At 45.2% G+C, this 70,086-nt stretch overlaps 4 protein-coding genes and 3 pseudogenes across 6 annotated transcripts; 1 reads left to right on the top strand and 6 right to left on the bottom strand.

Moving 5' to 3' along the window:
• Positions 1-6,705: 6,705 nt before the first annotated feature.
• LOC109575731 (tropomyosin alpha-3 chain pseudogene) lies at positions 6,706-8,677 on the bottom strand (annotated as a pseudogene).
• Positions 8,678-12,475: 3,798 nt separating this feature from the next.
• Positions 12,476-15,546, top strand: LOC109575203 (cathepsin G-like). 2 transcript variants are annotated; one of them, XM_019983225.2, is made up of 5 exons: positions 12,476-12,530; positions 13,487-13,634; positions 14,356-14,491; positions 14,650-14,904; positions 15,346-15,546. In XM_019983225.2, the coding sequence occupies exons 1-5, from the start codon at positions 12,476-12,478 to the stop codon at positions 15,505-15,507; spliced, it is 756 nt and encodes a 251-aa protein (XP_019838784.2). In that variant the 3' UTR covers positions 15,508-15,546. The 2 variants fall into 2 exon arrangements, with proteins under 2 accessions (XP_019838784.2, XP_070632097.1); XM_070775996.1 differs by lacking the exon at positions 14,650-14,904.
• Positions 15,547-28,286: 12,740 nt separating this feature from the next.
• Positions 28,287-30,888, bottom strand: LOC109575305 (cathepsin G-like). 2 transcript variants are annotated; one of them, XM_019983289.2, is made up of 5 exons: positions 30,834-30,888; positions 29,968-30,115; positions 29,381-29,516; positions 28,960-29,214; positions 28,287-28,529 (listed from the first exon to the last, which is right to left on the bottom strand). In XM_019983289.2, exons 1-5 carry the CDS (start codon positions 30,886-30,888, stop codon positions 28,368-28,370), a joined length of 756 nt encoding a protein of 251 aa, XP_019838848.1. In that variant the 3' UTR covers positions 28,287-28,367. The 2 variants fall into 2 exon arrangements, with proteins under 2 accessions (XP_019838848.1, XP_070632096.1); XM_070775995.1 differs by lacking the exon at positions 28,960-29,214.
• An 11,188-nt stretch (positions 30,889-42,076) lies between these two features.
• On the bottom strand, positions 42,077-44,071 carry LOC109575717 (mast cell protease 3-like; annotated as a pseudogene).
• Positions 44,072-46,871: 2,800 nt separating this feature from the next.
• LOC109575718 (granzyme H-like) lies at positions 46,872-49,847 on the bottom strand (annotated as a pseudogene).
• A 2,380-nt stretch (positions 49,848-52,227) lies between these two features.
• Positions 52,228-54,267, bottom strand: LOC109575716 (mast cell protease 1A-like). The gene is made up of 5 exons (XM_019984004.2): positions 54,208-54,267; positions 53,866-54,013; positions 53,252-53,384; positions 52,802-53,059; positions 52,228-52,482 (listed from the first exon to the last, which is right to left on the bottom strand). Exons 1-5 carry the CDS (start codon positions 54,257-54,259, stop codon positions 52,321-52,323), a joined length of 753 nt encoding a protein of 250 aa, XP_019839563.1. The 5' UTR covers positions 54,260-54,267; the 3' UTR covers positions 52,228-52,320.
• A 7,595-nt stretch (positions 54,268-61,862) lies between these two features.
• LOC109575773 (duodenase-1) lies at positions 61,863-64,027 on the bottom strand. Its single transcript, XM_019984054.2, has 5 exons — positions 63,883-64,027; positions 63,541-63,688; positions 62,914-63,049; positions 62,466-62,723; positions 61,863-62,134 (listed from the first exon to the last, which is right to left on the bottom strand). The coding sequence occupies exons 1-5, from the start codon at positions 63,932-63,934 to the stop codon at positions 61,973-61,975; spliced, it is 756 nt and encodes a 251-aa protein (XP_019839613.2). The 5' UTR covers positions 63,935-64,027; the 3' UTR covers positions 61,863-61,972.
• Positions 64,028-70,086: the final 6,059 nt, after the last annotated feature.

Genomic DNA, 70,086 nt, shown 5'->3' with positions numbered 1-70,086 from the left:
AATTGCATCTATTCTAAATAGATTTAAATTGCTTCCTATTTTAAATAGGATTGTTCTATTTTCTCTTTATGATAGTTAATTGCTTGTGTGTAGAAAAGCAACAGATTTCTGTGTATTAATCTTGTATCGTGCAACTATGCCAAATTCATTTATTAATTCTAATAGTTTAGGGGTGGAGACTTTAGGGTTTCTATCTGAAGTATCTTGTCATCTGCAGTTTTACTTCTTCACTTCCAATTTAGATGCTTTTTTTCCCCCTTGTCTTATGCTGTGGCTGATACTTCCAATAGTATGTTAAATAGAAATGGGCATTGTCAACTGAGTTTGTCCTAAATGACCTTTATTATGTTGAGATATGTTCCCTGTACACCCACTTTGCTAAGAATTTTTATCATCAGTGGATGTTGAATTCTGTCAAGTGATTCTTCCTCATCTATTGAAATGATCATGTGATTTTTCTGTACTTTTGATAACATGGCATATCACAGCCATTGATTTGTGAATGATGAACTGTCCTTGTGTCCCTGGAATAAAACAACTGGGTCACATTATATGATCCTTCTTGTATGTTGTTGGATATGGCTTGTTAATATTTTGCTAAGGATTTTCAAATCTATATTCATCAAAGCTACTGGCCTATAATTTCTTTTTTTTTTTTTGGTCGCACCTTTGTCTGGTTTTGGTAATAGGGTAATGGTGCTCTCAGGCTTCCCTTGTGGCTCATACAGTAAAGAATCTGCCTGCAATGCAGCAGACCCAGGTTCGATCCCTGAGTACGGAAGATCCTCTGGAAAAGGGAATGGCAACCCATTCCAGTATTCTTGCCTGGAGAATTCCATGGACAAAGGAGCCTGGCAAGCTACAGTCCATGGGGTCACAAAGAGTCGGACATGACTGAGCAACTAACACTTTCACTTCACTTTCAATGATGCCCTCATGCAATGAATTTGGGAGTGTATCTTCCTCTTTAAACTTTTGGAATAGTTTGAGAAGGATAGGTATTAACTCTTATATGTTTGGTATAATACTCTTGTGACATTGTCTGGCCTTGGACTTTTGATTGCTAGAAGTGCTTTTATTTAGAAATTTGATGTTACTACTAGTAATCAGTCAGTTCCAATTATCCATCTCTTCTTGACTCAGTCTTGGCAAGTTGTATCTTTCTAGAAATTTGTCCGTTTCTTCTAGGTTGACCAATTTGCTGGCATATAGCTGTTTGTCGGAGAAGGCAATGGCAACCCACTCCAATACTCTTGCCTGGAAAATCCCATGGATGGAGGAGCCTGGTAGGCTGCAGTCCATGGGGTCGCTAAGTGTCGGGCACGACAGAGCGACTTCACTTTCACTTTTCACTTTCATGCATTGGAGAAGGAAATGGCGACCCACTCCAGTGTTCTTGCCTAGAGAATCCCAGGGACAGAGGAACCTGGTGCGTTGCCGTCTATGGGGTCGCACAGAGTTGGACACGACTGAAGCGACCTGGCAGCAGCAGCGGCTGTTTGTAGTGTTTGCTTATGATTTTTTGTATCTCTGTGATGTCAGTTGTTATTTCTCCTCTTTCATTTCTTATTTTGTTTACTTGGGTCCTCTCTCTTTTCTTCTTGGTGAGTCTGGCTAAAAGTTTATTAATTTTGCTTGTCCTTTAAAAAAAATCAGCTCTTGGTTACATTGATTTTATTTCCATTATTTGCTTTATTTCCTCTCTGGTCTTTATTATTTCCTTCCTTCTCCTGACTTTGGACTTTGTTCTTTTTCCAATGCCTTTTGATGATAGGTAACTTCACTTATTTGAGAAGTTTCTTGTCTCTTGAGGAAAGCCTGTGTTGCACTAAAATTCCCTCTTAGAGTTGCTTTTTGCATCTCATAGATTTTGGAGTGTTGTGTTTCTATTTCATTTGTCTTTCATTTCACATGTGGTGGGAAGACAGTCACGGGGGCAACACAAGCTGATCAGTAGAAGTACCCACAAGGAGCTTCCAAAACATCCTTCTAAGAGTGATTTTAAGGCAGCCCTGAGGATTTCCAGAATGCTTCAGGAATACACTGGTCTCCTACAAAGTCAAGACTAACTACATTGGTTTCTGACCAAAGTAGCAGCAAAAAGAGGGAAGGAGAAGTGACCCAGCACCACCTGACAACTGCCTGCCTGGAAGACCTGGACTGTTGGTGGCGTTGGGAGCCAGGAAGGAGATGGGAAACACCCTGCTGGTGTCCCAACAGCCCAGAGAAGAAAAATACATTTAACTGAAGGAAATGTAATAAAACAGCCCGAAACAGATGTAACTAGCTATGGATATTGTGAAACATATCACCATCCTATTTGTTCAAATATCACTTTCAGTCCAGTTCAGTCACATTTCATCAAAATACAAAATAAAAACATACATCCCTCTCTCTACCATCATATATCCCCTGTCTACCCAAATGGTCTCTCTAATCCCTAAACTCTGGCTTTTGTTTCTCTCTACTTTGATGTCTAAGTCATCATTACATTTATTAACGATTAATACTTCTGTATACAGGATTGAAAATATTTACCTATCATAACGTTATTATTACATTTTCAAATACATATTCACATTTGGATCCATAATCCACATAATCCACATAAAACAGATAATTGGACATGGTGTGAAATAATTGTCAAGAAGAAATATGTGTTCTTAAAGGATATCATAGAGGCATTTATTGTCCTAGAACCACTTACTGAGGAGTAAAAAGAAAAAAAATCTTTTCCCCACTCTCTGCCATAAATCCTCCATCATAAACCAAGCATTCAAAATGTGTGTGCTGCTGCTGCTGCTGCTGCTAAGTCGCTTCAGTTGTGTCCAACTCTGTGCGACCCCATAGATGGCAGCCCACCAGGCTCCCCCATCCCTGGGATTCTCCAGGCAAGAACACTGGAGTGGGTTGCCATTTCCTTCTCCAGTGCATGAAAGTGAAAAGTGAAAGTGAAGTGACTCAGTCATGTCCGGCTCTTCTCGACCCCATGGACTGTAGCCTACCAGGCTCCTCTGTGCATGGGATTTTCCAAGCAAGAGTACTGGAGTGGGTTGCCATTGCCTTCTCCCAATACCTGTGTATCAGTGTCTAAATGTGTGTGGAATCTCTATTTCTTGTCCATTAGTCTATGTGTCTATGCCCCTATCAGTACCACACTACCTTCATTACTGTGGCTTCATTTGCTACAATAAGACTTCCCATCTTATTCTCATTCTTCAAGTCTTGGCTAATGTTGACCATTGGTTTCTCCATATCTGTTTAGAATCAATTAAGTTCTATGAAATACCTGTCAGATGCAATGAATCCTATAGAACACTTCTTGGAGAATTTACTTTAAAAAACTTTTTTTTCTGTTTCAAACACCACCATGGAATATCTCTATGCTTAGGTCCTATTAAGTGTCTCTTCTTATAATTTTATACATATTTTCACCAAAGAGGTCTTGCACAACTTTTTTTAGATTTATAGTTATTTGATAATTTTCATGATTTAAATGTTAACTTCCTCAAAATTTCCAACAGTATTATAGTATATATCAAAATATAATTAATGTTTAAGTTGGTTTTATGGCCCAGCAAATTTGTCAAACTGCCTTATTAACTGTAATAGTTGAGCTGCAAGTTCTTGGGCATTTTCTACACACACAATAGCATTTCAAGGACTCAGTTTTATTTCTGCTTTTCATGACCTTATGCCTTTCGCTTCTATTTCCTGCTTACGTGCACTGTGTAAAATCTCTAGTATAAATACTAAAGAGAAATGGTGATTATGGCTATCCGCATGTCCTTACATTGTTTTGCTCTCAAGCAAAAACACTGTGTGTTTCAACATTAGTATAATGATTGCTGGGGGTTTTTATGGAGACATTTTATCAGGTTAAAAACATTATTTTTTATTTATACTTCGCTAGAATTTTAATTAATGAACTTCAGCAAATGCTTGTTTTATTTCAATTGAATAATCACATGGCATTTCTCCTTTTATCAATCAATGTGTTGTTTTACAGCAATTGGGTTTGAATAAAAAGTCACCCACTCCTAGGATAAACCCAAATTCGTCCTGATATATTACTTTTCCTTGTTGAATTATTTGACATACCTCAATATTCAAGTGAAATTAGCCTGTAATATTCCTTTCCCATATTGTCTTTATTGGGTTTGGCATTGAGGCTTTGCTAGTCTCATAAAGGAGATAGGTAGCATCTCCTCTCCAGAAGATATGGTGTAGTGTTCTTTGAATATTTTGTTGAGATGCTCAGTGAAGCTTTATGAGCATGGGGCTGTCCTTGATAGAATGTTTTTGAAAACAGAATCAATTTATTTAATGTTTAAAGGAAAATTAAAACTTCTTGGGTATATTTCACTAAGTTATATTTTTTAGGGATTTGTCAAATTTATGTAAATTTTCAAAATTATTGGCTTCCCAATGACCTATAAGATAACATAGATATGACATACACACACACACACACACACACATCTCCCACATACAAACCCTTTCTCAGTTAATGCAAGTATCTTCTCTAACCCTGTGGCTTTACTTTTCACTGTCTTAATATTTTGGATAATCAGAATTTCACTTTTATTCATACCATGCTGTGCTTAGTCACTCAGTCGTGCCCAACTCTTTATGACCCCATAGACTGTAGCCCACCAGACTCCTCTGTCCATAGGGATTCTCCAGGCAAGAATACTGGAGTGGGTTGCCATACCCTTCTCCAGGGGATCTTCCTAACCCAGGGATTGAACTAAGGTCTCCCACATTGTAGGTGGATTCTTTACCATCTGAGCCACCAGGGAAGCCCAAGAATACTGGAGTGGGTAGCCTATCCCTTCTCCAGGGGATGTTCCTGACCCAGGTATCAAACCAGGGTCTCCTGCATTGCAGGGGGGTTGTTTACCAGCTGAGCTATCAGGGGAGCCCCACCTCTATTCATATATACCCAATAAATTTTTATGTGGATCAATTTATCCATTTTTACCTTGTAATTATTATTGGTTAGCACTTTTTATATCTAAAAATTTTTCCCTTTGTTAAGTTTATAAAGAAATTCTTCTTTTAAAAGTTTTTTCCTTTATTTTAAATAATCAAGTTTTATCTTTATTCATACTCAATAAATTTTACTATAAATTATTTTTGCCATTATTAATCATTTTAAACTCATTTTTTGTCTCCATTCTTTTAAAATTTTGACTCTTTATTTATAGTGGATGTTTGAACAGTGCAGGGGTTAAGGGCAGCAACCCTCCACCCAGTGGAACATCCAGGTAAAACTTATAGTTGGCCCTCCCATTCTGCGGTTTCACATTCACTTATATAATCAACCATGGATAATGTAGTATGGTAGCATTTACAACTGAAAAAAAAACTTGTGTAGAATGAAAAATGAGATGGTGGAGTAGAAGGACTTGAGAATACCTCTGCTAATGAAAACACCAAAATCACAACTAACTTGCTGGACAACCATTTATGAAAAAAGACTTTGACAGACTAGAAAAGATATTCTACTCACACAGACAAAGAAGAAGCTACAATGAGATGTCAAGAGGGGCTCTTTCACAATAAAATCAAACCCCATACCACCAAGTGAGCAACCGACAAACCGGAAAATAATTATTTCTCAGAAATTCTCTCACAAGGGTGAGACTCCCTAGCCCCACGTCAGGCTTCCCAGCCTGGAGATCTGGCACTGGGGGAAAGACCCCCAAGAGCATTTGCTTTTGAAGGCCAGCAAGCCTTGAATGCAGGAGCTCTACAGGACTGGGGAAAATGGAGACTCCACTCTTGGGGGGCATATTCAAGGCTTCATGTGCACTGGGACCCAGACCAAAGCAGTGACTCCATAAAAGCCTGGGCCAGACCTCCCTGGGGGGCCTGGAGGGTATACTAGGAAGGTGGGATACCCTATCCTGGGAAGGTGTGGCTCACTGTGAGGGCAAGGACAGTGGTGGCAGACACCCCAGGGAATGCTCATCAGTGTGAGACCTCCTGGAGGTTGCCATCTGGGCACCAAGACCTGGCCTTACTCAACAGCCTGCAGGCTCCAGTGTTAGAATGCCTGTTTCACAATAAAATCAAATAACCCCATACCCACAAGGTGGGCAACAAACAAACTGGAAAATAATTGGGAAAAGTCCCACTCATCAGCAAACGTGTTGCCTAAAGTCATCCTGAGCCAATAACTGCCTATAAACACATCCCTTGACATGGCCCTCCCAGCCAGCAGGACAAAACACAGCCCCACCCACCAACAGCAAGTACTCGTCCTTCCCACCAGGAAGCCTGCACAAGCCCTGAACCAAGTTTACCCACCAGGAGACAGACACCAGAAACAAGAAAAATTACAGTTCTGCAAGGAACTGTAAGTTCTGAGGAACACAGACCACAGACATGGAAAGTTAGATAAAATGAGATTGCAGGAAAATATATTCCAGATGAAGGAACAAGATAAAACCCCAGAAGAACAACCAAGTAAAGTGAATATAGGCAATCAACCTTGAAAAGAATTCAAAGCAACGATGGTAAAGATGATCCACAATCTCAGAAAATGAATGGAGGCACAGACTGAGAGGGTACAAGAAATGTGTATTTATTTATTTTTTTGGAGGGACTGGTTCTTTATTTCAAAAAGACATTTATCAATTTTCAGTATCAAAAAGTTACACTATTGGTTTTTTTTTTTCTCCTAGTTGGTCCCTAGAGAGACCACACCAAAGGTGAGAACATTTTAAGCCAATTAAGCTGCAGGATGCACACCTAACAGACCTCACTGAAACCTCATCAACAAAGGGGGATTGGGTAGGGAAAGAAACTTTAAAAGATCAGCACACTGCTAGCCCACAGACTGTAGAGAGCTCTCACAGGCAGAGGGGTGACCAGTGCGCCTCAACCCCAAAGAAGCAAAGTTCCAAAATATAAAAATTTACAAGTTTTGTACATTCGCTTTTCAAGATTTCTCCAGCACTAACCGATACAAAGCACAATGAGATGGCACTTTTAGAGACAGCAGCTTCAGACCCAGTAAAGGGTGGTGAGATGAGTTTCATATGGCTAAATCAGTGGCAAAACATAATTTTCTTTCCTTTCTTTCAAGGAGGCAGGAGAGCAAATGAGCGGTCACTTCAATATAAGGGGCACATGATCCATCCTGTGAGCAGTTGGGAACAGGGTAGAGCTGCAACAAGGATTTGGTCTCAGAGGTTTCACCATCTTAATTGTTTGGTCACTTCTGATGAAAAAAGAAAAAAAAAAGGTTGTCCAAATTTAAAGCTGAAAACCTGAACAGCACTTTTTTTTTTTTTTTTTGGCTAACTCCTCCTGGAATCATCTTTCTGGTTTGGCAGGTACTTTTTACAGAGCAATGAGGTTTCCCCAAATGGAGCCTTTCTCTGGGCTGCTAGGCGCTCAGTAAGGCAGGCCCAAACCTTTTCCTTTTCTCTCTGGAGAAGGCAATATGCATTAAACTGAAATGTTACCTTCCAAAAGTGAGAAAGGGATTAGACTGCTGCTTCAGAACTACGGAATTATCTGGAATGTTTTTCTACAAATGGTTGTAACATCAAGAACAAAAAAGGTAATTACAAAATGTGTACATCACAACATGCTTTTAAAGACACTTTGCATTGTGCTCACATTCCCTTAAACGTTGTTCCCAGAGGTGCTCAGCCTCTAGCCCAACTGGAATCTCTGGGGAGAGGCAGAGACAGTTTGGCGAAAAGGACACAGGAGTAGGGGGGTGGGAGAGGTGGCGAAAGGAGAAAGCAGCCTTCCAGTTAAAGATCAGCCCTCAGTTTAAAGGTCAGCTTCGGGCAGGCTGGCCCCAGCGAGTCGGGGTGAGAGGGAGGAGCAGCGGCAGGGCGGGGCTGGGGTGCTCTATATCTCATTGAGGTCAAGCAGTCTGGTCCAGCATCCTTTGTGTACAGAGGTGCTCCTCTTTGGTGCATTTCAGTTTATCTTCCAAATCATCAGCTGTCTTTTCCAGCTTGGCTACTGATCTCTCAGCAAACTCAGCACAGGTCTCTGCCTCCTTGAGTTTATCGGTAAGAATCTTTGTCTCTTCCTCATATTTGTCTTCTTTTTGAGAGTACTTTTCTTCGGCAGCACTCAGACACTTCAGGTTCTGGTCCATCAGTCTGATTTGCTCATCCATCTCTCGGCAACGGGACTCTGCCAGCTCGACTCGCTCCTCTGTGCACTCCAAGTCTCCCTCAATAATCACCAACTTGCGAGCCACCTCTTCATACTTCCTGTCTGACTCTTCTGCAATGTGCTTAGCTTCTTTGAGTTGGATTTCCTGGAGTTCCATTTTTTCTTCATCTTTTAAGGCTCAGTTTTCAATAACCTTCATACCTCTGTCGCTCTCATCAGCAGCTTTCTCAGCTTCCTCCAGCTTTTGCAGGGCAGTGGCCAGGCGCTCTTGGGCTCGGTCCAGCTCCTCTTCAACCAGCTGGATCCTAAGGTTCAAGGAGGTCACCTCAGCCTCAGCCTGTTCTCAGGCCCGTCCTTCTCCCTCCACTTCCCGCGGGAGGCGCTCGGCCCTCTCCTCTGCATCACCGGCCTGCTGCTGCAGAACCTGGATCTTGCGCTTCACCGCCTTGATGGTGGTGATCCCGGCCATGGTCCCCACGCAGCTCCTGCTTGCCTTCGGGTTCCTGCCTCCTCCGCTCAGCGTTGCAGCTGCTTCTCCAAGAAATGTTTAATAAAGATCTAGAAGATTTAAAGAACAGAGATGAACAATACAGTACAATATAATTATTGAATAATACAATACAGTGACTGAAATGAAAAATACACTAGAAGAAATCAGTAGAATAAATGAGGCAGGAGAATGAATACATGAACTGAAAGACAGATTGGTGGAAATCACTGTTGCAGAACAGAAGAAAGAAAGAAGGATGAAAAGAAATGAGGACAGCCTGAGAGACCAAAATTCACATTATGAGGAGGAGAGAGAGAGAAAGGACCTAAGAAAATATTTCCAGAGGTAAGAGCTGAAAATTTCCCTAATATGGGAAAAGAAACATTCACTCAGCTACAGGAAGCACAGAGAGTCCCGTACAGGGTAAGCCAAAGGAGGAACACAGAGAGACACATATTAATCACATTGACAACAATTAAAGACAAAGAGAAAATATTAAAAGCAACAAGGGAAAAGCAACAAATAACATACAAAGAAACCCCATACCATTATCAGCTAATTTTTCAGTAGAAACTCTGCAGGCCAGAAGGGAATCGCACAGTATATTTAAAGTGATGAAACGGGAAAACCTGTAACCAAGAATGCTCTACTCAGCAAGGCTCTCATTCAGATTTGGTGGAAAAATCAAAAGCTTCACAGACAAGGAAGAGCTGTGAGAAGCCAACGCCACCAAACCATCTTTACAACAAATGCTAAAGGAACTTCTCTAGGTGAAATAAAAGGCCAGAACCAGAAACCAGAAAATTATGAATGGGAAAGCCCACCGGTTAAGACAAACATACAGCAAAGACAGGAAAACATCCACACACAAATATGACGTCCAAACCAGCAATCATGAAAAGAGGAGAGTACACAAATGCAGGATATTGGGAATGCATTTGAAATTAAGAGATCAGCAACTTAAAACAATATTGTGCATCAAAACCTCATGGGAACCAAACCTACAGTAGACACGCACACACAAATCCAAACATGATACTAAACATAATCATCAAATCACAAGAAGAGAGAACCAAAGAGGGAGGGAAGGAAAAAGATCTACCAAAACAAATCCAAAACAATGAACAAGATGGCAATAACATACATATCAATAATTACCTTAACTCTAAAAGCTTTAAATGCTCCAACAAAGACAGACTTGCTGAATGGATACAAAAATAAGGCCCATATATGCGTTGTCTACAGAAGACCCACATCAGATACAGGCACATATAAAGACTGAAAGTGAGGGGATAGAAAAAGGTGTTCCATGCAAATGGAGGTCAAAAGAAAGTTGGAGTAGCAAAACTCATATCAAACAAAATAACTTTAAAATAAAGACTGTTACAAGAGACAAAGAAGGACACTGCGTAATGATCAAGAGATCAATCTACAAAGAAAATATAACAATTGTAAATATATATCCACCCAACAGAGGAGGACCTCAATATATGAGGGAAATGCTAATAGCTGTAAAAGGAGACATCTATATTACACTGATAATATTATCTTAAAAACTAAAGGGTTTTTCCCTCTTTCGTTATTTACTATTTCTTAGTCATGACGTCTTGTATCCTTATGTGTTTGCTGAGCTGTTTGTATTTGGCTATATGCTTGTCACTGTACTTGAAAAATAACTTTTTAGGTATAATTCGAATTTTGAAGATAAGTGAATTTCTTCTAGATTTGCCATAGATTCTGCCAGGTGCTTTGGAACACAATCCATAAGTACAATAACAGAAGTTCAAGGCTTGAGAGTCCATTAAAAAGTCCAGGTAATTGCAAACTTTCAAGAAATTATTTGCAATTACTAACTCAATACCTCTTTTTTTTAATTTGAGCATGTAGCCTTTTAAGTTCACAGCTTATTGCAGGGACGGTTTGACTAGACCTGTCTGTCTAGACTAGACCTCGTGATCTTTGATTTCTACACCATCATTTTAGGTGCTCTTCAAACAGAAGCTCAAATTCTGTGGATTTAGCAAATTCTCTCAGAGAAATAGAGCTACCTGTCTTGATTCCCATTATTCCTTCTGTTTTAACCTAATAATAACTCTTGCATTGGGAGTTCTTCAAGGCTTTTAAGGTTTCCATACATTTTAAACAAGTGTGTTTGGGGTTGGTTTTGGTGGGAAGATTGGCATGAAATCCTAGTCACTGTTAATGAAATCCCTAAACATCTCTCTACCCAGATTGTTAGGAGCATATGTTTTACTTCCCTTTTTGCACATGGACTCTCTGTTCTTTATACTTTCCCCTTAGTTTAAATTAGAGTAACATTTTAAAAACAAAATAAACAGTTAAAAAGCTTACATAACAATAAATTAAAATTACCCAAAGGCACTAAGTAAAGTATCTTTTTGAGATGCATAAGGAAATGTTATGAGGTTGCAATCATTTACAATGTAATAGGGACAGAATGAAGTTCTTTGCAGCTTTGAGAATAAGCGCCAAGCTATGTATATTTGTATATGGGGAGAGGATCCTTAACTTTCATAAGATTTTTCAAGTGGGCTTATCACAATCCATAAAAGGCTGAGAACTCTATTGGTTTTCAATTCTGAAATTTTTGCAAACATTCACTGTATTGTAGGGCTTTCTGTGCCAACACAGAGTCTTCCAAGTATTTTTAAGAGTGTCTAGCAGAAGGAAATGGCAACCCACTCCAGTATTCTTGCCTAGAAAATCCCGTGGACAGAGGAGCCTGGCGGGCTGCTGTCCATAGGGTCGCACAGAGTTGGACACGACTGAAGCGACTTAGCATGCATGCATACATTGGAGAAGGAAATGGCAACCCACTCCAGTATTCTTGCCTGGAGAATCCCAGGGATGGGGGAGCCTGGTGGGCTGCCATCCATTGGGTTGCACAGAGTCAGGCACGACTGAAGTGACTTAGCAGCAGCAGCCCCCTGTGTTACTCTACAGAACTCTGCCATCCCTCTCTCTCAATGCTGAGTGTCCACTTCTTCATGTGTCACAGGTAGCACAGCAGTGAGCTACCTCCTTAGGTGCCAGCACCCGTGGAGCAGAGACGGGTTTAGGTTGATGGGTCTATCATGGATGAATAGGATCTGAGATGTTTTTCCCCAGGGTCTGATGGCTGTCAACAAAATCAAGTCACTGGGCTTTCTCTGCAGGCAGGGAAGCTTCTGGAACACAAAAACATTCAGCTCAGTAGGAAGCAGAAAAATAGAAGCCGTCCCCAGTGTCATGATGCACTGAGAGTTTGTTGGGGGCTCAAGTGACCTGAGAGAGAAATGGTCAGTGGCAGAGCCTCATTCTTCCCTTTTCTTTCTCTGGCAGTGCCCTCCACCCACCCAGGAACAGAGCTACGCAGTGTGCTGGACAACTCTGGGTGGGGCTCAGGACCAGGGGGTGAAGACATGCAGGTTCCATTCCCTGAGGGAGAAGGAGGAAATAGACAGGTCCCAGCCTTGATGCTTGTGAGGACTTTACTGAATTTGATGGGTTAGGGGTTCTGGGACACCCAGCCTCCACCCCGGTGCCCTGGGTTCCCATTTCTGTGGCCAGCACTGACTCAGCAGCTGTGCGAGCTATTGCACTGAAGGCTTCGGTTACTGCCTTCCCCCAGGTCCCTGGCAGTTGGTGGGCAAGCCTCTTGGGCAGCTCTGGGTGATGAAACTGATCACAGCAGCAGGAGAATGGGACTGTGGATGTTTGAGCCCCCACCCCCACCCTCAAACCCCCACCTTCACCTTTGCTTCCTCTCCCAGGGGCTCAAAGTCTGGCAGGAGGAAGCAGGGGCAGCAACTGCTGGGCAGCCTCGCCGGGAAGATGTGGCCGCTCCTGCTCCTCGTGGCCTTTCTCCTGTCCCCCAGGGCTCAGGCAGGTGAGTGACCGTTCCCACCCTCAGGAGCCCAACTCCACCCGATAGACTCTGAAGACAGACCACCCAGACACTTGCTAGCTCTGTATCACTGGGCAGCTTGCATGAGTCCACCGTTTCCAGCTTCAGATGCTGAGGGCAGGAGTTCTATCAGGCCTACCTGGAGAGTCGCTATGAGAGTTTAGGTGATGTGGTGTACATAAAGCTCTCAGAACTACCCTGGCACATCAGATCAGATCAGATCAGATGCTCAGTCGTGTCCGACTCTTTGCGACCCCATGAATCGCAGCACACCAGGCCTCCCTGACAATCACCAACTCCCAGAGTTCACTGAAACTCACATCCATCGAGTCAGCGATGCCATCCAGCCATCTCATCCTCTGTCGTCCCCTTCTCCTCTTGCCCCCAATCCCTCCCAGCATCAGATTCTTTTCCAAAGAGTCAACTCTTCATGTGAGGTGGCCAAAGTACTGGCTATATAAATGTGCTCTCTGAACTCAGTTGCAGCCCCTGTGTCAGAGCCTAGGAGATCAAGATACAGCGATAGTGGACCCATCAGCCCATCTCTAGATCCTTAAATTCATGAGCTGGACTCACAGGGATCTGGAAAGTTCCCTGAGGAAGAAAGTGCCACAGAACTTCAGGGAGAGGCGGCGCCAGAGGGCTCTGGGTTTGCCATCCCCACAGCACAGAAACCCTCCTGTGAGGGAGGCCGCAGCTGGCCCCGCCTTCCGGGCAGGTGGGAGGGTGCTGAGGCTGGATGGAGAGCCAGCAGCACTTTCTGCAGGATCCTGGAGCCTCCCCCAGTTCTGCACCCTGCAGACCCCATTCTCACCAACCACCAGCTCACCCTGCCCCTGCTCATCTCTCCTGCTCCCCAACTTCCAGTCTTTCTGGAGCCACCAAGCCAATGTCCACACACCCGCCAGTGCAGAGATAATCCTAGTGCTTCCTTCCAGGGCAGATCATCGGAGGCCGAGAAGCCAGGCCCCATTCCCGCCCCTACATGGCATATATTCAGACCCTGACACCAGCAGGTCCGACCATTTGTGGGGGGTTCCTGGTGCGTGAAGACTTCGTGATGACAGCAGCTCGCTGCTTGGGAAGGTGAGAAATTAAAGAGCTTCTGCTGCTGCTGCTGCTGCTAAGTCGCTTCAGTCGTGTCCAACTCTGTGCGACCCCACAGACAGCAGCCCACCAGGCTACCCCGTCCCTGGGATTCTCCAGGCAAGAACACTGGAGTGGGTTGCCGTTTCCTTCTCCAGTGAGTGAAAGTGAAAAGTGAAAGGGAAGTTGACTTGCTCAGTTGTGCCCGACTCTTAGCCACCCCATGGACTGCAGCCTACCGGGCTCCTCCATCCATGGGATTTTCCAGGCAAGAGTACTGGAGTGGGGTGCCATTGCCTTCTCCGTAAAGAGCTTCTAGGCACCTGCAAAGCAGATCCAGAAGAGTTCATGAGAGGAGCCATTGAAGGCAGGTTTCTAGCAATGAATAGGTGAAAAAAGACCAAGAGAAGGCCTGTGTGAATGGATAGAAAGGAGGGTCTGATCAGAAAGATTAAGAGGGGAGCCCCACACCATGGGGCTCAAATTGTGAATTCAAGCTCTTTTTCAACTTCTTGTAGGGGAGGCAAAATTTAAGTTCATTGAATTTCCCACCACCCCCCATCTCAAGGGGAGGCCTAAGGCACAGAGTTCAGCCCCAGAGCCCTCCTGTCCCTTGGTTCCCTTGGCTGAGGTCTCGCTACCCTGGGCAGTCACTCGACCTGTATCGGGGACTGCAGTTCCTGAAGCTCAAACCTACCTCTAGGCTCCCTTTCCTTTGCAGCCAAATAAATGTCATCTTGGGGATCCACAGTGTCACCGCTTCTGAATGGACGCAGCAGCGCATCCCTGTTCTCAGACCCATCCCCCACCCCAGATACAATCAGCGGAACAACCAGAACGACATCATGTTACTGCAGGTACCGACCCTTTGGTTCTTCAACTGGGTGGCTCTCTCCCAGCTTGGGGGGCTTCATGTGTCCTGGGACCATGGAGGGGGAATCAGGGCTGACTCCCAGGGTGGTGGTGGGCATGGGATGAGCATACAGTCCCTGAGTGCCTGCACACTTCCTGCCAGCTGTCGAACAGAGCCAGACAGAATGAAGCTGTGAGGCTGGTAGCTCTGCCTCAGACAGAGGAAATGCTGAGCCCTGGGACCCAGTGCACCGTGGCCGGCTGGGGCCTCACCAGACTGCACAGGAGAGCAATCACACTCCAGGAGGTGCAGCTGACAATTCAGAGGGATGGAGAGTGTCACAGTCGCTTCGATTTCTACACTGGCCAAAAGCAGATCTGTGTAGGGGACCCAAGAGAGGGGAAGTCCACTTTCCTGGTAAGACAATGTAGGGTGTGCCCAAGACAGGGGGCCCTGGGCACAATGGGCAGTGGGGACAGATTCCATCTCTGTGGTTGCAGCCTGGGATCCACACCAAAGTGACGTGGGGTGGGGAGGGGGGCTTTTCCCCATCCATCTGGTGTCTGGGGGAATAGGAGAAGTACCAGACACGAAGGATGTTCACGTGCAGTGTTTTCCTGGGGCCGGTGAGATACCTTGACCTGGGTTGGGCTGGAGAAGCAACCACAGTCAGGGCTGAAGCCCAGCGACGGGAAAATTCAGAAGCTTTTCTTCTGCACCCCACCACCCTCCCATCTCACACACAGCCAGCACTGGAAGGAGCTCCCCTCAACCCCCGTCTTCTCTGAGGGTTGGCAGAAGGCAACAGGAGTGGGGAGTCCTGGGAAACTGAGTGTCCCTTCCCTCCTCTGCCTGTAGGGGGACTCCGGTGGCCCCCTCGTGTGCAGCAATGTGGCCCAGGGCATTGTCTCCTACGGAGACAGGATGGGGACCCCTCCAGCAGTCTTCACTAGAATTTCCAGCTTCCTGCCCTGGATAAGGAGAACAATGAGACGCTTCCAAGAGTGGAGACCAGAGTGACATCCCACGAGACTGACTCCCCTTCTCTGGGGCAGAGCCCAGCTCCAGGGCAGTTCCCAGAGCCTTAATAAACATCCTCATCTGGAGTGGAAATGACTGGTTTCTAATGTGTTCATTAAACATTATTTGTACACAACAAAGTGTGCCAGGAATGAGAGTGAGCTTTGTCGAGGAAGATGGGGTCTCTTTCCCAGGACAAGTGAATCCCTATTCCTACCGTCCTGGGGTCAGCAGGAGCTTCTTCCCTCCTCCAAGCCACCCATTCCTCCATGTCCCCTCTACCCACAGCCTGGGGAGGGATGGAGGGACCTACCTCTCCCCAGAGTAGGGCTTTCTATTCTCTACCCACTAGACTATTAAAGAGACTCCACACTAGGTATTAAAGTGTACCCCAAAACCACGTGCCATTGGTGTGAGAAGGATGAGTTGGACAGGCAGACCAAAGGGACAACTGAAATTCTAAACGAGGCCCAATTTAGTATATGGTGAACAATTCTCAAACCACTGGGAAACAATAAAGTTTTAATAGGTGTCATTGAAACAAAATAGAATCACTGGGTAAAAAAGATACAGTTGGGTCCATACTTCCTATCATAATCCAAGATAAGACTCAAATGGGATCAAAAATCTAAATGTTTAAAAAATCAAGCCACACAAGTACTAGAAGAAAGAAAAAAGAAGATTTACTCTCTTAAAAATATCTAACACACACCCATATCAAAGTTGCGCTTTTCACAATGGCCAAGAGATGGGAGCAACCCAAGTGTCTATGGACAGCCAGGGTCTTTCTCCTAAACCCTTTCCCACACCAACCCTCACTGTGCTCTAGACCGGTGTTCTCAGTTTCACTGTGATGAGAATCTCCTGCTGGGTTTGTTACTCTAAAATTAAACAAACCTCCACACAATATGTTGACTAAAATGCCTTTTACCCTGAAGATTAACCCATGACTAATACATCAATATTATATTGAAATAAAGGATTTCTGAAGTAGCATAATTTAAACCCAAGCTTTTAGCACCTTAAGGTAACTGTAGAGAAGCAGCTAGGAGGTTCTACATCCATCAAAATGTTAATTACTCCTTGCAGTGTTACATTTCCCACCTGAATTCTTGCAGTTTCCATAATCTGAAATGGAATGATCCATATGCACATATCAAATCCAACTGGCTCTACACAGATATACCTTAGCAAATTTGTCCATTATGTTTATGGGTTCAGTTCAGTTACCCAGCCGTGTCCAACTCTTTGCAACCCCATGAATCGCAGCACGCCAGGCCTCCCTGTCCATCACCAACTCCCAGACTTTACTCAAACTCCTGTCCATCAAGTCGGTGATGTCATCCAGCCATCTCATCCTCTGTTGTCCCCTTCTCCTCCTGCCCCCAATCCCTCCCAGCATCAGAGTCCTTTCCAATGAGTCAACTCTTCGCATGAGGTGGCCAAAGTATTGGAGTTTTAGCTTTAGCATCAGATCTTCCAATGAACACCCAGGACTGATCTCCTTTAAAATGGACTGGTTGGATCTCCTTGCAGTCCATGGGACTCTCAAGAGTCTTCTCCAACACCACAGTTCAAAAGCATCAATTCTTCGGCACTCAGCTTTTTACACAGTCCAACTCGCACATCCATACATGACCACTGGAAAAACCATAGCCTTGACTAGACGGACCTTTGTTGGCAAAGTAATGTCTCTGCTTTTTGGTATGCTATCTAGGTTGGTCATAACTTTCCTTCCAAGGAGTAAGCGTCTTTTAATTTCATGGCTGCAGTCCCCATCTGTAGTGATTTTAGAGCCCAAAAAAATAAAGTCTGACACTGTTTTCACTGTTTCCCCATCTATTTGCCATGAAATGATGGGACCAAATGCCATGATCTTCGTTTTCTGAATGTTGAATTTTAAGCCAACTTTTTCACTCTCCTCTTTCACTTTCATCAAGAGGCTTTTATGGTTCCTCTTCACTTTCTGCCATAAGGGTGGTGTCATCTGCATATCTGAGGTTATTGATATTTCTCCCAGCAATCTTGATACCCATGTTTACGGGTACTTCTTGTCAAAAATTCATTTGCCTAAAGTTCAGTGTATGCCATTTTCCACGAAATGTTAACATCTTTGACAACATTCAGTCATTTCCTCTAAATTTGATATCACCTACCCATAGGAATTATCTCTTACTTATATGTTCTCAGGGATAACAGTCTCATTATTAAATGTCTACATTGCCAGATGGAAAGAATAATTGATGGTGGGGGCAGGGGGAGAGGAGAGAGCAGTGGAAGAGCCCTGATGAAGCCCTTCCTCTCTGTAACATTTACTTTGAGCCCCAGAGCTGAAGCTCCAATACTTTGGCCATCTGATGCAAAAGGTGACTCACTGGAAAAGACCCTGATGCTGGGAAAGATAGAAGGCTGGAGGAGAAGGGAACAAAAGAGGATGTGATGGTTGGATGGCATCACTGACTCAATGGACATGAGTTTGAGCAAACTTCAGGAGGTGGTGAAGGACAGGGAAGCCTGGAGTGCTACAGTCCATGGGGTCACAAAGAGCTGGACACAATTGAGCAACTAAACCACCACCACCAGAGCACCACCCAGGTCAGGAATGCCCAGGAAACTCCCAGGACAGACCCATCTCTCCTCCAAGCCTCTCCCTGCCAGTCAGCTCTCCAAGGCAGCTGTCTGCTCCAGCCGCCCTGTTGGAAAGATTTCTATAGCCCTCACCATGCCCATGTCCATAGGACAATTCCCTTCATGACCATTTCAGAAGCCAGTTCCACCACTCCTCACAGCTCAGCACACTTCCTTATTAAGTAAACCTCAGCAGCAGAGCTTCGGCAAGAAAACATTTTGCACACCAAAAACTAGTGCAAAAGACAGTTCCTCTCGCTCTCTTTCTCTGCTTTCAACCTCTGTGCTTTGGAAGACCTACTGACTTGTCTGGAAAGTCACAAAACCATGACAAGCTCTAGGACGGAAACCCCACCAGGAACTTCACTCCTGACCTGATAGCTCAGGCAGACTTCTGGTCCATAGAAACCTGGTGCCTGTGCCCTGGGGCAGAGCATCAGAGTCAGGAGAAGCTAGACACTGGTGATACATCAGAACTAGCAGCATCACAGAAGTGAGGGCTGGTAACCTTGATCATGGTTGTCTGAGTTTGGGAAAAGTGGGGACCCCAGGAGAAAACCACCTTTCTCCAACTCATCCACCAACCTCGAGTTGAAGAGGGCAGCCCAGGACAAGTCCCAATAGCTCAAAGAATATGTCTTTCTTGTGGAAACATTAAAAAAAAAAAAAAGAAAAACTCTCAGTATACAAAATCTGCCCAATACATTATGAATCATTTCAAGATTTTAGGTGGCTTGACCCCCAGAACAACTACGAACTTCACTAGACTGATATCTATCAAGACTACTTTATCACCAGCAATCCACTCCTGGGCACATATACAGACAAAACTCTAATCCAAAAAAATATATGCAATCTATGTTCGTAGCAGCGCTATTCACAATAGCCAAGACATGGAAGCAACCTAAATGTCCATTAACAGATGAATGGATAGAGAAGATGTGGTGCGTATATACAGTGGAGTACCATTCAGCCCTAAAAAATAATGAAATAGCGCACGGCAACAACATAAATGCAACTGGAGATCATCATACTAAGTGAAGTCAGAAAGTGAAAGACAAATACCATATGAAATCACTTATATGTGAAATCTAAAACACGGCACAAATGAACCTGTATTCAAAATAGAAACAGACGCATGGACATAGAGAAGAGGCTTATGGTTGCCCCTGGGAGGGGGTTAGGGGAAGGTTGGAGTTCGCAGATGGAAGCTATTACATATAGAATGGATAAACAATAAGGTCCTGCTGTGTAGTGCAGATAACTATATTCATAGTTAATCATAATGGAAAAGGATATTTTTAAAAAGAATTATATATGTACATGTGTCACTGAATCATTTTTCTGTATGAAAGACACTAACACAACATTGTAAATCAACTATACTTCATTTTTTAAAAAAAGTTGCTTTTTCAAGTTTCCACTGAATTTTCAGAAGCACAATTTTCACAGGCTACATTATGATTCACTGTTTTGTTGTGCAACAAATTACGAAACCATTTTCACATCCAGACATTTAACAGGCCTCTCTCCAAACACTTCCCCCCAGTACCCCACACTTGGTTGGCCCTGGCCCAAGAGAATCAGATGGTTCCATTGATTAGCATCAGTTCTTCATGCTCTGGGCCTTTCCTGAGTTACCGAGGCCTAGCATGGTACTAGGGGTTCCCAGAAAGACAAGACTTTTGTGCTCCTTACCTTCTGTCCCAGTGAGCCACAGTTAACATGAAGTTGTCTCATGCCAGGAACCCCCAACACCTGCTCCAGCCTTGTCTGTTGTCATAAAAATCTACAGATACCATGTACGGTGGGGAGTGCCATCTGACCTTTCTGCCCCATTTGATCTCCCCTGAAAGAGAAAATTTCCCTGGAGTTCTGTCCTCATAGGAAACAGGACAGGAACTGCCAGGTGGCCTAAAACAATGGGACGTTCAGAGGATGATAGTCCTCAATGGTCTTTAGGGACACAGCTCAATGAGATGGGGCCTCAGGCTCCCCTGGGCAGCACAGCAGGCTTGCAATGTGACCTGTTTCCCTGGTTAGTTCTTATCTCCCCATAGAGAGGAGGGGCTCAGCCTTTGTTCTGGAGCACTTCAAATACCTGTGAGGGGGTGGGGATCTGTCTTCGAGATAAACCACCTGGAAGCTACTCTCTCTGACCTACTCTGGCTCTTTCTTTGTTCCTGAGCTTCTCAGACCCCCTGTGTCCTGCTTACTTCCAGATGAGGCTGGTTTCAAAAACCCAAACTTTTGAGCTCATGGCTTCTTTCTCCCCCATTATGAGCCAGGCACATAGTAAATGTCCCACAAATGCTGTTGGATATGTGAATGAACAGTCTCCAAAATTGCTTTGGGTCCTAATACGGTCTGAATTTCAGCACAGATTTATCTTTTTAAGCAATTTAACTTTCAAGCCAAAGAGGACATGTGCAAGGATTAGAAACCAGAGTGAGGTGGGGAAAGGGGAGGAGGGGGCCTGGGTGGAAGCCAGCCCCCATGAGGGCCATGGAATCGGTGGTGAGGTGACACCGTGAGGCTCGCCTGGGTTCTAGATACCTGCCCTGGTGGAGCAGAGTGGCTCAGGAGAGCGGGGTCAACGAGAGGGTGACACCTAGGAAACTGAGATGGCGCCTTCATTCTTGTTCTGGACGATAGCTCCTGGGACAACTTAGCTTAGCTTTGGAGAATGGGAAGTTACAACACTCATTCTCAGCTTTCCCTCCCCACCAGGATCTTGTGCCATCCTAATTATAAATAACTTTCCACATGCCAGGGTGTGACCTATGAAAGAGAGAAGACCCACCAGGTCTCCATGGGAGTAGTTCTCTGTAATCTGCACACTCCGTGTCCAGCAGCAGATCTGGAGTCTAGCAAATTTCTGGGAATGGACTGAGGCGAGGAACATCATAGCAATAGTCTCGCAGAGGCACTGGGAAAGTAGTGTCGCTGGAATAAGCCAGGCCTCTGAGGACAGAGGGCCTTCCCTTGTGGCTCGGCTGGTAAAGAATCTGCCTACAATTTGGGAGACCTGGGTTCGATCCCTGGGTTGGAAAGATCCCCTTTAGAAGGGAAAAGCTACCCACTCCAGTATTCTGGCCTGGAGAATTCCATGGACTGTATAGTCCATGGAGTTGCAAAGAGTCGGACATGACTGCATGACTTTCACTGAAGACAGGGACAGTCACTTACCTCCTTCAGCCCCAGGGGTTAGGAGATCGGCCAGTAAGAACAGGAGCAACAGCGTCTTCTCTGGAAAGCTAAGCAGGTCTGAAGAAGCATGCGAGTTCTCCTTCCAGGTTTTTTCAATCCTGAGTTTAAAAGGGCAGTCTCGGGCACCACCAATTTACTCCTGGTTCTATTGATTCCCAAGACGTGAGCTTTCATCAGAAAAGTCTGTGTGGTAAGGGTGTTTCAGGAGCTGCATTCTTAGGCCCTTGATAGCACAACCAAATTCATCTAGAGAAAGTCCTGGATGGACTTTCTGAACAGAGAAAGGAGGTAGGGCGGGGGAGAGGTGAGGGGGTGTGGTTGGTGGCATTAATCAGAAATGGTGCCCCCTTCCTTTAATTTTGATCCTCTAAGACCATAAATCTGACCCCACCATGCCTTGAATTTGTCATTAGGTATCAAAAAGCATATAACTATCCAATTATACTCTGCAGAACTTCACTTTTTTTGGACAGGTGAAGAGGTTTGTTGTTGTTATCTTTATAAACGCAAAATTACCAAGCAGAAGTCTTTCCTAGAACACATTAGGCAAGAGCCTAGCCGTCCATCAGTTTCTTGGTAGTTTCAGGTAACTGCACACTGTTGGGGATGCGGGTGAGGACCAAAGACTGCAGATGAAGTGGAGGTGGGGTGTCAATGAGAGTACCTGGAAGATAAGGTAATGACAGGATAGAAGAGTTTGAGAAGGTGGGTTTGACAGACAAATGCACCTGAATTTATTTTATGGTCCAGTCCCAGGTAGCCCTTATAAAGCCAGTATTGTTCTCAACTTGTTGATATTTCAAAGATTTAAAAGACCCCAATATTAAAGTAGTTGGGAAGCATGCAGGTAGTAATAGCAAGAGGATAAACAAAGCTTTATCATTCATTCTAAATTTTCCGGCTCACTCCTGTCCCTCCTGGCCCAGGTAATGTGGGTTCCAGGAAAGACCATGATGTGGGCAAAGGTTCTGCCCACTAAGGCTCCTTGCTCCTGGTGAGGAACCAGGCATATTTGCTCATGCAGTTGTCTGCACACGGGTATTTAAGCATTGTCAGCCTTAAGGGCAAGTTCCAAGCTATGATTCTACTTAGAATACATGCAATCAGACAAACAGTTTAAATTGCTTTTATTTGTTCTTTTATAATTTAATATAGGTATGAGAAGACTTCTGGAATCTTATCTCAAACTGGACATAATGTTTAAGATATTTTGCATGTATTGGCTCAGGCCTTACCCGCAAGGAGGAACATATATCTTCTCATTTTCACTCTCTGCCTCAGACATGACAGTTAAAGGGGATACATGGCTTCTTAGCTTTGATGGTTTACCGCTCCTCCCCACCACCAATTTGCAAACCACAAACATGTTCAGCAATGTTGTAATAACTTATTAAACCACTGTGTTGACACACTGGTCTTTAATGTACCTATAAAATATTATTTATGATGTTTGGGGAAGTATAGAAAATCAAAGAGGATAAACTATAGTTTTAGCCCAAAGCAGGTGTTTATCATTTTAATGCATCTTGTCACATAGAACCATGAGGGTTTTCACAATTTCTGTAGCTGGTTTCCTGAGCATTTGGCAGTGCTATCACATTTTTCTGACAGACAGCTTTCCTCAGCTATTTGGACTCCACCTTGGACTATACTTGCACCCCACACGTGGCTCAAGCCTCCCTTCTCCAGGGCTCCCCGTGGATCCACATAATGTTGATCAGCAATTGTCTCTCTCTCTGTTCTCCTCCCCGCCGCCTCCTGTCTCACCTGACCCACATCTAGCTCTGCTGCTTGGACCAAGGGCAGAAGGCACCTGTGTCGAGCTTGGCTATTATTCCAGGAGAGTAACTGGCTGCCCCTGTGAAGTCATCACTAACAAATCTGGAATTGCTTTAGGACTTTTCAGTGAACAGAAGTAAAAAATAAAAATGAATAGGATATCAGATGTGTGGAACACCTCATGCAACTTATAAGTAGGGAGTCCCAGAAGGAGAAGAGACAAAGAAAGGAGCAGAAAAAAAAAAAATTAAAGAGGGAGTTTGAGAGAGAATGGATACATGTATAGGTATGGCTGAGTCACTCTGCTGTGCACCTGAAAAAAATCACATTATTAATTGGCTATACTCCAATATAGGGCTTCCCTGGTGGCTCAGTGGTAAAGAATCCTATCCTTGCCTGCCAATGAAGGAGATGCAGGTTTGATCCCTGGGTTAGGAATATCCCCTGGAGGAGGAAATGCAACCCATTCCAGTATTCTTGCCTTAAAAATGGACAGAGGAGCCTGGCAAGCTGGTCCATGGGGTCGCAAAAGAGTCAGACACAATTAAGCATGCCCACGCATGCATACTCCAACAGAAAAAAAAAGTTGAAAATTTTTGAATAAATGATGGTTTAAAATTTCACAATATTGATGAAAAACTGTGAAGTATTAACGTTCAAAACCAAGAAACTCAGTGAACTCCAAGTAGGAGAGAATATCATAGAAGAATGGACAAGATTTCCCCCACTCCTCCTTTCTTTCTATCCTAGAGCTCATCATTTTATTTCCAGCCCAGCCCTCTCTTCAGATAGCACCTCTGGCTCATTCTCTCCTACAGTTTCTCCTTCTGTGTTATGTTCACGCATGAAAAATGCTGGGGTGGAGCTACTTCTGGGGTCTATGACATTATTCAGACACGGGGCCTCTTGTCCTTGATCTAGAAACCAGAGTGCTCTTAAGGGAAAATAACTCCAACAATGCCATCTGTGTGCAGAAGAGGTAGCTGCCCACTTTCTCCAAATAACGTCTTCTACCATTAGAACTCTTTAAGAAGAGTTGCAAGAAATTCTTTAAATTACTTTTTAAATTGTAGTAAAATATACATAATAGAAAACTTACCTATTTACCAGTTTTAAGTGTGCAGTTCAGTGGCATTAAGTACATGAACATCATTGTGCAACCTCCACTATTATCCATCTTAAAAAATTTTTCACCTTCCCAAATTGAAACTCTTAACCCATTAAGTAGTAATCCCCCATTACCCCTCCCCCCCAGCCCCTGGGAATCACCATTCTACTTTGTATCTCATGAATTTGCAAGAGATTCTTATATAAATGCAAGAGCCTTGAGCATGATCACATTGTCAGTCCTGTACCTCATTTATCACTTACACCTTAATAGGGAGCAGGCAAAACCTGTGCAAATAGACTGTAAGAGAAAAGGGATGAAGAGCGAACTGGGGAGGGAACAAGTCACCACAAACAAGCCTGCCTGACTTCATTCTGCCCCTGACAACCAGGTTGAAGCCAAGGTTCCTCCTACCTGTCCCTGCATGTGTACAGGTAGGCTAGAGAGGCCTCGCTCTGCACACTTTGGGCCATCTTGTAAGCTAAAGAAAGAGGTGAGAAGCAAATGCCCTCGCTCATCTAGGACAACTGAAAGATATCCGAAGCCTGATGAGGGCATCTGTTCTTGTTTTCAAGCGAAGAATAGCCCCAGTTCAAAGTGACTGCCCCTACCTGGGCATTCCTTCTCTAGTCTTTCTACAAACCTCACATATTGAGATGGAGAAGGCAATGGCACCCCATTCCAGTACTCTTGCCTGGAAAACCCCATGGACAGAGGAGCCTGGTAGGCTGCAGTCCATGGGGTCGCAAAGAGTTGGACACGACTGAGCAACTTCACTTTCAATTTTCACTTTCATGCATTGGAGTAGGAAATGGCAACCCACTCCAGTGTTCTTGCCTGGAGAATCCCAGCGACGGGGGAGCCTGGTGGGCTGCCGTCTATGGGGTCGCACAGTGTCAGACATGACTGAAGCGACTTAGCAGCAGCAGCACATATTGAGAAGAATGGGGGACGCAGTGGAAATATTTGTGCTTCTAGAAACCACAGCCCTAGTCCTGATCCTGAGGTTTGAGAAAACTCAATTTATGGCTTGGTCTAGGAGGTCCCAGTCTTGGAGTTGGAGAAGAATTTCCACAAGAGAGGATCCTCGGAGGTGAATGGACTCCAGAATATCTTTAGGAGAATAGATGAAGAGCTGGAGGTGTTATTTTTTTCAGAAGAGAGTTACACTGACAGGACACTAGACATGATCAGTTCAGTTCAGTCGCTCAGTCGTGTCCAACTCTTCTCGACCCCTGAATCGCAGCACGCCAGGCCTCCCTGTCCATCACCAACTCCCGGAGTTCACTCAGACTCACGTCCATCGACTCAGTGATGCCATCCAGCCATCTCATCCTCTGTCGTCCCCTTCTCCTCCTGCCCCCAATCCCTCCCAGTATCAGAGTCTTTTCCAGTGAGTCAACTCTTTGCATGAGGTGGCCAAAGTACTGGAGTTTCAGCTTCAGCATCATTCCTTCCAAAGAAATCCCAGGGCTGATCTCCTTCAGAATGGACTGGTTGGATCTCCTTGCAGTCCATGGGACTCTCAAGAATCTTCTCCAAAACCACAGTTCAAAAGACATGATAGCTCCCCTAAATTAAGGACTGCCTGAGATGAATTTCTTCCTGTGGCTCCAGAGCTGGGACATAAGAAGTAAAAGAAAGAGAAGTGACGATTAATATTTATTGAAATCTTTTTACACACCAGGTACTTTGGAAGGAATTTGTAACGTACTGTGTCATTTTATCCTCAGAATTCTTTGGGGATTCTTTAATCCAGAGATGAAAAAGGAACTCTCACAGAGTTTAAATAACTTGATAAGTCACAGTAACACAGAGATTCCAACTAAACTCAAGTTAGTCAAACACTAACTTATATCAAACACTGACATATATCACTGAGATGTATGGATGACTAGAAAGCCACAGGGAGACAGACTTCATTTCAGAGAATAAGATGGGATGACCTAGACCAAGATCTAGACCAAGCCACGGGATCCAGATAGATCTGAGAGCAGCCGGCTGAATGGTCCTGTGACCAGTGGGACCAGGAGAAAATAGAAGAACAATACCTTCTGATTGAGAGAGGGCTGGCTAGTACTAGGGAGATCAGTGTCCAGTGCCTGTGGAGAGCACAACAAGGAATATTTTCCTTAAGTAAACTTTGGACCCCTGCCAAACCTCTGCTGCTGGGATTTACTTACTAGGGGAGGGTGCTAAGCTGTGAGAGGGAGTGGACCTGACTTTTGGGATGGTCAAGAAGAGAACTGTCCTCTGGAGGTGAGCATGGTGAGGTCGTCGAAACCTTTCCAGCAGGGCTGCTAAAGGCAGGCGGCTGCCTTGAAGGGGCTCAATAGCTGGAAGATCCTTAGGTGGGGAGATGAGTCTGCACTAGGAGTTTCCTGGGAACTGAGTCTTGACTTGGGTGGTGCTCTGGGGCTCAAAATAAATGTCACAGAGCTTAGGAAGGACTGTATGGGGTCCCTTCCACCGCTCTCTCCCCCCACTTCCACCATCGAGTATTCTTTCCACCTGGCAATGCAAACATTTAATACTGAGATTGTTTTCCCCTAGAACATACAAGCAAGACGTAATTCCTATGGGTGGGTAGCAGCAAATAAAGGGAAAAATGACTGATTACTTTCAAAGATGTATCACTGATTAAAATTTTGTTGATAAATGACTCACACTGAATATTAGGCAAATGACCTTCTGAAGCGATGTATCTGTAAACATATGATCAAGTTTACTGAAGCATTTTTGTATATATCAGTTGGATTTGATGTGTGTTCAGTGATTACTCAAGATTATGGAAACTGCAAAAATTCAGGTGGGAAATGTCACATGGCAAGGAGTAATTACCATTTTTTAAAGATTTACATGTTTATTTTTGGCTGCCCTGGCTCTTTGTTGTCATGCGGGCTTTCTCTAGTTGTGGCGAGTGGGGGCTACTCTGTTGCGTGCTCAGGCTTCTTGCGGTGGTGGCCTGTCTTGTAGAGCATGGATTCTAAGGATGTGGGCTTCAGTAGCTGCGGTGCACAGACTTAGTTGCTCCATGCCATGTGGGATCTTCCCAGGCCAGGGATGGAACCATTGTTCCCTGCATTGGCAGACAGACTCTTAACCACTAGACTGTCAGGGAAACCCAGTTAACATTCTGATGATTGTAGAAGAACCTCCAGCTGATTCTTTATAGTGACCCTAAAGTGTGAAAACATGATTTTAAACCACGTGACTTCAGAAATCTATTATTTGAATATAATATTGGTGTATTAGTCACAGGCTAATCTTTATAGTAAAAGTCATGTTATTTTAGCCAACATATTATGTGCAGTTTTGTATAATTGTAGAGTAAAAACCCAGAAGGAGACCCTCATCACATGGGAATGAGAACATTGGTCCACAGCACAGTGGGTTGGTGTGGAAAAGGGTTTGGGAGAAAGACTGTCTGTAGACACTTGGGTTGCTCCCATCTCTTGGCCATTGTGAACAGCACAACTTTGATATGGGTGTTTGTTAGATATTTTTAAGAAAGTAAATTTTTTTTTCTTTCTTCTGTTTCTCCTATGATTGATATTTTCATTTAGATCTTTGATCCCATTATGCGGACCCAATTTTATCTTTTTTCCCCAAATGACTATCTATCTGTTTCATTGCAATCTATTAAAAATTCATTGTTTAGTGATTTGCACTGCCACATTTATTCTTAAATTGAGTCTCATATGGAATTTCAATTGTTCCTTTGTTTTTTATGTCCTACCCAGGTCAATGGCGTGTGGTTCTCAGGTAACTAAGGGGGCATCTCTGGTAGGGTGGAGAACAAGGAACCTTACTCTGGGAAAAGGTAGGTCCCTCCATCCCTCCCCAGGCTGTGGGTAGAGGGGACACAGAGGAATGGATGGCTTGGAGGAGGGAAGAGGCTCCTGCTGACCCCGGAACAGTGGGAATAGAGATTCACTTGTCCTGAGAAAGAGACCCCATCTTCCTGATGAAGCTCACCCTCAGTCCTGGCACACTTTGTTGTACACGAATCATGTTTAATGAACACATTAGAAATCAGTCATTTCCACTCCAGACTAGGACATTTATTAAGGCTCTGGGAACTGCCCTGGAGCTGGGCTCTGCCCCAGAGAAGGAGAGTCAGTCTCATGGGATGTCACTCTGGTCTCCACTCTTGGAAGCGTCTCATTGTTCTCCTTATCCAGGGCAGGAAGCTGGAAATTCTGGTGAAGACTGCTGGAGGGGTCCCCATCCTGTCTCCGTAGGAGACAACGCCCTGGGCCACATTGCTGCACACAAGGGGGCCACCGGAGTCCCCCTACAGGCAGAGGAGGGAAGGGACACTCAGTTTCCCAGGACTCCCCACTCCTGTTGCCCTCTGCCAACCCTCAGAGAAGACGGGGGTTGAGGGGAGCTCCTTCCAGTGCTGGCTGTGTGTGAGATGGGAGGGTGGTGGGGTGCAGAAGAAAAGCTTCTGAATTTTCCCGTCGCTGGGCTTCAGCCCTGACTGTGGTTGCTTCTTCAGCCCAACCCAGGTCAAGGTATCTCACCGGCCCCAGGAAAACACTGCACGTGAACATCCTTCGTGTCTGGTACTTCTATTCCCCCAGACACCAGATGCATGGGGGAAAGCCCCCCCCACATCCCTCTGATCCAGGCCCCAGACTGCAGCCATGGGAATGGGGTCCGTCCCACTGCCCAGTCTGCCCAGGGTCCCCTGTCAGTGTTGGCAGATGCTGTGGTCTTACCAGAAAGGCAGACTTCCTCTGTCTCGGGTCCCCCACGCAAATCTGTGTCCGGCCATAGTATAACATGAAGCGTCTCCTGCACACCCTATCCCTCTGCACCCTCAGCTGCACACACTGGAGCGTGTCTGTTCTCATGTTCAGGCCGATCAGGCCCCAGCCGGCCACGGTGCACTGGGTCCCAGGTCTCAGTCTGTTTTGAGTCTGAGGCAGAGGCACCGGCCTCACAAATCGATTACGCTGAGCTCTGTTCGCCAGCTGACAGGAAGCATGCAGGTGCTCAGGGACTGTCTATTCTACACTCACCCCATGCCCGCCACTGCCCTGGGAGTCTGCCCGGCTTCCCCTCTCCCTGATCCCAGGACACAGGAAGCCCCCCAGGCTGGGAATGAGCCGCCCAGCTAAAGAACCAGAGGGTCGGTACCTGCAGTAACATGATGTCATTCCTCTTGTTCTGCTGACTGTATCCAGGGTGGGGGATGGATCTGAGCACAGGGATGCGCTGCTGGGTGCTTTCCAATGTCCTGATGTTGTGGGCCCCCAGGATGACATTTATTTGGCTGCAAAGGAAAGAGAACCTAGAGGTAAGGTTTGAGCCACAGGAACTGTGGTCCACAGTAGAAGTCAAGTGGCTACCCAGGGTTGCCAGACCTCAACCGAGGGAACTCAGAAACAGAAGGGCTCTGGGGCCGAACTATGCACCCTAGGTCTCCCCAGCTTTGAGCTGGAGGTGGTGGAGGACATAGTGATTTCGAATTTTGCCTCCCCAACAAGAGACTGCAAAAATACCTTGAAGTCATAAGTTAAGCCCCAGTGCATACATTTCATCTCCCCGTCTTGTTCTTTTTGATCAGGTCCTCCCCCATTCACACTGGCCTGCTTCTTGTACTCCAATCTCTACATGGTCTTTTTTTTTCACCCATTCAAGCTAGAACCCTGCTTTTGGTGACTTCTCTCGTGAACTCTTCTGGACCTGCTTTGCTGGTGCCCAGAAGTCCCTTAAGTTCTCACCTTCCCAAGCAGTGAGCTGCTGTCATCACAAAATCTTCACGCACCAGGAACCCCCCACAAACTTTGATACCTACTGGACTTCGGATCTGAATATATGCCATGTAGGGGCGGGAATGGGGCCTGGCTTCTCGGCCTCCGATGATCTGCCCTGGAAGGAAGCACTAGGATTATCTCTGCACTGGCGGGTGTGTGGACATTGGCTTGGTGGCTCCAGAAAGACTGGAAGTTGGGGAGCAGGAGAGATGAGCAGGGGCAGGGTGAGCTGGTGGTTGGTGAGAATGGGGTCTGCAGGGTGCAGAACTGGGGGAGGCTCCAGGATCCTGCAGAAAGTGCTGCTGGTTCTCCATCCAGCCTCAGCACCCTCCCACCTGCCCAGAAGGCAAGGCCAGCTGCGGCCTCCCTCACAGGAGGGTTTCTCTGCTGTGGGGATGGCAAACCCAGAGCCCTCTGGCGCCGCCTCTCCCTGAAGTTCTGTGGCACTTTCTTCCTCAGGGAACTTTCCAGATCCCTGTGAGTCCAGCTCATGAATTTAAGGATCTAGAGATGGGCTGATGGGTTCACTATCACTGTATCTTGATCTCCTAGGCTCTGAAACAGGGTCTGCAACTGAGTTCAGAGAGCACATTTATATAGCAGGTAGTATGTGCCACGGTGGTTCTGAGAGCTCTATGTACACCACATCACTTAAACTCTCATAGCGACTCTCCAGGTAGGCCTGATAGAATTCCTGCCCTCAGCATCTGAAGCTGGAAACTGTGGACTCATGCAAGCTGCCCAGTGATACAGAGCTAGCAAGTGTCTGGGTGGTCTGTCTTCAGAGTCTATCGGGTGGAGTTGGGCTCCTGAGGGTGGGAACGGTCACTCACCTGCCCGAGCCCTGGGGGACAGGAGAAAGGCCACGAGGAGCAGGAGCGGCCACATCTTCCTGGCGAGGCTGCCCAGCAGTTGCTGCCCCTGCTTCCTCCTGCCAGACTTTGAGCCCCTGGGAGAGGAAGCAAAGGTGAAGGTGGGGGTTTGAGGGTGGGGGTGGGGGCTCAAACATCCACAGTCCCATTCTCCTGCTGCTGTGATCAGTTTCATCACCCAGAGCTGCCCAAGAGGCTTGCCCACCAACTGCCAAGGACCTGGGGGAAGGCAGTAACCGAAGCCTTCAGTGCAATAGCTCGCACAGCTGCTGAGTCAGTGCTGGCCACAGAAATGGGAACCCAGGGCACCGGGGTGGAGGCTGCGTGTCCCAGAACCCCTAACCCACCAAATTCAGTAAAGTCCTCACAAGCATCAAGGCTGGGACCTGTCTATTTCCTCCTTTTCCCTCAGGGAATGGAACCTGCATGTCTTCACCCCCTGGTCCTGAGCCCCACCCAGACCCTAGCTGCTCCCACTTCTTTCTAGAAGTTGCCAAGCACACTGAGTAGCTCTGTTCCTGGGTGGGTGGAGGGCACTGCCAGAGAAAGAAAAGGGAAGAATGAGGCTCTGCCACTGACCACTTCTCTCTCAGGTCACTTGAGCCCCCAATAAACTCTCAGTGCATCTCGACACTGGGGAAGGCTTCTATTTTTCTGCTTCCTACTGAGCTGAGTGTTTTTGTGTTCCAGAAGTTTCCCTGCCTGCAGAAAAAGCCCAGTGACTTGATTTTGTTGACAGCCATCAGACCTTGGGAAAAAACATCTCAGATCCTATTCATCCATGATAGACCCATCAACCTAAACCCGTCTCTGCTCCACGGGTGCTGGCACCTAAGGAGGTAGCTCACTGCTGTGCTACCTGTGACACCTGAAGAAGTGGACACTCAGCATTGAGAGAGAGGGATGGCAGAGTTCTGTAGAGTAACACAAGGGGTTAGTAGACACACTTAAAATACTTGGAAGATTCTGTATTGCCTCAGAAAGCACCACAGAATGGTTAAAGTTTTGCAAAAATGTCAGAATTGAATTCTAATACAATTCTCAACCTTTTGTGGATTGTTTTAAGACCACTTGAAAATCTTATGAAAGTTAAAGATCCTCTCTGCATATATAAATACCTGTAGGTTATCACTTATTCTTAAAGCTGCAAAGAACTTAATCCTTTCTCTAATGCGTGGTTTATGCTTGCAACCTCATGAAATTTCTTTATGCATCTAAAAAGTAATATGCAGAAAACAGGAGGGAAAAAGTAAAAAATAGAATAACAGCTTGATTAGTGCCTTAGCATTTGGGTAATTGAAAATCATTGTTACTTACATTTTTTCAGCACTTCATTTTATTTTAAAAACTTTAACATAATTTTTTTTTTAAAGGAAAGATCAAGAATAGCATGCAAAGAAATGGGAGTCAAATATATATAATCATCTGAATGAAGATGTGCATAGGGGATTTCATTCACAATGACTAGCATTTTATGCCAATCTTTCCTCCAAAAACTACCAAAATAAACCTGTTTAAAATGTCTAAAAACCTGAAAAGCCTTGAAGAACTGCCAATGCAGATATGACTCAGGCCACAACTGAAGGAATAACAAGCGTCCAGTTAGATAATTATTATTGTTCTGTGTAAATTTTCTGAACCCACAAAATTTGAACTTCTATTTTTGTTTTTTGAACTGTGTTAATGAGCATATAGTGTGAGGAATGTAGAAATTAGAGACCAAGACCCTCACAAGCAGGTCTAATCAGGCCCCCCACCATGATAAGCTGGGAATTAAAAGTCTACACACTCAGAGTAACAAAAAAAGAGTTAATGGGCTCTTCCTTGCATGTAATAGCATGAAAGATAGTATTATTTAGATTTTCACAGCCTCTCATACCTTGAACTTCCTTCCATTAATGTGGTTACAGACTGTTTCCCAAAGTACCTAGCAAAATCAAATACAAATGTAGAGGAAATTCACTTAATTTCAGTGTTTGAATTACACCTAAATATTGTTTTTCAAATGTAATAAGTATATAGTCAAATATAAAAAGATGAACAAGCAAAAAAATACAGGATACCATGACTAAGAAACAATAGATAATAATAGAGAAAAATCTTTAATTACTGGGATAATGTTATTAGCAAAATAAAATACAGATTGCAAAACAATTGGCTGAAATAAAAGCTAGCTTTAAACACACTCCAGGGAACATTAATCTTAAAAAATGACACAACATCTGAAAAAGAGCTAAATACAGCTTCTAAAAGCAAAAAATATGAAAAAGACAAAATCAAAGTCACAGTGAATAAAATTAATAACAGATTAGACAAAGATGGGAAGAGAATAACTAACCTGAAAGAGCTCAGAAAGAATTGTCCAGAATGGAGCACAGACAAGCATAAAGATAAAAATATAGAAAATAGTAGAATTAGGAGGTTGAACATATGTTGAATTAGGAGAAAATCAAGAAAGAAAAGGGAAAAAAGTAATATATAATGACATACTAGCTGAGATTATTTTTTAAGCTGATGACAAAAATGCAGTTAGAGGTTAGAAAAAGATAAATCTCAACCAGAATACAAAAAAACAAATTGATACTTAGAAATCAATATTATAAAGAAATGGCAGAAAATTGAAGGGCAAGTAGATTAAGATAAACAGATTAAACATTTTCAAATGAATGGCAGGTCAAAGGCTGAATTTTCAACAGCAGCAGTGAATGGATGCTCCCCAGGAAGAAATATCTTCATATCATTTGCGAAGATTTTAAAACTTATCCTATATATTGATTAGTAATGATATAGATTAGTAATGGGCTTCCCTTGTGGTTCAGCTGGAAAAGATCTGTTTGCAATGAGGGAGAGCTGGGTTGGATCTCTGGGTTGGGAGCCCCTTGAGGAGGGAAAGTCTATCCACTTCAGTATTCTGGCCTGGAGAATTCCATGGACTATACAGTCCATGGTGTCGCAAAGAGTCAGACATGACTGAGTGACTTTCACTTTCATTTCTCTTCAATGATATAGAAGTTATGAATAGCTAATGAAACAATGAATATATAATGAACATCTTAACCAACAAAAGCAGATTACACAGTTGACAAGTACATACAGATGTTGACCATAGATTAAGCCATAGATTAGGTCTCAAAAGTGTTTAAAGGATTTAAATGTACATCATATTTAATATGCCACAATGAGTATAAACTAGAATTTCATAACAAGCATATGAGCAGGAAATCCTTATATCGTAAAAACTAAGTAAATAAACTGCTAAATACCGTGGTTCTTTGAACAACAGGGGTTTGAACTGAATAGGTCTACTTACACACTGATTTTTTTCAATAATAAATAATTGACTACTGAGCTATCCATGATTGGTTGCAAAACCATAGAACATGAGGGCCAACTATAGGTTAGTTACACCTGGATTTTCTACCAGGTGAAGCATCAGTGCCCCTTATCTCCTATGCTGTTCAAGGATCAACTGGAAACCATGAGTAAAATCATAATGAAAACAAAAAATATCAAAATGATTAATAATGATGAAATTAATTTATAGTAAAATTTGTTAGGTATATCAGAATAAAAATGAAACTTGACCATTTAACACTATACTTCAAATTAATTAATTGCAAGGTAAAAAATTAAACCTTTGAATATAGGAGAATTTCTTTATACACTCATCACTGTAAAAACAATTTTATACAGATATAAGAAGCACTAACTCGCAAAGAGTCAGACACGACTGAACGACTGAACTGAACTGAACTGAACCATCAATAATAATGAATGAGTTGATCTACATTAACATTTTTTTGGGTGTACATGAATAAAGAAGAAATTCTGATTACTAAAGACACTATTGAGATGGTGAAAAGTACAGCCACATGGTGGGAGAACTAAGAAAGAGTTTTAATCATATGTATATTAACTTCTAGGTCACTGGGAAGCCAGTAATTTTGTAAATTAGTGGTAAAAAATCTGCCTTCCAATGCAGGAGACACAAGAGACATAGGTTCAAATAAAAAAGAGAGACACATGGGTTCAATCCCTGGGTAAAGAAGTTCCCCTGGAGAAAGAAATGGCAAACCACTCCAGTATTCTTGTATGGAAAATTCCATAGACAGAGGCGCCTGGTGGGTGGCAGTCCATAGGATTACGAGTCAGACACAGCTGAGCGACTGAACAGCAACACATGAAATTGACAAATCCTTAGTAACCTAATGAAACATACTCAAAAAGTTTGAATTTTCCCATAAATGTTAAATAATTTGTTTCAGTTTTCAAAAATAGTCCATCAAGGACAGCCTCAGGCTCACAGGGATTCACTGGAAATCTGTGAAAAAAGTTCCAAGGATGATAATTTCTGCTGGCAAGGAGATGCTAAACATCTCCTTTATGAGACTAGCAAAACCTAGATGCCAAACCCAGTGATGACAATATAGGAGAGGAACATTATGGGCTAATGTTATTTCAGTACTGATGTAAGTCAAATCAGTCAATAAGCAAAAATATTAGATCATTTCTAATTTGGGTTTTTCTGAGGATGAGTGATTGCAGCCATGAAATTAAAAGACGCTTACTCCTTGGAAGGAAAGTTATGACCAACCTAGATAGCATATTCAAAAGCAGAGATATTATTTTGCCAACAAAGGTCCATCTAGTTAAGGCTATGGTTTTTCCAGTGGTCATGTATGGATGTGAGATTTGGACTGTGAAGAAAGCTGAATGCCGAAGAATTGATGCTTTTGAACTGTGGTGTTGGAGAAGACTCTTGAGAGTCCCTTGGACTGCAAGGAGATCCAACCAGTGCATCCTAAAGGAGATCAGTCCTGGGTGTTCATTGGAAGATCTGATGCTAAAGCTAAAACTCCAATACTTTGGCCACCTCATATGAAGAGTTGACTCATTTGAAAAGACCCTGATGCTGGGAAAGGAGGAGAAGGGGACGACAGAGGATAAGATGGTTAGATGGCATCACCAACACAATGGACATGGGTTTGGGTGGACTCTGGGAGTTGGTGATGGACAGGGAGGCCTGGCATGCTGCGGTTCATGGGGTCGCAAAGAGTGGGACACGACTGAGCGACTGAACTGACTGACTGAACTGAGGATGAGTTGCTTTTCATTCAATACACAATTACTGTATATATGTTTCTTCCCTTCCCACACCTGTTGCTGTTTCCTGATTATCATTTTGGTGTGTGTCTGATTAATAAAGTTGTAGCTGAAGTCTTTAAACACACACACACACAACTGCTATAACAACATGTTGATTGATGAAAGAAGAAACACCATATGATAATTCAACTGAAGGGGGAAAAGGCATGTAGTAAAATTCATCATTAATTATTTTTAAAGATTCTTAGCAAAATAGGAACAATAAAGAGGCTCTTTATTCTGATAAAAGGTCTCTGCAAAAATCCCATACCAATCATTATACTTAATGATGAAGTGTTGAATGTTTTTCCATTTGAGAGCAAAACAAGTTCACACAGATAGCCATAATCATCATTTCTCTTCAACATTATACTAGAGATTTTAGCCAGTACAATTAAGCAAGAAATAGAAGGAAAGCTTCTATTTATAGAAATAAGGACAGGAAAAGAGGAAATAAAACTGAATATTTGAGATATAGTATACATTGAGAATACCCAAGAATCTGCCAATCAATTATTATGATTAATAAGAGAGTTTGACAAATTTTCTAGGCACAGAATTAATTTAAATATTAGCCATATTCTATATACATGATAATACTGTCAGAAAATGAAATTTGAAAAAAGTTTTAAAGCATAAAAATTGTCAGATAAGTAAATATAAACCTAAAGAAAAGATATGGTGAAAATTATAAAACCTTACTAAGAGACACTTAGAAGATTTAAACAGAAAGATATTCCATGTTTATGTTTGGAAGAGAAAATATTTTTAAAATGTCATTTCTCCAAAAAATGGTCTATAGACTCAATGCACCCAAGAGGTATTTCATAGAACTTGCTGCTGCTGCTGCTAAGTCACTTCAGTCGTGTCCAACTCTGTGTGACCCCATAGACGGCAGCCCATCAGGCTCCTCTGTCCCTGGGATTCTCCAGGCAAGAACACTGGAGTGGGTTGCCGTTTCCTTCTCCAATGCATGAAAATGAAAAGCGAAAGTGAAGTCGCTCAGTCGTGTCCGACTCTTAGCGACCCCATGGACTGCAGCCCACCAGGCTCCTCCATCCATGGGATTTTCCAGGCAAGAGTACTGGAGTGGGGTGCCATTGAAAGTAACTTACTTGGTTCTAAATAGACATGGAAAATATATGTGGAAAAATCCATGACCAAAAATAGCCAAGTCGTCTTAAAGAATGAGAACAAGATGGTAGGTCTTGCTTTAGCAAATGAAGTCATAGTACTGAAGATGGTGTGGCATTGATGGAGCACAGGGATATAGACTAGTGGACAAGAAAAAGAGACCCCACACATATTGGGACAGTGATACACATGTATCAAGGGCTATCCAGGTGCCTCAACAGTAAGGAATCCACCAAATAATGCAGAAGACCCAGGTTCAACCCCTGGGCTGGGAAGATCCCATGGAGAAGGAAATGGCAACCCACTCCAGTGTTCTTGCCTGGGAAATCCCATGAAGAGAGGAGCCCAGTGGGCTACAGCCCATGGGATCTAAAAAGTCAGACATGACTTAGTGATTAAAGAACACATATATCAAACATGGTTTATGATGGAGGTTTTATGACAGAGAATGAGGAGAAGACTATTTTTTTCCCTCCTCAATAAGTGGTGCTAGGACAATAAATGTCACTGCTGCTGCTGCTGCTAAGTCGCTTCAAACGTGTCCAACTCTGTGCGACCCCATAGACGACAGCCCATCAGGCTCCCCCATCCCTGGGATTCTCCAGGCAAGAACACTGGAGTGGGTTGCCATTTCCTTCTCCAATGCATGAAAGTGAAAAGTGAAAGTGAAGTCGCTTAGTCCTGTCCGACTCTTAGCGACCTCATGGACTGCAGCTCACCAGGCTCCTCCGTCCATGGGATTTTCCAGGCAAGAGTACTGGAGTGGGGTGCTTGGTGTCTTATAAGGCACGTCTTTCTACATGGAAAGAAAAAGCACTTGACCCTGCTGTACCCTCTCCTGCTTCTTGATGCTGTGGGCCCCCAGGGTGACGCTGATTGAGCTGCACAGAGAACAGAGTAGAGATATGAGGAGCGTGGAGTCACAGGAGATACAGCCCAGGAGCTGTGATGGGCCAGTGACTTCAGGGCAGGGCTGCGCTGAGGGGAAATTGAGGCGACAGACAGCCCTGGGGGGGTGACACTGTGTCTTGTGCTTTTCAATGACATGAGTGCAGGGCTTCTGGGAGCTTTCTCAGGAATATTATAAAATTAATGTGAGCTTGCACTAGGAGCTTACAGAGGTGGATTTTGTAAAATCCTCATGTCCTTGAGCCTGATGCATCCCAGGACCTCAGTAAATGTTTTTTTGGCTGCACGAGTGAATGGCTTCCAATTAGCTTTTGGCTGAGATTGATAGGGATAGTACTGGTGGGATCCAAGACTACAGGAATGGGGGTGGGCACTGCTAAAGACCCTGGGGCAGCTGAGGGTCTGGGAGGCAGGGGAGATGGGGCAGAAAATGGACTTCTTGGGGTCTGGGGAAGACTCAAGGCACCTAGAGAGCTTTGGGTAATGTCACTTAGCCACTTCTGATCAATCACACCCTGGACTTCTCTCCTAGCAGGAGTGAAGGGTGAGAAGCACTGAGAAGTTTTCTCTGGGTCTTAACCTGGGTCCACCAAAAACTCCCATACTGTGGATGGTTTGTCTGAGTTGTCCCTTCCTGACTGGATTGAGGGATTTTACTTACTCGTGTTTTGCAGTGTCACATCCTCCACCAAATGCACAACCCACTTTCCTGATGGTGAGAGAGAGTCTGAGACCCATGAAAGCTCTTGGTGAAAATCTTTGTTCTAGCCTGCCATCCCTCCATTGCTGAGTGTCTATGTGGCATCAAGCTTGTAGTCCTGGTTGGGATGGGAGCTGGTTCCGAAATTGGAGCTTAGCAGAGGGTCAGGACTGCAGGAGGTTTAGTGAGATGGGTTCTGCCCTCAGGAATGGGGATGGTCACTCACCTGTCCCAGCCCAGAAAGCAAAAGAAAGGCCATCAGGAGCAGGAGTGGCTGCATCTTCCAGAAGGTCTGCCCAGGTCACAGCTGCTGGGGTTTCTTCCTTCCAGACACAAAGCATAGAGGAAAGAAGGAGGGGAGGTCAGTGCCCCCATAGAGAGCTGTGCACCCCCCAGGCCCAGCCAGGTGTCAGCACGCCACGTGTGTCCATGCTCTCTGCTGTGGGATGGGTGAGAACGACAGTCACCACACTGGCACTCCCACTGCAGAGTCACAGAGCAAGAGGAACAGCAAAGTGAAGGCTGTGGTGCAGTCAGTGTTACCAAGTCCAAGCTCATCGCTGTACAGTAAGTCAATAGAGAGATGAGTTGTTTGGGCAAAGAGCAGTGACTTTATTTGGAAAGCCAGCAGACCAAGAAGATGGTGGACTTGTGCCCCAAGGAACCGTCTTGCCTGAGTTAGAATTCAGGCTTCTTTTATACTATGATAAAAGAGGAGGGAGTGGCATCAAACATTTCTTGGTTCCAGTCAGCCTCCAGAGAAGATGTGTCAGTTTCTTCTGTCCTGCAGTCTTTCATTGATGGGCCTGGCCAGGATGTTTCCTATATTGTAAACAAAGGCATTTTAGCTTAATGCTCATTCCTTGGGAGGCAGGATTCCACAGATGGGCCATCATGTATAATTAAAATTTGTAGTCAACACCCCATTAGTAACTAATCTAATAGACTGCAAGGATTCTTCCATAATATAGCAGTAGAGGGGCTGGACGCCAGGAGCACCTCAGTGACTGAATCAAGAATATCTCCATTTCCCCACTGACGGTTCTTTTATGATTCTGATGAGATCATGAATAATTACTCGATAGCAAGGTCCAGGGATGTGAGAGACACAGTTCCTGCCCTTGAGAAGCTGACAGTAGGCAGAGGTAGACTTAGAATCTGTGGGTAGAGAGAAAGATGGTGAGCACCAAGACAAGGGGCTCTGCTTGGTGCCACGTGAGAAGGCAGAGACTGGACCTGCCTTATGAGCACATACCCTGGACACACCCAAGTGCCCCAAACAGCAATCCCATTTCCCATCTTGTTACCATTCTAGCCTCACATTTTTGGAGTGTTTAGAATCGCCTCTTTAAATGCAAATATTTCACAACATAGGGAGCTTTTCTTATCCCACAGTTCTGAACAAAAGTCCTGGACTTGATACTCACTGGACCAAAACAAACCGTCCCTGGGACCATTGGCGCTGAGCATCCTTTAAGCTGAGATGGGGGCTTTTCCACCCAAATCAGAGTGCTCATGAGTGGGAAGGGGCTTCCTCTCCAAACATGCTGGTGACTGGTGAGCAGTGAAAGAGATACAGGTGCTGCTCATCCTAATAATTACTCCCCACAAAGTATTCTCTGTCCAGTGTCCAGAGAACCATGCCTCAGATAACCCTGGGCCAGGCCATCCTAAACATGTGCAGATGACCCCAACCCTCTCACCAGTATGAGGACAGAAGAAAGAGGAATGGAAAGGACGGCATGAGGAGCTCTATACAACCCAGTCCCAAGTGAACTGAAGGAACAACATCTTATGAACAAATAGGAAAAAAAGCAAAAGGAAATATATTTAAGCATTAATGATGATCTGAGAATGATGGAATTCTGTACTTCTTTTAACGTTCTTATTTATATGTTCTGTATTCAACTACGATGTCTGTTGCTTTTCCATCCAAAATGCATTTTGCCACAGTGAAAACTCACTCACCATGCAAATGTTCAGCAAACCACTCCCCTTCAGCCTAGCCTTCCCTAAGCTGCATATTTTAAAAACTAGTAACTTTCCCAAATACATTTGTAGATTAAAAAATTCAGAGATTATTGATAAATAGAAGGAAAAATTGAGTCAATAAACTATAGGTTATAAGAAACCTTTGAAACATTAGGATACCCCTGAATCCAAAATTTTTTTATTGCAATGACTTTCCTTTAGCGATAAATATATTTATATACACACCTACATGGGAATAACGGAGAAGGCAATGGCACCCCACTCCAGTACTCTTGCCTGGAAAATCCCATGGGTGGAGAAGCCTGGTGGGCTACAGTCCATGGGGTCGCTGAGGGTCGGACACGATTGAACGACTTCACTTTCACTTTTCACTTTCATGCATTGGAGAAGGAAATGGCAACCCACTCCAGTGTTCTTGCCTGGAGAATCCCAGGGACGGGGGAGCCTGGTGGGCTGCCATCTATGGGGTCGCACAGAGTCGGACACGACTGAAGTGACTTAGCAGTAGCAGCTACATGGGAATAATGGAGGTGGGGAGAGGCTGGCTCAGCCCAAGATGGAAGAGCTCCCTCAAGGTCACTTGGGGCTGAAGGAGGATGTGCTGTCAAGACATCAGAGGCTGCATAGAGCCCTGGACCCAGGACCCCAAGACAGGGCTGTGATAGACACTCAAGCTGGGCCTGGGAATACTGAAGCCTTCCTGAAACTTTCTCAGACTTCTCACCTCTGTTCTGATGCAGGGAGGGACTGCATTCAGTGAGCCACACCTTTGTAAACCTCCCCCATTTCTGTTAGGATGGACAAGTTTACCCCTCAACCCCAGAGCTTCTCAGGGGGCCCTCCTTCCAAATCTGGATTCTCTTCTGTTGCCCCCTGGGCACTGGGATGGGGGATAGGAGAGTAGGTGTGGACAAGGAGAGGGCATATGGATGAGACACGAGGATTGTTGACAAGAGGGTCGTGTGTTCCTGAGGAGGGGTCTCCCTTCTCTGATGGAGCTCACGGGCAGCCTGCAGGTGGAGCTGGCGCTGGCGACATGGGACTGGAGGGAGCTGGCTGTCAGTGCAACAGGAGTTTTTATTTCAGAGTTGGAAGGTGGGGGTGGGGTGCGGTGTATGTGCTGGAGGAGGAAGATCAGATGTGAATAGATGGTTGCCTGTCAGAGTAGGCGCCTAACAAATGTGTTTAGGTAAATAAAAGAGGAATCAGTGATTTCTGCTCGAGATGAAAGTTTATTAAATTCCAGACAGCTTTCCTTCACCCACTTTGCCCAGCGCACCCATTCCAAGGAAGACGGAGGGCTCCATCCCAGGGGCACCTCAGGCTGATCCCTACCATTTGTACTGTCTCATTGTTGTTTGGATCCAGGACAGAAAGCTGGAGATTCTCGTGTAGACATTTGGAGTCCTCCCATACTCTTCTCCACGGGACACACTGCCCTGGGCCACACCATTACACACGAGTACGCCCCTGGAGTCACCCTGTGGGCAGAGAGGGCAAGGGCTGAGCTCACCTTTTTCAGTTATTCTCCCCGCTGATGCCCAGGCTGGTCTCTGTTAGGGGCCTGGGCTGACATCAGGGCCTTTGTTGGTCTTGAGGTTTCATCCAGGCGTTGAAAATCCCTCTGCTTCTACCACAGGAAGCCTCTGCCCATATATGACTGTGGAGGTGGGGAGAGGCTGGACACAGGACAGAGACCAGATAGGAGGACAGGCTTGGGACAGAGGGACGGGGTTCATTCCCACTGCCCCCCATCCTCCCAGCTCAGCTGACCCAAGGTTTTGCATGGACAACACTGGGGATCTCACCAAGAAAGAATCCCTGCTCTTGTTTGAATCTCCAGCACATATCTGCATGATGGGGATGTAGTCGTCGAAGCAAGTGATACATTTCTCCTCCCTTTGGACTTTAGAATCTGCCTCCTGTAGTTTGTCTGCACAGAGCATATCTACCCCAACTTCCCCCAGGCCAGCCACACTGCACATTATCCCTCGCTTCACCTTCTGCCACCTTCTGGGCAGATTGATGGGGCTCACTGCAACTGTCAAGGTGGCCTTCTTCATCAGCTGCAGAAGAGGAAAGGCATTCTCACCTACTGATGGCCCACAGAGACTGCAGGACAGTCATGGGGTTGCCTTCTTCTCAGTGCTCGAACCACGGAAGGGGTTGTACAGGAGGAAGGGCAGGAATGAGGTCATGGGGGATACAGAACCCTGGAAGGAAAGTGTCCCAGAACCAGTGCAGCCATGCATCCCATCTGCAATAACATGATATCCTTGGCCCAAGACTTACCATTATAGTCTGGGTGGCGGATGGCTCTTCTCATGGGGATGACCTGCTGGATCCTTTTTTGTTCCATGATGTTGTGGGCCCTCAGGTGACATTCATTGAGCTGCACAGAGAGCAGAGAGGGAGCAGGTGTCACAGGAGATACAGTCCAGAAGCTGGGAGGAAAGAACACAGCTTGGGACAGGGTGGGGCTGGAGGAGAGAGAATTCTAGGCAATGGGCCCTGAGCAGAGCATCTCTGAGCTGTCTGTTTCCTGGCAGCCGAGTCAGGGAGGACCTCCTGGAGCCCACGAGGGTGTTCAGTCATGCAGAAGCTTGACAGTCACAGAGGGAAATGTGAATTTCTCACACGTGTACCCTACGGTCCAGGGCACAACACTGGCTTCCTTCCATTCCAGGTATGATCAGTTGCTTCTCTTAATGTGCCACTGGCATTCACTTGTCGCTCTCTCCCCAAAACTCACCTGGACTTTGAAGAGCTTCCTGCATTCCCTGCAAGGGGTCAACAGAGGGTGGGAGCCCAGGCACTGCTCCTCACCTTCCCAAGCAGTGAGCTGCTGTCAGCACAAACTCCTTATGCACGAGGAAACCTCCACTGCTGAAAATTTCCTCTGAAAACTGGTATTCAAAAAATGCCATATAGGGAATGGGAGTGTGGCTTGGCATCATGCCCCCCAATGATTTCCCTTGAAAGAGAGATTCCAGACTGCCTGCTGTGCTTATAGAGGCAAAGGCTGGAGAGGGGAGATGGCACCAGGGTTGGTGGTCTTTAAGAAAATTCGACCTGAGTTCAGAAATTTCCTTACATGAACCAGGGCCAGAGTGTGCGTGAGTGTAACATGTAAGCAGGTCTGTGTCATGTGGGGTGGGTCTGGGCCTCTGAGGATGGGACCGTCACTCACCTGCCTCCCCAGTGGGGAACAGAGGAAGGGCCACCAGGAGCAAGAACAGGACCATCTCTCCAGGAAGGTTGATAAGATCTGAACAGTTGCTGCTTCCTTCTGATCTTTTAACCCTGAGTGTCTCCTCTGTTGTTGTGGCCGTTATCACAGGAGACTTCTCAGAAAGTGTCACATCACTGTTTGATCAAGTCTTGGGGTCTCAGTGGAGTAAAAACTTAACAAAAGCCTCTGATAAGTTCTTATCTGTGGGGTCGTGGGGATACTGCATCAGCAGATCTCAAGTCCCTGAGCCCCAGAAACCTGGGCCTCAGGATGATAGATCAAAAAATGTCTTCATTTCTGTGGTTCTCTTTAGATCATCACAGAGATTGTGTCTTGGACTTTTTTGTGTGAGACTGTGGGAAACACTGAAAATAAGCTCTATTGCTTCTGGTGGAGGAGAGCTTACCATCATGATCAGATAAGAACAGTGAGATTAAGGGTGTGGGCTGGCCAGAATGGTGTGAAAGTGATGCTGAAGAGGGCTTATTCCAGTTACCAAAGGACTGAGTGGTTTAAAATAACACCAAAATTGCTTAACCCATGAATCTGCAATTTGCTCATGGTACAATGTGAACAGCACCCATCTGCTCCCATAGGTGTCAGGGAAGCTTGAAGCCCAGAAGCTGAATCACTTGAAGGCTCCCTCACACATGCCCAGTGGTTGCTGCTGGCTGTCCTGTGGGCACATTGGTTTCTTGCCACGAGGGCCCCTTATGTCGTCTCACTTCATGGGATTCTTTGGCTCCATCCAAACACAGTGCCTGGCTCCCCCAGAGTGAGCATCTCCTAAAAAGTGAGCTATCTAGAAGCTGTGTTCTTTTCATTACATAGACATTGATGTCATACGACATCCATTCTGCCATGTCTGCTGCTTGGGTCAATCAAGAGCAAGAGCTTTCACTAGATTAAAAAGGAAGGGCCCTAGACCCCACCTCCAACAGGAGGTGAGATATTGCAGTCATGTAAGAAGAGCCTGTGGGATGGAGACACACAATGGCAGTCATATCTGCACCATGCAAATGCGGAAAGGCATGGAATTGAAAAAATTGTTTCTAAACATCTTGATTCCAAGCCTCTTGAAAAGTAACAACATCTTAGTTAAACAAACAAAGCCCATAGTCAACAGTGATTAGGGCTGGAGAGTCACAGTGAGCCAAGGGGTGTCTCACACCACATGTGCTCCGAACCATGCACTGGGTGGCCTGGATATCAGATCACATGTGATGTGAGGCATGTTCAAGGATCCACTGTAAATCATAAGCAAAATCATAATGGAAATCAAAAGAAAAGGAATTCAAAATGGTAAGTAACGATGAAACTATTTTAAATCTGTTGGCTACATGTGAATAAAAATAAACTCGACCACTTAAAACTGTTTCTCTAACTCATTGAAAGATAAAACATGAAAACGTTGAATATAGGAGAATTTCTTTATACACTTACCTTGTAAAAGCAAATTAATACAGGATATAAAAAGGACTATTGATAATGATGGATAAGTTGATCTACATTAAAAATGTGTTGGGTGTCAGGAGCCACGTTAGGCATTACTGAAAAATGGACCCACAGCCCCCAACCCCCTCTTCCTTATCCCACAGGCACAGACCTGGGTTGAAGGAGTTAGCTCTTGTGATTCTGACTTGTTTCTTCCTTTCTTCGGTTGAGTTGGCTGGAAAGAAAGTTAAAGTGCTTATTGTTTTTGAGAAAAGCATGAGAAAGCACAAAGCCTTCTGCAGTTGTGTCCAGAAAATAATCTATAAAGTAACCATTGACATTTGTTCAAGGATTTTTACAAAGAATGTCCCAGGATGAGCACGTAGGCTGCAGCTTGAGGCCATGGAGGATTATTATCTGAGACCTGTTTGTGAGGGAGATGTTTATGACAAAGGAAGTTTGCTGAGTTTAGGGTTTAGGAATAATTAAGAATAGCTAGAAGCCTTTTTAGGAGATAGTGAGCTTAGGATACTAGGGGCAAGCAGGATTTAGAAAGATAAGAAATAAACTGAGGAATGTGGCATGCAGCCCAGACATAAGCATGAGTTACAATGTAATCACAAGTAAACATGATTCTGAGAGAATCGCTGAAGCAGGAACTCTGTTTGAAGGGCAACAAGGAGATAATAAATCTGGGTGAGGGGGAGCTGAAAATGAAAAACCTCTGACCTAATCCTTTTGAAAAAGTATAAAAGAAGACCTGATGTTTGAAATAAACATGTAGTCCCGTACCTCAAGTCAGAGGCTACATCATTCCCCACCGACACTGCTCATCACTTCAGGCTGATCCCCTGGTTGCTGGAGCTGGACTCTGGCACTTGGGTATGTAAGCATCAAGATAATCCTGATTACTAAAGACACTATTGAGATAGTGAAAATTATAGCCATAGGGTGGGTGAACTAAGAAAGAGTTTTATCTGAGAGATATATGTATGTATATATACATACATGAATCTTACCTATGCTAGCCTCTTGGTCACAGGGAAGTGAACAGTTTTCAAAATCTACATGGAATTACAAATCCCTAGAAAATATAAATTAAAGAAACATACTCAGGAAGTTTGAATTGATTCCGTTTTCAAAAATAGTCCATCAAGGACAGCCACAAGACGCAAGAGATGTGGATTCAATCCCTGGGTTGGGAAGATCCCCTGAAGAAGGAAATGGCAACCCACTCCAGTGCTTGTGCCTGGTAAATCCCATGGACAGAGAAGCCTGGCAAGCCACAGTCCATGGGGTCACAAAGAGTGGGACACGACTTAGTGCCTTAACAGAAGCAGAGGGCTAGGGAGGAAGGAGGAAGTAAAACCCAGAACTGACAGAAGAGGGTGTCCTGGAGCAGTGTGGTTATATATTGAGGTGGTTCCATGAATAAATAGGAATTCAGTCACCATTGCTTTGGAGATCCCATTTATTATGGCCCTGTGATCCCACTGCCAATCCCTGTGGGATTCTTGCTGCTGCCCCAGGACAATGGTCAGTGCAGAGAAAGATCAGTCTCAAGCTGCTGTTAGAGGTGCTTCATTGTTCTCTTTATCCAGGGTAGGAAGTGTGAGACCTGGGTGAAGACTCCTAGAGGTGTCCCATTCTTCTTTCCATAGGAGAAAGTACCATGGACCACTTTTTTACACACGAGGGGTCCACCGGAGTCACCCTGTGGGCAGAGAGATAAGGGCTGAGCAAGCCTCCTTGGGGTTTTGTCTTCCCTGCCGCCCAGGCTGGGTGGTCTCAGTCAGGGGCTATAGGGAAGACCCAGGCCCAGGGAGGCCTGGTCACCTCCTGGTCCTGGGGCTCCAGCCTGATTCTGACTGTTCTTAGCAGCTAGACTTAAGTCTATCTTTCTATCAATTTTCTCCTGGAAACTCTGGTGATATGACATCTGTGGGATGACTGATGCTTCCTGAGCCACTCAGGGAAAAGAAAAGCAAAACACTGGATTCAGGACCAGGCAGCCATAATTCTCAGCTGAGGATATGGCCTCTGCCCTACCCACACCTCCCGGGTCTGTGTGCTTAGATGCAGGAAACTGACCTTGAAGCCGGTTTTCACCTTCCTTGGGTCCCCAACACAATTCTGGGTGGCCCGGCTGTAGTGCCTGGGGTTGAGTGATTCACACATCCGATCCTCCTGTACCATCAGCTCTGCCTCCTGCAAGGTGGTGGCTGGAGTGCCCAGGGCCACCTGCCCCCAGCCGGCCAGACTGCACACCTGTCCTGGCTTCATCTGGGCCTTGGCCTTAGGCAGACTAAGGGGCTTCACCTCTGACGTCTGCTTGGCCTTTCTCTCCAGCTGATGGGAAGAGACAAGAGTCTGGCTCAGCTGGTGGTCCTCTGGCCTGGATGCCAGGATGAGGCTGCATGGACCCATCTCTCACCTATCCCCATGAGACTGGTCAGGTGGCCAGGATGGGAAGGAAGAAAGAGGAAGGAGATCCTGGGAAGGCAATGATCTGATCTCAGGAGGGCAGGGCCAGTGGGGAGTTTTCCTTGCCTGCAGTTACATGATGTCGTTGGAGAAGTTCCTAGGATTATAGTCTGGGTGGCAGATGGCTCTTCTCATCGGATGACCTGCTGGGTCCTCTCCTGCTGTTTGATGTTGTGGGCCCCCAGGGTGACATTGATTGAGCTGCTCAGAGACCAGAGCAGGGGTGTGGGGATCATGGGGTCACTGGAGATACAGCCTAGGAGCTGTGACAGGCAGCTGACACCAGGGCAGGGCAGCAGCTGAGGGGGAGTTGGGTGACAGACGGTCCTGGGGCTGGTGACTCTGGGCCCAGTGCTTCTCAGGGACATGAGGGCAGGGCTCCCGGGAGCTTTCTCAGCAATATTGTGAAGTGACTCTGAGTTTGGGTTTTGGCTCTCACTGCACACTCTCATCCTTCTCTGATGCTTTATTTGGCCATTGTGGGTCAACCCTTCTCAACCTGTCTCTTGTTCTCACCTCTGACCCACTAACCACAAAACTCTACTTGTCCTGTTTCTCAGCTTTTCATTACCCTAGTCCTGCTCATCAGATGGCTTGTCTGATGAGCTCTTGTGGTCCTGATTTCCAAGATCCTGGGGTGAAGGAGGGGTACCCCTGGGCTCAGCTCCTGGGGAGAGGACGGGTCCCTGTCCAGGCTGGCTACTGCCCCTCACCTTCCTCTGCAGTGAGCAGCTATCAAACAAAGTCCTTTTGTATGAGAACACCGCCACACTTCTTCCAACTCTTCTCACCCAAAACTGAACCAAAGCCATGTAGGGGCGGGAGTGGGGCTTGGCCTCGTGGCCCCCAGTGATCTCCTCTGAAAGAAAAGGCTGAAAGATGGGGAGATGGGATAGGCTATGGTTAGAAGGGAGGTTCGGGAAGGTGGCAGTCAAGGTGGGTCGACGGTGCCCAACAGACACTAGGGGAGAGTCCCCCAGGTTCTCACTGCGGTGGGATAACCTTTTCTAAACCCCAAACCTCAGTATTGTTCTCCACATCCTGAGTCACACACACATATGGAGGGGCCCAAGAGTGCCTTCCAGAGGGTGGAGCCCAGAAGATCATGGATGGGACCCCCTGATGAGCCCTCATTCTCATGGAGTCTCCTAACCCATCTGAGCCTCTGCTAACATCCTGATTGGTGCCATTTTCTAATAATCCACCTATGAGTTTATGGAGTTGGGTTTTCTAAAATCCTCATGTCCTAGGGCATAACGCATCCGAGGATCTCAGTAAACATCTGTTGACTGGACGCCTGATTGGCCTCCAATTAGCTTTTGGCTGAGGTTTGGTGGGGATAGTACTGGGGGGATTTAAGCCCACAGGGATGGGGGAGGACATGCCAAAGACACTGGGGCAGAAAATGAACTGCTTAGGGCCTGGGGAAGAGTAACGACACCCAGAGAGCTTTGGGTGCTGCCATCTAGCCATTTCTGACCAGTCACACCCTGGGCTCCTCTCCTGGGCAGGAGTGAAGGGCAGGGAAACTGACAAGTTTCTCTGGTTCTTAAGCTGGGTCCACTGAGAACCCCCGCGCTGTGGATGGTTTGTCTGAGTTGTCCTTTCCTGGCTGGAGTGAGGAATTTTACTTACTTGTGTGTTATAGCTTCACATCCTCCAGCAAATGGGCAACCAGCTTTACCAGTGGTGAGAGAGAGGCTAAGAGCTACAAAAGCTTTTAGTGAAAGCTTACTTCCTACCGTCCATCCTTGCTGAATGTCTATGAGAATCAAACTTGTAGTCTCAGTTGGGATGGGAGCTGGTTCAGAAATTGGAGCTGAGCAGAAGGGCCAGGACTTCAGGAGGTTTAGTAAGATGGGCTACCCTGTCAGGAATGGGGATAGTCACTCACCTTTCCTAGCCCAGGAGGCAGAAAGGCCATCAGGAGCAAGAGTAGCTGCATCTTCCAGAAGATTTGCCCAGGTCAGAGCTGCTGGGGTTTCTTCCTTCCAGACACAAAGCACAGGGGAAGGAAGCAGGGGAGGCTCGGTGTCCCCACAGACCCCCCAGAGCTGTGGTCCCCCCAGCCGGGTGTGAGCATGTCACATGTGCCCATGTTCTCTGCTGTGGGATAGGTGAGAACAACACAGTCACCACACTTGCACTCCCTCTGCTGAGTCACAGAGCAAGAGGAACAGCAAGAAAGTGGAGGTTGTGTTGCAGCCAGGGGAGGAGCTGGATCCCCAGAGGACCTCAGTGACTGAATCAAGAGGATCTTCGTTTCTCCCTTCTTGGGTCTTCTATGATTCTGGGGAAAGCATGAAGAATTACCTAATAGGAAGGGGTCAGGGATATAGCGACATGGCCCCTGTGCTTGAGAAGCTCAGGGGCTGGAGGAGCCCTAGAATCTGCGGGCAGAGGACATGTGCTCGAGGACTACGGCATGGGGCTCTGCTTGGGCCAAGGGTGAGGCAGAGACTTCACTTGCTTTAGGAGCAGAGAGGCCTGGATTCAGCCAAATGGCCCAAACAGCAACCCCATTTCCTATCTTGCCAGGGTTCCAGCCTCACAATTTTGGAGGATTTAGAATCTCTTGTTTAAATATAAGTATTCTGTAACAAAGAGAGCCTTTCTTATCTGAAAATTTTGAATGAAAGTCCTGGACTTGATATTCACTGAACCAGAAAAAAACCATCACCGGGTCCTTCGGCAATGAGGGACATGGTTGGGTTGTGCTGAGGTATATATTGTCCCTCAAGCTGAGACGGAGGCTGTCCCACCCGAATCAGGGTGTTTGTGAGTCAGGAGGGGCTTCCTCTCCAGAAATGCTGGTCACTGGTGAGTGGTGAAGGGGAAACAGATGCCCGTCATCTAATACTTACTCCCCACTAGGTATTCCCTGTCCAGAGCCCAGAGAGCCATATATGTGCTGTCTCTGGGCCAGGCCATCCTAAACATGTGCAGATGACCCCCACACTCTCAGCAGTATGAGGACAGAGAAAGAGGAATGGAAAGGAGGGCATGAGGAGCTCTAAACAACCCAATCCCAAGGGAGTTGAAGCAAGAGCATTTTATGAATAAATACAAAAATAGTGGAAGGAAGTATACTTAAGCATGAATGATGATGATCGGGGGTGGTGGAAGTGCACTTCGTTTCCTTTTCTCATCCATATGTTCTGTATTTACTTGTCTTTCTATGATGAATGGGCAGAGGAGCCTGGAGGGCGACCGTCCATAGGGTCACAAAGAATCCGACACGCCTGAAGTAACTTAGCACACTTGCACGCACCGTGTTGCATATGTTCCATTTATGAGGAATATATTTTGATGAATATGTGTTACTTTCTGCCAGAACACATTTTGCAATAGTTGAAGCTCACTCTCCATTCAAATGTTCAACAAGCCACTTCTCTTAAGCCCTCTCTAAACTGCATGTCTTAAAACTAAGGTTGCTTTTCTGAACCTTGCATCAAAACTTCAGCAATTGATAAAAAAAAAAAAAAAAAAATACAGGAAGAAATGTACCCAATAACTATAGGCTATAGATACTCTTTGAAACTTTAGGATACCTTGAAACCAATGATTTTCTTTAGAGTGAGTTTCCTTTGGAGATAAATATATTTATGCACAAACACACATGGGAATGATGAAGGTGGGGAGTGGCTGGTCAGCCCAAGGTGGAAGAGCCCCCTCAAGGTCACTTGAGGCTGAAGGAGGATGTGCCCTCAGGACACCAGAGGCTGCACAGGGCCTTGGGCCCAGGACTCCAAGACAGGGCTGTGACAGGCACTCAAGCTGGGTCTAGGAATACTGAAGGCCTCCTGGAACTTTCTCAGGCTTCTGAGCTCTGCCTGCTCTGATGCAGGGAGGAACACTGCATGGGGTGAAGTACACCTTTGTAAACCTCCCCCATTTCTGTTAGGGTGGACAAGTGCCCCTCTGCCTCAACCCTCAACCTCATGTGGCCCTCCTTCCAAATCTGGATTCTCTTCTTTTCCCCCAGGGCACTGGGATTAGGGGGGAGGGGAGTAGGTGTGGACGAGGAAGAAGGTGTATGGATGAGACACGAGGGTTGTCAAGAAGAGGGTCGTGTAGTCCTCAGAGGGGTTTCCCTACTCTGATGGAGCTCATGGTTAGCCTGGAGAGGGAGCTGGCACTGAGGACGTGTGACTGGAGGGAGCTGACTATCAGTGCAGCAGGAGTTTTTATTCCAGAGTTGGAACAGGGTGGTGTATTGGAGGTGGAAGCCAGTAACAGATCAGAACTATAAACAGGTCAGACACGGCCTTTGCTGAATGAATATGTTTAGGTAAGTGAAGGACAAATCCATGATTTCTGCTCAAGAGATGGAAGTTTATTAAGTTTCAGCCAGCCTAACCACTTTGCCCAGTGCCTCCATCCCAGGGAAGATGGACAGATCAGTCCTTGGAGAAACCTCAGTCTGGTCCCTCAAGTTCGTACTGTTTCATTGTTTTTTGGATCCAAGGCAGAAAGCTTGAGATTCTGGTGAAGACCCTTGGAGGTGTCCCATCCTTTTTTCCATAGGACACAATGCCCTGGGCCACACCATTACACACAAGTGGGCCCCCGGAGTCACCCTGTGGGCAGAGAGGGCAAGGGCTGAGCTCATCTTCTTTGGATCTGTTCTCCCTGCCACCCTGGGGTGGGTGGTCCCTGTTAGGGGCCCTGGCTGATAAAAGGGTCTTCTTGGTCCTGAGGTTTCAATCTGGCCCTGACAATCCACCTCCTCCCACAGGAAGCCTCTGCCCATATGTGACTTAGAGGCAATGTCCATCCCCCAGGGACCCCAGACAGAGACTGGACAGGAGGACAGGCTGGGGACACAGGACAGAGCTCGTTCCCATGGCCCCAGATCCAGAGACCAAGGCTTTGCATGGATAACACTAGGGAGCTCACCTTAAAGGAACTCTTCCTCTTTCTCGGGTCCCCTACACATATCTGGGTGGTGGTACTGTAATATTTGTAGCGAGAGGTGCATTTCTCGGCCCTTTGGACTTCAAGCTCTACCTCCTGTAGTTTCTTTGTGCGGGACATATCCACATCAAGACGCCCCCAGCCAGCCACACTGCACAGCATCCCTGGATTCACTGTATCCCAGTCCCTGGGCAGACTGATGGGGCTCACAGCAGTGGTCACATTTGCCTTCCTCATCAGCTGAAAGCAGAGGAAAGGCATTCTTACCCACTGATGGCCCATAGAGACTGCAGGACATTCATGGGGTTGCCTTCTTCACAGCTCTGGGACCACAGAAGGGGTCATACAGGAGGAGGGTCTGGAATGAGGTCATGGGGGATGCAGAACCCCAGGAAGGAAGTGTCCCAGAGTCAGTGCAGCCTCGTGCCCCACCTGCAGTAACATGATGTCGTTGGCCCAAGTCTTATTATAGCGTGGGTAGGGGATGGGTCTTCTCACTGGGATGAACTGCTGGGTCCTCTCTCTGTCCATGATGTTGTGGGCCCCCAGGGTGACATTGATTGAGCTGCACAGAGAGCAGAAACAGAGGCGGCATCACAGGAGAACTGGTCCAGGAGCCAGGAGGAAAGAGCACAGCTTGTGACAGGGCCAAACTTGGGGCAGGGCGGAGGAGGGTGTGGCGAAATACTAGGCGGTGGGCCCTGGGGCTGAGCATCCCTAAACTGTCTGCTCCCTGGCAGCCTGGGCAGGGTGGTAGTCCACAGAGGGTGTTCAGTCCTGCTCGAGCTTGACTGTCTCTAAGGAAAACATGAATTTCTCACATTTGCACTGTGGGCTCCAGGCCACAACCTTGGCTTCCTTATGTTCCAGGTTTGATCAGTCCCTTCTCTCCATGCGCGACTGGCATTGACCTGTCCCTCTCTCCCCAGTGCTCACCTGTCCTCTGAATAGCTTCCTACGTTACCTGGTGGCACAGGTCTGCAGCTCCTAAGAGGGTTCCCTGGGAGGGCTCCACAGAGGGGTGGGGGCCCGGCACTGCTCCTCACCTTCCCAGGCAGTGAGCTGCTGTCAGCACGAAGTCCTCACGCACAAGGAATCCCCCACATCTTTGAGGTTCCCCTGAAATCTTGAACTGAAGAAACACCATGTAGGGACGGGAGTGTGGCTTGGCCTCGTGGCCCCCGATGATTTTCCCTGAAAGAAAGATTCCAGCCTGCCCGCTGTGCTCATGGAGCCAAAGTCTTAACAGGGGAGATGGGATCAAGGTTTCCCTGAGTTCAGAAATTTTCTTAGATGGACCAGGCCCAGGCTGTGCATGAGTGTAGCATCTGAGCAGGTCTGTTCATGTGGGGTGGGACTGGGCCTCTGAGAGTGGGACCGTCACTCACCTGCCTCCCCGGTAGGGGACAGAAGGGCCACCAGGAGCAAGAACAGGACCATCTCTCCAGCAAGACTGCCCAGATCTGAGCAGCTGCTGCTTCCTTCTGGTCTTTTAACCCTGAGTTGTCCCCTTCCATGCTCTGGCCTTTGTCACGTGAGCCTTATCTGAAAGCCTCAAACCACTTTTTTGTAGTCAGAGTGGACTGTTTATTTGTATTTAATTAAAACCTCTGGTAAGTTTTCATCCATTGGGTGGGGTAGGGATCAAGGCGGGTGGTTGCATCAGCCAGTCCTTAAGCCCTCAGGTGCCTGAGCCCCAGAAACCTGGGCCTCATGATGATAGATCAAAGAAAGTCTTTGCGTGGTTCATATTAGATCACCAGGGTGATTGTGTATTGAGACCCCTTCTTCAGCAAGAATGTGAGAAATATTGGAGATGAGATTCCTTGCTTCATGTACAGGAGATAAACCATCATGATCAGACTATAAAGGCAAGATCCACAGTGTGGAATAGACATAATGGTGTGAAAGTGATGCTGAAGAGGGCTTATTCCACTTACCAAAGGACTGAGTGGTTTAAAATAACATCAAAATTGCTTGACCCATGAATCTGCAATTTGCTCATGGTACAATGTGAACAGCACCCATCTGCTCCCATAGGTGTCAGGGAAGCTTGAAGCCCAGAAGCTGAATCACTTGAAGGCTTCCTCACACATGCCCAGTGGTTGCTGCTGGCTGTCCTGTGGGCACATTGGTTTCTTGTCACGAGGGCCCCTTATATCGTCTCACTTCATGGGATTCTTTGGCTCCATCCAAACACAGTGCCTGGCTCCCCCAGAGTGAGCATCTCCTAAAAAGTGAACCATCTAGAAGCTGTGTTCTTTTCATTACATAGACATTGATGTCATACAACATCCATTCTGCCATGTCTGCTGCTTGGGTCAATCAAGACCAAGAGCTTTCACCAGATTAAAAAGGAAGGGCCCTAGACCCCACCTCCCAACAGGAGGTGAGATATTGCAGTCATATAAGAAGAGCCTGTGGGATGGAGACACACAATGGCAGTCATATCTGCACCATGCAAATGCAGAAAGGCATGGAATTGAAAAAATTGTTGTTTCTAAACATCTTGATTCCAAGCCTCTTGAAAAGTAACAACATCTTAGTTAAACAAACAAAGCCCATAGTCAACAGTGATTAGGGCTGGAGAGTCACAGTGAGCCAAGGGGTGTCTCACACCACATGTGCTCCGAACCATGCACTGGGTGGCCTGGATATCAGATCACATGTGATGTGAGGCATGTTCAAGGATCCACTGTAAATCATAAGCAAAATCATAATGGAAATCAAAAGAAAAGGAATTCAAAATGGTAAGTAACGATGAAACTATATTAAATCTGTTGGCTACATGTGAATAAAAATAAACTCGACCACTTAAAACTGTTTCTCTAACTCATTGAAAGATAAAACATGAAAACGTTGAATATAGGAGAATTTCTTTATACACTTACCTTGTAAAAGCAAATTAATACAAGATATAAAAAGGACTATTGATAATGATGGATAAGTTGATCTACATTAAAAATGTGTTGGGTGTCAGGAGCCGCGTTAGGCATTACTGACAAAATGGAGGCACGGCCCCCAACCCCCTCTCCTTGTCCCGCAGGCACAGACCTGGGTTGAAGGAGTTAGTTAGCTTTTGTGATTCTGACTTGTTTCTTCCTTTCTTCGGTTGAGTTGGCTGGAAAGAAAGTTAAAGTGCTTATTGTTTTTGAGAAAAGCATGAGAAAGCACAAAGCCTTCTGCAGTTGTGTCCAGAAAATAATCTATAAAGTAACCATTGACATTTGTTCAAGGATTTTTACAAAGAATGTCCCAGGATTAGCATGTAGGCCGCAGCTTGAGGCCATGGGAAGGATTATTATTTGAGACCTGTTTGTGAAGGAGATGTTTATGACAAAGGAAGTTTGCTGAGTTTAGGGTTTAGGAATAATTAAGAATAGCTAGAAGACTTTTTAGGAGATAGTGAGCTTAGGATACTAGGGGCAAGCAGGATTTAGAAAGATAAGAAATAAACTGAGGAATGTGGCATGCAGCCCAGACATAAGCATGAGTTACAATGTAATCACAAGTAAACATGATTCTGAGAGAATCGCTGCAGCAGGAACTCTGTTTGAAGGGCAACAAGGAGATAATAAATTTGGGTGAGGGGGAGCTGAAAATGAAAAACCTCTGACCTAATCCTTTTGAAAAAGTATAAAAGAAGACCTGATGTTTGAAATAAACATGTAGTCCCGTACCTCGAGTCAGAGGCTACATCATTCCCCGCCGACACTGCTCATCACTTCAGGCTGATCCCCTGGTTGCTGGAGCTGGACTCCGGCAGTTGGGTATGTAAGAATCAAGATAATCCTGATTACTAAAGACACTATTGAGATAGTGAAAATTATAGCCACAGGGTGGGTGAACTAAGAAAGAGTTTTATCTGAGAGATATATGTATGTATATATACATACATGAATCTTATCTCTGCTAGCCTCTAGGTCACAGGGAAGTGAACAGTTTTCAAAATCTACATGGAATTACAAATCCCTAGAAAATATAAATTAAAGAAACATACTCAGGAAGTTTGAATTTTCCTATAAACATTACATGAATTGATTCCGTTTTCAAAAATAGTCCATCAAGGACAGCCACAAGCTCACGAGAATTCCCTGGAAGTCTTTGAAAACAATTTAAATATTGATATACATTTTCTGCTGGCAAGTAGATGCTACGCATCTCCCTTATGAGACTAGCAAAACCTAGATGACAAACCCAGTGATGACAATATGGGAGGAGAACTTTACGGGTTAATGTTATTCCAGTATTGATGTAATCCACTCAGTCCATGAGCAAAAGTATTAGATCATTCTAATTTGGGTTTTTCTGAGGATGAGTGGCTTTTATTCAAAACACAATTGCTGTAACACAACACAGTGACTGATGAAAGAAGAAACACCATACGATAATTCAACTGAATGGGGAAAAGCAGCTACTAAAACTCACTATCCTTCACTTAAAAAATTTCTTTAAAAAATAGGAGTGGAAACGAGGGTCTTCATTCTGATAAATGATCCCTGCAAAAATCCCACACCAATCAATATACTTACTGATGAAATGTTCTGTGTTTTTCATTCAAGAGGAAAACAATACAAGGTCACACAGATAGCCATGATCACCATTTCTCTTCAGTAATATACTAGAGATTTTAGTCACTACAGTTAAGCAGGCAGTAGAAGTAAAGGGTATAGACAGGGAAAGAGGAAGTAAAACTGTGAATATTCAAGATATAATACACAACAAGAATAGCCAGGAACCTGCAGATCAATTATTATAATTAGTAACTGTCAAATTTTCTGGGCACAAAATCAACTCAAACATTAATCATCTCTCTATACAATAATAGTTAGAAAATGAAATTTGAAAAAAAAAACATTAAAATCATGGGAATGGCCAAATAATTAAGTATAAATCATAAAGATATTCCACATTCGTGTTTGGAAGAGAAAATACTTTTAAGGTATTCATTCTCCAAAAAGTGATCTACAGATTCATTGCACTCAGGAATTATTTCACAGAACTTTATTGGTTCTAAATAGATGTGGAAAACCAGTAGCCAACATTGGAGAAGACAGGCTTAAAGAATGAGAATAAGATGGGAGCTCTTGCTTTAGCAAATGAAGTCATAGTAATGAAGATAGTGTGATACTGATGGCACCATAGAGACATAGATGACAAGATAGAGACCCCGCACACACAGAGACATTCTACACAAATATAGAACACTTGGTTTATGATGGAGTTTTATGGCAGAGAGTGGTGAGAAACTTTTTTTTTTTTCCTCCTAAATAAGTGGTGCTCAGGAAAATAAATGTCTCTAGGTGTCTTTAAGGACACATCTCTCTACATGGAAAAAGCACTTGACCCTGCTGCACCCTCTCCTGCTTCTTGATGCTGTGGGCCCCCAGGGTGATGCTGATTGAGCTGCACAGAGAACAGAATACAGGTATGAGGAGCGTGGAGTCACAGGAGATACAGCCCAGGAGCTGTGACGGGCCGGTGACTGCAGGGCAGGGCCGCAGCTGAGGGGAAATTGAGGTGACAGACAGCCCTGGGGGGGGTGACACTGTGTCTTGTGCTTTTCAATGACATGAGTGCAGGGCTTCTGGGAGCTTTCTCAGGAATATTGTGAAATTCATGTGAGTTTGCATGAGGAACTTATAGAGGTGAGTTTTCTAAAATCCTCATGTCCGAGGGCATAACGCATCCCAGGATCTCAGAAAATGTTCTTTGGCTGCACAAGTGGCCTCCCATTAGCTTTTGGCTGAGGTTGTTGGGGATAGTACTGCTGGGATTTCAGGTCACAGGGGTGGGTGGAGGGCACTGCCACAGACAGTGGAGTAACTAAAGGCCTGAGAGGCAGGGGAGGTGGGACAGAAAATGAGCTGCTTGGGGCCTGGGAAAGAGCCAAGACACATAGAGAGCTTTGGGCGCTGTCATCTAGCACCTTCGATCAATGTCACACCTGGTTCCTATCCTGGACAAGAGTGAGGGGTGGAAGGCACTGGTTCATAAGCCGGCTCCACTGACAACTCCAGTACTGTGGTTGGTTTGTCTGAGTTGTCTTTTCCTGGCTGGTGTGAGGGATTTTACTTACTTGTGTTTTGTAGCTTCACATCCTCTACCAAATGCACAACCCATTCCTCTGGTGGTGAGAGAGAGTCTGAGACCCATGAAAGATCTTAGTGAAAATCTTCCTGATTGCCTGCCACCTCTCCTTGCTGAGTGTCTATGTGGCATCAAACTTGTGTTCTTGGTTGGGATGGGACCTGGTTCAGAAATTAGAGCTGCGCAGAAGGGTCAGGACTGCGGGAGGCTTAATGAGATGGGCTACACCCTCAGGAATGGGCGGTCACTCACCAGTCCCAGCCCAGGAGGCAGAAAAAAGGCCATCAGGAGTAGGAGTGGCAGCATCTTCCCAAAGGTCTGTCCATGTCACAGATGCTGGGGTTTCTTCCTTCCAGACACAAAGCACAGGGGAAGGAAGGAAGGAAGGGAGGCTCAGTGTCCCCACAGACATCCCAGAGGTGTGCTCTCCCCTAGCTGGGTGTCAGCATGCCACAGATGACCACCTTCTCTGCCCTGGATTGGGAGAGAAGGACACCGTCACCACACTCGCACACAAAGACTCACCAGAAGGAATAAGAAAGTGAAGCCTGTGGTGCAGCCCGTGTTATCTAGTCCAACCTTGTACTACTTGCCAAGCAACAGTCCAATAAATCGCGAGATGAGTTGTTGAAACAAGGAACAGCAACTTTATTCAGAAAGTTAGCAGACCAAGAAGATGGTGGACTCATGATTCAAAGAACCACCTAACCTGAGTTAGAATTCAGGCTACTTTTATACTAGAAGGGAACGGAGTAAAGTCAAACATTTCCTGGTTCCACTAGCCTCAGGACGGTTGTGTTAATTTCTTCTGTCCTGCAGTCTTTCATCAGTGGACTTGTTTCCTGTGAGCTAAACAAAAGTATTTTAGCTTAAAGCTCATTACTTGAGAGCCAGCGTTCCCAGAGATGTGTCATCATGTATAATTAATGTTATAGGCGATATACCATTAGTGATTAACAGAATACCAAAGTTCTTCCCCATCACACCAAGAGGAGCTGGATCCCCAAGAGCCCCTCAGTAATTGAATCTTCATTTCTCCACTCTTGATACTTTTATGATTCTGATAATATCATGAATAATTACACAATAGGGGAGGTTCAGGGATATGAGAGATTCAGCTCCTGCCCCTGTGAAGCTGGCAGGACGCAGAGGTAGAGCTAGGATAGGTGGGTAGAGAGCAAGCCGGTGAGCACTATGATGAGGGGTCTGCTTGTTGCCAAGTGTGAGGAAGTGGCTGAACTTGGTTTGGGATCAGATAGACCTGAACTCACCAGAGTGAACCAAACAGCAACCCCATTTCCTCTCTTGCCAGGGTTCCAGCCTCACATTTTTGTTGTGCTTACAATCAGCTCTTCAAATGTAAATATTCTGTGACAGAAATTTTCTTATCCCACAATATTGAACAAAAGTCTTGGACTTGATACTCATTGGACCAAAACCAACCATCACCGGGTCCTTCAGCATTCAGTGACCTGACTGGCTTGCCTGTGCTGAGGTATCCAGCATCCCTTGAGCTGAGTTGGCGGCTGTCCCATCCAAGTCAGGGTTCCTGTGAGGGGAAGGGCCTTCCTCTCCAAAAATGCTGGTTACTGGTGTGAGGTGATGAGATAAGTCATGGTGATCACCCTAATAATTACTCTCCACTAATATTCCCTGTCCAGAGACAAGAGAACCACATCTCTGATGTCTCTGGGCCAGGCCATCCTGAACATGTGCAGATGATTCCAACACTGTCACCAGTATGAGACAGAAGAAAGAGGAATGGAAAAGATCGCCTGAGTTCTAAACAAGCCAAGTCCCAGTGAGTTGTAGCAAGAGCATCTTATGAATAAACAGAGCGGAAGGACACAAGTTTAATCATTGATGATGATGATCTGCGGATGGTGAAATTGTAGGCAATTTTAAATTTCTTATTTATATGTCCTGTATTTAGCTATCTTTATATGATTATATGTGTTGTTTTTACATGCAAAATACATTTTGCCATGATGGAAGTTCATTCACCATGCAAATGTCCAGCAAATCACTTCTGTTTACCCCAGCCTTCTCTAAGCTGCATGTTTTAAAAATGAGATTACTTTCCTGAATAGATTCTTACATGAAAATTCAGAGATTATTAAAAGATAGAACAGAAAAAATTATTCAGTAAGCTACTGGGTATGGAACACCTTTGAAATATTAGGATACCTTGCATCTAAAAATTTTTGTTACTATGACTTTCCTTTAGAGAAACATACATACATGTCGGAATGATGGAGATGGGAGAGGCTAGCTCAGCCCAAGGTGGAGGAGCTCCTTGAAGGTCACTTGAGGCTGAAGGAGGATGTGCCCTCAGGACACCAGAGGCTGCACAGGGCCCTGGGCCCAGGACTCCAAGACAGGGCTGTGACATGCACTCAAGCTGGGCCTAGGAATACTGAAGGCCTCCTGGAATTTTCTCAGGCTTCTGACCTCTGTCTCCTCTGATGCAGGGATGGAACACTCATGGGGTGAGCCACACCTTTGTAAACCTCCCCCATTTCTGTTAGGGTGGACAAGTGCCCCCCTCGACCCCAGAGTTTCTCAGGTGGTCCCCTTTCCAAATCTGGATTCTCTTCTGTTGCCCCCTGGACACTGGGATGTGGGGGAGGGAAGTAGGTGTTGACGAGGAGGAGGGCATATGGATGAGACACAAGGGTCGTGGACCAGGGGGTCCTGTGTTCCTGAGGAGGGGTCTCCCTTCTCTGATGGAGCTCACGGGCATCCTGAGGGGGAGCTGGCACTGGGGACGTGTGACGGAGGGAGCTGGCTGTAGGTACAGCAGAAGACTTTATTCTAGAGAATGGAAGGGAGGGGTGAGAGGAGCAGTGTATGTGCTGGAGGGGGAAGCTGCTAACAGATCAGAAATGTGAACAGAGGTTTCCCTGACAGAGAAGGTACCTAACGAATTTGTGAATAACGGAGCAATCAGTGATTTCTTTTCAAGAGATGAATGTTTATTAAGTTCCAGGCAACCTTCCTTCACACACTTTGATCAATGCTTCCAATCCCAGGGAAGATGGAGGGGTCCACCCTGAGCACACATCACACTGATCCCTGGCGTTTGTACCGTCTCATTGTTGAATGGATCCAGGACAGAAAGCTGGAGATTCTGGTGTAGACATCTGGAGTTGTCCCATCATTTCTTCCATAGGACACAATGCCCTGGGCCACACCATTACACACAAGCGGGCCCCCAGAGTCACCCTGTGGGTAGAGAGAGCAAGGGCTGAGCTCACCTTCTTCAGGTCTGGTCTCCCTGCCACCCTGGCGTGGGTGGGCTCAGTTAGCGGTCCTGGCTGATATCAGGGCCTTGTTGGTCCTGAGGTTTCATCCTGGCATAATCCTGCTGCTCCTCCTGCAGGAAACCTCCACCCATTTGTGACTGTGGGGCAGTGCTCACGCCCCAGGGACACAGGACAGTGTCCAGATAGGAGGACAGGCTGGGGACACAGGGGCGGGCTTTGTTCCCACAGCCACCCATCGTCCCAGCTCAGTTGGGCCCAGGGTTTTGCACAGATAACACTGGGGATCTCACCGAGAAAGAATTCTTCCTCTTGCTTGGATCTCCAGCACATATCTGTGTGAAGGGGATGTAGTTTTTGAAGCGAGCGATACATTTCTCCTCACTTTGGACTTCAAGATCTACCTCCTGTAGTTTGTCTGTAGAGGGCATATTTACCCCCAGTCGCCCCCAGCCGGCCACACTGCACATCATCCCTGGCTTCACCTCCGCCAAGCTCCTGGGCAGATTGATGGGGCTCACTTTATCCGTAATGTCAGCCTTCCTAGTCAGCTGAAGGTAGAGGAAAAGCATTGTCACCTATTGTTGGCCCACAGAGGCTGCAGGACAGTCATGGGGTTGCCTTCTTCTCAGCATTGGGACCACGGAGGGGTTGTACAGGAGGAGGGTCAGGAATGGGTTCATGGGGGATGCAGAACCCTGGATGGAAGTGTCCCAGAGTCAGTGCAGCCTCGTGTCCCACCTTCAGTAACATGATGTCGTTGGCCCAAGTCTCATCATTATAGTCTGGGTGGGGGATGGGTCTTCTCACTGGGATGACCTGCTGGGTCCTCTCTCGTTCCATGATGTTATGGGCCCCCAGGGTGACATTGATTGAGCTGCACAGAGAGCAGAAACAGAGGCGGCGTCACAGGAGAACCGGTCCAGGAGCCAGGAGGAAAGAGCACAGCTTGGGACAGGGCCAAACTTGGGGCGGGGCAGGGGGAGGGTGTGGTGAAATTCTAGGCGGTGGGCCCTGGGGCTGAGCATCTCTAAACTGTCTGCTCCCTGGCAGCCTGGGCATGGTGGCAGTTCCTGTAGTCCACAGAGGGTGTTCAGTCCTGCTCGAGCTTGACTGTCTCTAAGGAAAACATGAATTTCTCACATTTGCACTGTGGGCTCCAGGCCACAACCTTGGCTTCCTTATGTTCCAGGTTTGATCAGTCCCTTCTCTCTATGCACGACTGGCATTGACCTGTCCCTCTCTCCCCAGTGCTCACCTGTCCTCTGAATAGCTTCCTATGTTACCTGGTGGCACAGGTCTGCAGCTCCTAAGAGGGTTCCCTGGGAGGGCTCCACAGAGGGGTGGGGGCCCGGCACTGCTCCTCACCTTCCCAGGCAGTGAGCTGCTGTCAGCACAAAGTCCTCACGCACAAGGAAACCCCCACATATGTGAGATTTCCCTGAAGTCTTGAACAGAAGAAACGCCATGTAGGGACGGGAGTGTGGCTTGGCCTCGTGACCCCCGATGATTTTCCCTGAAAGAAAGATTCCAGCCTGCCCGCTGTGCTCATGGAGCCAAAGTTTGAACAGAGGAGATGGGATCAAGGTTTCCCTGAGTTCAGAAATTTTCTTAGATGGACCAGGCCCAGGCTGTGCATGAGTGTAGCGTCTGGGCAGGACTGTTCATGTGGGGTGGGACTGGACCTCTGAGGGTGGGATCGTCACTCACCTGCCTCCCCAGTAGGGGACAGAAGGGCCACCAGGAGCAGGAGCAGGACCATCTCTCCAGGAAGACTGCCCAGATCTGAGCAGCTGCTGCTTCCTTCTGGTCTTTTAACCCTGAGTTGTCCCCTTCCATGCTCTGGCCTTTGTCACATGAGCCTTATCTGAAAGCCTCAAACCACTTCTCTGTAGTCAGAGTGGACTGTTTATTTGTATTTAATTAAAGCCTCTGGTAAGTTTTCATCCATTGGGTGGGGTGGGGGTCAAGGGGGTAGTTGCATTAGCCAGTCCTTAAGCCCTCAGGTGCCTGAGCCCCAGACACCTGGGCCTCATGATGATAGATCAAAGAAAGTCTTTGCGTGGTTCATATTAGATCACCAGGGTGATTGTGTATTGAGACCCCTTCTTCAGCAAGAATGTGAGAAATATTGGAGATGAGATTCCTTGCTTCATGTAGAGGAGATAAACCATCATGATCAGACTATAAAGGCAAAATCCACAGTGTGGAATAGACATAATGGTGTGAAAGTGATGCTGAAGAGGGCTTATTCCACTTACTAAAGGACTCAGTGGTTTAAAACAACAGCAACATTGCTTTACCCATCTCCATTTTGGTCTGGGTACAGTGCGGATGGCATCCCTCTACTCACCTTGGTATCAGGGCTGCTCGAAGCCTGGAGGCTGACCCACTTGAAGGACTGCTCACACATGCCCAGTGGTTGGTGCTGGCTATGCACTCGGCACGTTGGTTTTTCTCCATAAGAGCCCCTCAAGTTGTCTCACTTCATGGGATTCTTTGGCTCCCTCATAACACAGTGGTTGGTTTCCCCAGAGTGAGCATTTCCTAAAAAGTAAGCCATCTAGAAGCTGTGTTTTTTTCGTTACCTAGATTTTGATGTCATATGGCACCTATTCTACCATACTCCACTGCTTAACGCAATCAAGAGCTCCCCTCACCCAGATTAGGAAAGGAGGGCCCTAGACCCCCTTTGTTGCAGTCATGTAAGAAGAGCCTGTGGGATGAAGATATGCAGCGGCAGTCACGTCCCCATCATGAAAATGGGGGAAGTCATGGAATCAAAACAATTGTTGTTTCAAAACATCTTGATCCCAAGCCTCTTAAAAAGCAACAACACCTTAGTTAAAGAAACAAAGCCCATGGTCAACAGTGATTCTGGCAAGTGAGTCACAGTGAACTAAGCGGTGTCCTCATCCCACATGGGCTTGGACACCCTGCACTGGATGACCTGGATGAGATATCAGAACGCAAGTGACGTGAGGAATGCTGCCTTCCATAGGGAAGGGCGTGGCAACCCACTCCAGTATTCTTGCCTGGAGAATTCCATGGACAGGGAAGCCTGGCAGGCTACAGTCCATGGGGTCACAAAGAGTCAGACATGACTGAGCGACTTTTAGTACTACTACCACGTAGGGAGTGAACATCCAACGGCTGTGAGGAGGCTGCCTACACAAGGGTTGACCACTGGTAGTAAAGGAGCTCAAGGAGGATTCAGGGACTCCAACAGAAAGGGCAGTCTGGTGGGATGTGTCAGAGCAGGACAAATAGGGTGAGGCGGGCATGGCTTTGAAGCGGCTGCCTGATGTGGATCGCCAGAGCCTGGGTGGGGAGAGCAGGAGATGCACTTGGAGAAGAAGAGTAAGAGATCTGTTTTATAAATCTCTGTGGGGACTAATCAAATAATTAAACATATTAAGGCAACTGACTCAGTTTCTTACTGTCTGAAGATTAGATGGTATTGGTGGCATCAATGATAATTTCCTGGATTTGATGGTTGAATTGTAGTCACATAAGCGTTTCCTTGTTTGTAGAAATTGCCCTCTAAAGTTTTTGAGAACTGATGGAACACCATGTCAGTAACTTTACTCTCAAATGGTTCAGGAAAATAAAAGTTTTTTGTATTATAATTGCTACTTTTCCATAAGCCTGAGATTATTTCAAAAGTAAAAGGAGATCCATAGCCTTCACATATATGAACAACAACCAGTTTGAAGATACATTTGAAAAGATAATCTGTCACAGCAGCAACAAAAAAATATAAAGAGCTTGCGAAAAACATAAGCAGAATTGTGAAACACTATTTGAGCAAAATGTTAAAGGATTCTTGAAAAATATAAAAACAGACTTTAGAAATAGAAAGATAGTCTTAGTTCTCTGATAGGGTAGAACCACACCAAAAAGGCACTGATTCTCCCAAAGTTAATATAAAAATGTAATTCCAATTAAAAGAAATTTTTTTTCTCCTAGTGTTAGGAAGTTCTAGCTAATGTCTAAAATTTATTTGGAAAATAACATGAAGGAATAACTAGTCAGATATTAAAAAACATCCCATAAGATGTATTTTCTGAAAACAGTGTGTTGCCCACTCATGATCAGACAGACAGACCAAAGAAAACGAATAGAAAATCCAGAAACATTCCCAAGCACATATGAAAATGTAGTTTACACTGAGGTGACATTTAATCAATGATATTGGAGCAATAAGTTAGTCACACATCACATAAACCACTTGAGTAAGTGCAAAATATGAGACACAAATGTATGAAATAAAACCATAGTAAGAAATAAATGTGGACAAATCCCTTCATAAAATTAGAGGTCTTCTAGCAATGACTCTAAATTCAGAAACATTAAAGGAGAGATTGGTAAATAAATTGTGATATATAAAATACAGTTTTTTAAAGTTTATATCTCAAAAATCAAGCATAAGCAAAACCCAAATACAGACAATAACTCAGAAAGAAATTATTGCAACATATATCACAAACAGTTGATCTATATAAAAACAAAGAGTTAGAAAAATCTAAAGAAGAATCAAGCAGAACTGAAGAATACAATAACTGAAATTTAAAATACACTAGAAGGAATCAATAGTAGATTAGATGATACAGTGGAGTGGATCAGCAAAATAGAAGAGAGAGCAGCAGAAATCACTCAACCTGAACAAAAAAAAAGAGAGAGAAAGTTTTTAATGAGGACACTTTAAGAGAACTCTGAGATAATATCAAGGATACTGATATTCACAGGCTAGGAGTCCCAGAAGGAAAAGAGAGAAGAAAAGGGTTAGAGACCATACTTGAAGACATAATAGCTGAAAACTTCCCTAACATAGGAAAAGAAAGAAATATCCAGGGCCAGGAAACACAGACAGTCCCAAACAGGATAAACACAAAGATGACCACACTGAGACACTGTAATTGAAATGGCAAAAATTAAATATTAATTTTATATTAATATGAACATTAAAATCAGTAAAGGAAAAGCAAAAAGTTATGTATAGGGGAACTATCAGCTACCAGCAGACTTTTCAACAAAAAATTTGCAAGCCAGAAGGGAGTGCATGATATATTTCCAGTGATGAAAGGAAAAAAAATCTTATAACCAAGAGTACTCCACTGGGCAGGCTATATTTGAAGGAGAAAGCTAAAGTTTTACAACAAGCAAAAGCTAGGAGTTCAGCAACACAAAGACAGCCTTATAAGAAAAGTTATATGGTCTTCCCTAAACGAAAAAGAAAAGACTACAACTAGAAGTATGAAAATTATCAGAGAAAAAGTCTCATTGGTAAGGAAAAATGAAGGTATATTTGTCTGGGAGAGAGTGAAGGACAGGGAAGCCTGGCATGCTGCAGTCCATGAGGTCGCAGAGTTGGACATGACTGAGCAACTGAACAGCAACAACCTTCAGGGTAGCTATCAACACTTATAAAGCTAGTAAGAAAGTTAAAAGATGAAAATAGTAAAATCATCTATATCCACAATAGGTAGTTAAGGAATACTTGAAATAAAAAGCCATAAAATACAATGTCAAAAAAATGAACAATGAGAGGGATAAAAATGCAGAGTCATAAGGGTGTGTTAAACTTAAGAGGCCAACAATTGAAAATAATTACAGTTATAGAATACTGATGTATATATATTCATATATATATATATAAGCCTGATGGTAATCACGCACCAAAAATCTATGCTAGATACACACACAGAAAAAAGAGAAAAGAATCCAAATGTAACACTAAGGATAGTCATCAAATCACAAGGGAAGAGAGCAAAAGAAGAAACAAAAAAAGAAGCACAAAAACAACTGAAAAACAATGAACAAAATGGCAAAAAGTACACACCTATCAATAACTACTTGAAATATAAATGGGCTAAATGAGCCAATTAAAAGACATGGAGTACCTAAATGGATACAGAGACAAGAGTCATACACATGCTGCCTACAAGAGACTCACTTCAGATCTAAAGATAACACACAGACTGAAAATGAGGGGATAGAAAAAGTACTCCAAGGAAATGGAAACAAAGTTAAAGCCAGGGTAGCAATACTTGCATAAGACAAAATAGTTTTAAAACAAAGACTGTGACAAGAGACAAATAAGGACATTCCATAATGATCAAGGGATCAATTCACGTAGAAGATGTATCAATTTTAGATATATACACAACCAACATAGGAGCACCTAAAAACATAAATATTAACAAGCATAAAGGGAGAAATTGACGGTAATGCAGTAAAAATATGGGACTTTAACACCCTAATTACTTCAATGGACAGATCATTCAGATAAAAAATAAATAAGAAAACAAAGGCCTAAATAACACATTAGACCAGATGGATACACACACACACACACACACATATATCTCTTTCTCCAGGAAATTTGAAAGGGTTCTTGACCAAGGATACTGGGAGGTCATTACAAGGACAGGAATTTTCTCATCTGAGAAGCATACAGAGGAATCTTATCTCAAGTATCTCAGCTAGTGGGATTCTTTATCTGATGTGGTGACTCAACACTTTATTCTTGAAGGATTTTAGTGGTCTTAAGTTTATTGGCTAAAGTAGCCTTTCACTGACCATCACTGATAGGAATGGAAATACCAAGTTACCAAGATGTAACACAGGGAATCTCATCTTCCCTTGGAAGTTAGGATCACCCACCTAACTTGCTTAGTAAGTTTATCTGTCTGTCGATTGCTTTCCTACAAATTAAGGCCTCTAAAAATCAGAAGAGTCCAAGGTCATAGAGATAGAAGTAAACTTCTGAGACTGAGTTAATAGGTTTAATAGTAGGAATGAGAGCCACTCTTATGGTCACTTCTTTGTCTCTAGAACCATATATTCTAGCTAGGAGAGAAACACCACCCTATACTCACTGCTGGCTTAAAGCATATACCACATCCTGAAAGACAGCATCCCAATCTTGAAGGTGGTTGTCTTTCCACTATCTACATTACCAAGTCTTACACAATTCTCAGGCCAGCTGTTTCTGGGTGATATGGGACATTAACTCATGGCTTCAACGTTCTTTCACAGTAAAACATTCGTTGGCTGAAAGTCATGTTCTGTGGGATACAGAGACAGAAAATAAACCCTGCAAGACCACTGTGGTACCAGCAGCAGCATGGTCATGGGCAGGGAAGGCAGAGCCATTCCTGTCCCAAAGCACATTCCCAAAACAGACTAGCAAGGTCTTGACCTTTCAGGTCCATCATCCCCAGAGCTGGCCTGGTGGTTCTCTCCCCAGGTATATTGGGAACTGAATCTTCTTGTGGGTCTGGGGGGAGAGGCCTTGGTCAGTAGAGGCATTTCACTGGAGGTCATTACAGATATTTTTAAAATTGTATTCATTTATTTATTTATGAACTGTGAACTTCCTGATGTTCAAGTTGGTTTTAGAAAAGGCAGAGGAACCAGAGATCAAATTGCCAACATCCGCTGGATCATGGAAAAAGCAAGAGAGTTCCAGAAAAGCATCTATTTCTGCTTTATTGACTATGCCAAAGCCTTTGACTATGTGGATCACAATAAACTGTGGAAAATTCTGAAAGAGATGGGAATACCAGACCACCTGATCTGCCTTTTGAGAAATTTGTATGCAGGTCAGGAAGCAACAGTTAGAACTGGACATGGAACAACAGACTGGTTCCAAATAAGAAAAGAAGTACGTCAAGGCTGTATATTGTCACCCTGCTTATTTAACTTCTATGCAGAGTACATCATGAGAAACGCTGGACTGGAAGAAACACAGACTGGAATCAAGATTGCCGGGAGAAATATCAATAACCTCAGATATGCAGATGACACCACCCTTATGGAAGAAAGTGAAGAGGAACTCAAAAGCCTCTTGATGAAAGTGAAAGTGGAGAGTGAAAAAGTTGGCTTAAAGCTCAACATTCAGAAAACGAA

Source organism: Bos indicus, chromosome 21 (assembly GCF_029378745.1).
Source record: "Bos indicus isolate NIAB-ARS_2022 breed Sahiwal x Tharparkar chromosome 21, NIAB-ARS_B.indTharparkar_mat_pri_1.0, whole genome shotgun sequence".
Taxonomy (NCBI): domain Eukaryota; kingdom Metazoa; phylum Chordata; class Mammalia; order Artiodactyla; family Bovidae; genus Bos; species Bos indicus.
This window is presented reverse-complemented; position numbering and strand designations above follow the sequence as displayed.

Coding starts and splice junctions, on each gene's coding strand:
- LOC109575203 (XM_019983225.2), top strand. CDS start 12,476: ATGTGGCCGCTCCTGCTCCTCGTGGCCTTTCTCCTGTCCCCCAGGGCT. Junction 13,635..14,355: donor GCAGCTCGCTGCTTGGGAAG/GTGAGAAATTAA, acceptor TTTCCTTTGCAG/CCAAATAAATGTCATCTTGG. Junction 14,492..14,649: donor ACGACATCATGTTACTGCAG/GTACCGACCCTT, acceptor ACTTCCTGCCAG/CTGTCGAACAGAGCCAGACA.
- LOC109575773 (XM_019984054.2), bottom strand. CDS start 63,934: ATGGTCCTGCTCCTGCTCCTGGTGGCCCTTCTGTCCCCTACTGGGGAG. Junction 63,050..63,540: donor GCAGCTCACTGCCTGGGAAG/GTGAGGAGCAGT, acceptor CTCTCTGTGCAG/CTCAATCAATGTCACCCTGG. Junction 62,724..62,913: donor ACGACATCATGTTACTGAAG/GTGGGACACGAG, acceptor CTCTACCTTCAG/CTGACTAGGAAGGCTGACAT.
- LOC109575305 (XM_019983289.2), bottom strand. CDS start 30,888: ATGTGGCCGCTCCTGCTCCTCGTGGCCTTTCTCCTGTCCCCCAGGGCT. Junction 30,116..30,833: donor GTCCCCCAGGGCTCGGGCAG/GTGAGTGACCGT, acceptor GCTTCCTTCCAG/GGCAGATCATCGGAGGCCGA. Junction 28,530..28,959: donor AGAGGAAGTCTGCCTTTCTG/GTAAGACCACAG, acceptor CTCTGCCTGTAG/GGGGACTCCGGTGGCCCCCT.
- LOC109575716 (XM_019984004.2), bottom strand. CDS start 54,259: ATGGTCCTGTTCTTGCTCCTGGTGGCCCTTCTGTCCCCTACCGGGGAG. Junction 54,014..54,207: donor GTCCCCTACCGGGGAGGCAG/GTGAGTGACGGT, acceptor TCTTTCTTTCAG/GGAAAATCATCGGGGGCCAC. Junction 53,385..53,865: donor GCAGCTCACTGCCTGGGAAG/GTGAGGAGCAGT, acceptor CTCTCTGTGCAG/CTCAATCAATGTCACCCTGG.